Below are 72089 nucleotides of genomic sequence, written 5' to 3'. Positions count from 1 at the left end.
ATGTTTGTCATACTTCACAGGGAGCGAAGGAAATGTGACAACATGACTTCTTAATCCCTCGGAGCATCTTGAAAAAAAACCTAAATGGCAAACTTTGTTGTGTGTTTTTTTTTTTAATTCTAGCACAAAGTAAAATAGCACATATCCTTTCAATGAACTGAGAGATGCTGCAGTTATAGTACACAGCAAAACAGGCAGAATAATTATGAGAAAATAAAGAGATCACAGGGCTGCAGTAGATTTAGGTTTTTCCTCACTAAGAGGACTCAATGTATCCCACAATGCATCACACCTGTTGTTTTATTCATATGTTGTAGAAAGCAATCTTTGGGGTCACCATAGAAACATCCCACAGCTCAGAAAGCCTGTGGTGTGCCACAGGGTTCAATTTTAGGTCCTGTTTGATTCTCTTTTGCCAAATTTTGTTCCAAGACACCCGTTGACCCCAGAAACCACGCTGCGACTCAGAACTTCAGACTGCTGGCTTTCCCTTTCTTCTTGAAGTCTTCTGCCCTCCTGTTCTCCCTCAGTCCTCCTCTACTCTTGTGTTTCCTCCCTCATTTTTTGTGCTTGGATGTGTGTGTGTCAGAATATAAAAGCCCGGTCCCACTCGTCTGTTTATACTTACCTTTTTTAAGTATTTAGTAATTTCAAGGGTTTTGCTGCCTGGTATTGATTCCTGTCTCCTTTGTCTCCAGGACAAAGTCGTCTGACAGCCTCCTCATTTCTGCATCGGTGTTTGTCTTTCTGTGTTCGCTCACACGTGCGTCCTCTTACCTCTCCTCGCCGTCTGCCCGGGGATTACATCTTTAATCCAAACACCTTTTTTTTGGTCCAATCACCAGGCTGGTTGTCTGTGTTTGCATTTGAGTGTAGTTTTGTGCTTAACGCAGACTCAGGAATGATGATGTTGAGTTCCATCAGTCCTTATCACTCTTGGTTCTCTGTCCACTAACCATGAACCCACAGCTAGATTCCAGAGAATCATTATGATTTTAATTTCTACTTTGGTCGTACAGTGATTTGTACAATCAAAATTTGCTCTACGGCACAGAAACCCTGAGCCCTACCTGCAGGAAAGGAGATCAGGCAACAGTTGCAGGGCTTGTGTAATATTTTGTAAACACAAAAAGTGTTCATTTCTTTTGTTATACAAAGATTTTTGCTTTGATGACAAATTCACACACTCTTGGCACCATCTGTCAGCAGTAAAGGCTTCTTTTAAGCACATCTTGTGGTTAGAAACATCTTCCACAGCTCACATAACCTGTGGTGTGCCACAGGGTTCACTGTTAGGTCCCATGTTATTTTTTAATGTACAGTACATGCTCCTAATTGGCCAAAATATCCAAGAGACACAAGGTTCTTTCCACTGGCAGTTGACACTCAGATATAATACCTCTGAGTGCCAGTGACCCCAGAAGCCGAGCTGTTGCTGCTACAGACAGATAAATCTCAGTGATGTTGACTGTTAGTTTTCTGATGTCATGTGAATGGGTTTTGTTGGATTACTTTTTTTATTTTGAAAGTAGTTTTTTCTTTGTGTCTCTCTGTCTGTTTCATTTCCTTGATGATTACCTGCCCTGTGTCTTGTCTGCTTTGCTACCAGTCCGTGTCTTCTCTGTTGTTTTTTTTGTCAGGTTGGTTTCAGTTTGTGCTTTATATGTTCAACTTTCTGTTGGACTTGTTGCCCTTTTGTGTCTTCATTTGGATCCTTCATTGAACCTCACACAGCCACAAAGAAAAAAAAGGTGAAATAAACTACAGCTTGCTGTGATTTGAGTGATTACAGACAGCCAGGTCCTCTGCACAGAAGCAGCCGTCTAATTGCTAAAACCTGTGTGTAATCCAAGGTGTGACAAGTGGCTTCGTATCCTTACAATGTGTACAACACCATCAGAAATGTGTGCTGCTGTGTGAGTTTGGTACATGAATTTATTAAAAAAAAGACTTGGTGTTCAATGTGGGCTTAAATTTGCTTAATTATCAGGAACATATTTCATTTTAGAAAGACGTTTGTGAGAACAATAGCTCACGCTTAGTCATTGATCACACACAATAGTTATGTTTCTAGCAAAGTAGTTTGAGTGCATTATGTAGAAAATTGCAGTGTCAGAATGTGCAAAGGTGCCTCTAATACATAATCACTTAGAAAGGGAGGCGAGCGCTAAAGCAAACAAAATGTTCTGTGCAAATGTACTCCATTTAGATCGCTTTGTTTTCACTTTGACACTAAACATTTGATCCTGATGAGTGTCAAAAAGGACTAATTGCATTTGCTGTGATTTCATGTTGTAAAAGAATAAAACATGAAAAGTGCAGCTGGGGTGAATTTTATTATAGAGCAGCCACTGCAGAACAATAACACGGCCTCACAGTGACGCTTCACATCAACAATACATGCTGCACTCACATTTTCTTATTTATAATATATATTACTGTGGAGATCAGGGTCACACTATGTAAATATCAACGTCTTTTTTTTTCTTCTAAAAGCAACAACAGAAGCTTTTTAGCCTCAGATGTCTTTATGTGCTTTTCTTATCAGAGATCGACCAAACTGGCTGATAGTGATGCTTTGCATCTCAGTCATGTGGTGTTTCATCCATTGGTTAAAGGATCATGGCATCTCATGGCATCTTACATCGCCTTCAATGACCTCATTTACATGCACACCATATTGCAATACCAATGTTTGCATGTACTGCAGCATAACCAGCAATTTCTGAATAAACATACACAAGTAGCAGGAGTCAGAGGATGCAAATAATGCTGTATAGCATTGTTTTTTTATTTTTCATTTCTACTTTGCTGTTTATTGGCAACACTCTCACGATGAAAACATGAGACATTCATAAGTGGAGCCATGAGATTTGTTAGCAGTAGCCTGCCATTTATTGCCAAGAACCCCCAGGTGAATTTGGAAGAAAGTCCTTAGCCAGGTCTGCTGGGACAGATCGGTGATGGTGGAGTTCACAGAACTAGACTTGAGAGAACATTTCCATATGTTGGGAGGCTCATTCGAACCCAACCAAACCCAAGTCATTTGCAACAGCTGTTAAAGTGCCATAAGTATTCATACATAATGCAGTAATAATACTGCAAAGACCAGCTTACTCCAAAGGTCTAAGTTTAATAATGGTTTACACCAAACATGATCTAACAGGCTAATGTTTACATGGCATTGTCTTGTATGTGTCTGTGCATCATGTAAACCCTATAATTAATGTTATGAGATGTGTCAGATTTTCTCTCTGACTATGTGAGGCTCATAATCAGCTCCAACCAATCAGAGCAGTATCTTTGATTAACTCGTCCTTTTAGATGTGTGATTCAGAAAGGCATCTGTCAGCTCTAACCTCGCCTTTTCGCACTTTATTTATTCATTTATTTATTTATTAAGCTACTTTTTTGCATTTTTAATCCGAGTCATATATGCTGTGAAAATGAGGGGCCTGTTATGACATCTCTCAGCTGTGTGTCGAGCTTCTGTGGTGTCTTATTTTGTCTAACCATTAGGTCCATGCCATTTACTACTGAGTGGGTGGTGGAGTATTTATTTTACAGCCGGCTGATGTTTGTGGTGTTTTAGGCCTAAAAACATCAAAGATTCAACCGTTTTCTTTCAGTTTATCACTGTGACCCCTCACACATTACACATAATCAGTGGTGGAATGTAACTAAGTATTTGTACTTCGTTACTGTACGTAAGTAAACTTTTATGTATTTATACTTTACTTAAGTAAAGATAATAGTGCATACTTTATACTTCACTCCACTACATTTTGCAGCTATTATCTGTACTTTCTACTCCACTACAAATTTTAAAATGTCTGTAGTTCATACAGCTGTGTTGGACTGATGTGAGGTCAGACATGAAGATGGTGTCATGCTGCGAGCTGTGTTTCTATAATGTGCCTTAAATATAGGGTAGGAGATTTCCTTCTGATGCACTTTTTGTTAAATGAGTGTAACTTCTTTTTACAATCCGATAGCAACCGATTAGTTCGTCAGTTTCGCATTAAAATAAAGAATATGAATCATCTGTGGAAGCTATAAAACGCTAAAAACATCAGCCAATCCTCCGGGTGGACCCTGCACGGAGTATTGGCTGGTTGTCACTCTCTTCCTGCTCTGCGCGCACCAGAGAGGTACGTGCATGATGGCCGAAGTCACAGACCGCAGCTCGTCTTCAGGTAATGCGCGTCCATGTGATTGGGAGGCGTGGCTTCGGGGTGAGCTCTGAGAGAAAGGGGCGTGTGTTTACTTTGGAAATCTGGCTGACTCTCACTGAGTTTTCAAAATCTCCTACCCTACCTTTAAAATGATTTCTTTAATTATTTTAACCTGTTCAGATCCATGGGAATGGAAGTCAATAATATATATTCGGTGCGTGAGTACTTTAAGTACATTTAAAAGTCAGTACTTAAGACTTTTACTTAAGGGTTGTTGATGTAGCACTTCTACTTTTACTTAAGTATATATTTTGCTGGGTATTTGTACTTTTACTTAAGTACCAAGCTTCAGTACTTCCTCCACCACTGCAATTTGTGCAAGAACTAAGACTAAAAAAAAAGATTTATCAGTCGTCGCTTGTTGGATAAAAACATTTCTTTTAATTGTAAAATCTTAGATATTTGTTGCATTTCTAAGGAAACAGTGAAGCGTGCAAAGATTTCTGTCCATGATGAGTCTCTTTCTGCATTGTCCTGATTTGCAGGTGTATTCAATAGCCAATCAAGAGAACAGAGTAAATGTCTTCTCGCTGGCCAACAGCAATCAGCACACACAAAACACCTGACAGTCAATAGACAGGAAAATAATTATAGGAGCCGGGCTGCGTATTTACACAAACAGAACACAGTGGCGTTGGCAGAAACTCATAAAGATTTCCATTACAGACAGCATAAAACCTCTTTAAACCCTTAGAAGGTAGCATTTCATGGAACAAAAACTAAACAGCAGAGCTTGTTGCAGCCCCTCATCAACACTAATACAAAAATGTGAAAGCATAACAACCACAGGAGCCCCTTATAAGAATAGAAATTCAAAATGGCCGGCTTGAATCTCTTGATTACCTCTGCCCCCTTTCTGCTGTGCTTCTCATCGCACCTTCCTTCCTTGCAGCACATTCGATTAAAGGCTGAATTCAAAATCTAGTGACGCTCCCACTAATATAATGTCAAATTGATCTGTCAGCTGCAGGGACCCCACTGAATCTGGGACATTTTCTCCATCCCAACGGCACGATTAGTGATTAAAATGCGGCTCTGCATCTGCACAGCAACTGGTGGCCGCTGCTGGGTGATCATAAAAAAAAAAACAACACGTTAACACAGGTTGGTTCTTGAACAATCCAGGAGTGCACCTCTGAACTCAAAGTGACCCTGCATCCATGTATAAACTGGCTGTGCTGAGATGAGCTGTAAACTTCATCCTTATTTTGCAGAATAAGTGCTGTTTTGCCCTTTAAATGTGTAACTCTGGCAACATCTATGAATTTTAAATCATTTTTTTCCGCCCCCCCGGCTGTAGCTGCACGGCATTTATCTTGTGTGACTGTAACCAACAGATGAAAGGCGTTTATCGTGTTGATGCGGGTTACTTGACAGAGGGAAGTAGTGTGGTCTAAATTGTATGGCAGGAATGTGACATGCATCCTCTACAAGCACCTGATATGTCTGTCAGAGGTAACATAACAGCGTTTGTAGTTCTGACAAAGACGTGAATCAACTGATGCCTCGCAGTGCATCCCATGAGCTTTCTCATACCGCGTGCTACGCTGTGTATTTCCACTCATAGACAGCCACGGGCAGAGAGAGGGAGAGAGGAAGGGGGAGAGAGAGAGAGAGAGAGAGAGACAACTTCACAAACCCGTGAGGTGATCGTTGTGGAAGGCAAGAGTGATGGATTCAGAGACATGTCTTGGCACATTTATGCGCTCAGGGATAGTCGGCTAATGATCTGTGGCATATGGACAATTTCTCTTATAGCATTGATCATTTCCTAATCAGAATAATGCTCCTTAAGGCCGCCATGCTGGATGGGTCTCAGCTGTGCAGAGGGTGAGTGATGCCCACACTGAGACAGAGAGGTGATAATTGATTTGCACAAGGTCAAAAATCTTTTCTTTTTCTTCAGCTTTCATCGAATAATTTTCAATTATAGTAAAGTATATTCAAATCAATTGACTGTCTGAGTCAATCGGTGGATATTTACACTCTCTTTATAGCTGCATGCATCAGCAGTTCTCACGTACATGAAGCAGGCACATAAACACACGCTGCTGTGGTGCATCCTGCTGACATTCACGCAATATATATGTTTTGTGAGCTCAAAGAACTATGGGTAAGAACGATCAATTAAAAACAGACAAAACCATCATTTACCTCAATTACTGCAGAAATTTGTCACTTTTCCTTCAAGGCAAGACGTGGTAGCATCATAAATCACACAGGCACACACACGAGATTCCCTCAATCCCCCGGGAAGAGTCACACACACACACACACACTTAGAAAGGAAAATGGCTCCTCAGTGATATAAAGACGAGCCTCCAGGAGGAACGACACACACTGTACACCTCTCACACACAGAAGAAGATGGAATCTATATAACATTTATGAGAATATAAATACATATATATATATATAAGGTTTATAGTTTTAAAGGTTTATAGTTTTTTGGTTTTATCAGTAGACCAGCTGCTCGTGGCTAAAAATCAAACACCGCTGTGTTTTTCTGTGTTTGTTTTCCTATTAATTTATAGCAGGTATTAGAGCGTAATCCTAACAAGATCAACAACACTTTAATGTTGCACCGTGACGAGAAAACACGGAACTACAAAAATCCTTTGAAATAGTTGTAATGACAAATTTAATTATAAGTTTTAAAACAAAATGTTCAAAGATTAAAATTTTGGTTTGGTTCTAATAACCCAGGTGTCTCTCTCTTTAATGTAGGCATTAGTGATGGGAAGCCAGCTAAGAAGAAGAATTTGGCAATAAAAAAATCAAGTGATTATCATACATGAAAAAAATAAAAATAAGTATTTTTATTTGTAGACACAACAGCCATCTCTGAGCTGCCCTTAAGTCAAAATATCTCTTAAATGTATCTGTTGGTTGCAAAGAAACCCACTAAAAGGTGATTTAATCCTATTTCCTGCAGGTCTTAATGCCAAATTCTGATTTTTTGGTGTGCTTGGTCACATTACAAAATAATATGCGACTGCTACCACTCTCCTGTGTGAACGGACTGCGGCCCTAAAGTGACCCGCATGCGCAGAAGAGGACACGATATCACACGATGTATGCTTGTGTGGCTTTGTTTATGTTAATGTCCGATCATAGCCAACATAATTACAACCAAATAATATTAAGAACGCTGAGAAGGAATAGAGCAGTAGCTGCAACTTCTGTACAGAGACGCGTGTGGGTGCGTAGTGGTGGGATAGTGATGTGACTGCTTCTAGTGACACTGACTTCATTCATAATTTCATAATGATGAGAACCTTTGAATTCGTCTGCGAGCGCCTTTCTGTATCACTTTCACGGCAAAACAGTCGACATCTCCCTCATCTGTGAGCGAGCGTGTTGGAGTTGGGCTCTTCTTCCTGGCAACAGGCGCTCGTTGCTAACTACACCGCTTGTCTGCCCGCTCCTGTGTCGCAGTGACGTCTGTCGCCTTTCACTGACGCCAAAGTCGGATATATGCCGCATAGCCGTTCAGACTGAGGTCACATTGCCAAAAATCGGATACATATCTGATTTAGGACCACATATGAAAGTGGCCTGGGTCGGATATAAAAAAATTGGAATTGAGCTGTTCAGACTGTCGGATTTGGGTCACTTTAGCCTGAAAGCAGCATGGAGGTCATCTTGATTTTGGCAGTGTTTGTTTTCCATACCTGCCAGAAAAAGAAGAAGTTAGTAAGGAAACAAGGAGTCGTTTTTATGCTTCCTTATTATTGTTTTTCCCCCCACACTGAATGAATGAAGATGAATTTTCAAAGAACACCAAGAAACACTAAATGAAACCACCCAGAGCTGCGTCTTGGTTGGGGGTGACTGCACTCTTGGGGTGAATCACTTCATTAGCTGGAGTAAATAGAAAACAAAGTCTTGCATCAGGTTCGAGCTCGCCTGTGTTGCAGATGAGGTAAGCTGCTTATCTGCCTCACAATTAAAGGGATTTTCTCTTTCATTATTTAGCACTGACACTGCAGTGCAATCAGAGGAGTGATTTCGAATAATAGAAATAGATTAACAGTCCTGCTATTATGGTTGCAAAGTACACATTAGCTAAATATTAGTAAGAAGGTGGAGGTAATTCAGTGGGATCTCATTTTCAAAGGTCTGATTCAAGTACTTGAGTGCGTTGAATCAACCGATCTGCTGCTCCCAAACCTCACCACCCACCCTAAATCAATATCAGTCTCACTCAACAAGTTAAAGCCCCTGTTAAAGGATTTAGTGGGTAATGGAACTGGTAACTCCTGACAGATCTCCCGTGTGTTAGCTTGCAGTATAATGAATCCTGGGAATACAGCAGAAGGGCAAGGTATTTACCCTGGCTGCAAGGCAACTGCTGTCCATCCTGCAAACAGCTTCGCTGCCACACTGAAGCCCCAGTAATGAGCTGACAGGTGCAATGTTTACACTCCGATTGCCACTCAAGTTTGAGGGTCTGACTCCTGGGTTTGGGTCTCCTTTGACATTAATGATGCCAGCCAAAATGGCTCAGCTTTCCACTGATTGTCACAGATCCTTGGAAGGAGCCTCGCCGTCTTCAGCTCTGAATGATAATGTTTTTTATTCTGACACACAAAGCCTGAGCGATGCTGCATATTTTTGCGTTTGTGAAGAACATTTGATGCAGTGCTAGGCAGGGTTTACACTGAAACACATTTGCCTTATAAATCCTTAAAAAAAGTGAGAGCTCTTCCCACAACAGAAGAAGACCTTGTAGATTTGCACTATTTATGCTGTTTTGTATGCATTCCCACAAAAAAGGTCTGCTGTAAAACCTGCATGCAGGGATTCTGTGGTTGCCTTTCTCCTCGCTTGTGTTTTTGCACAAACCTAAACTGAGACTAGGTGTAGTTCTAGTACAAACAATGTAGATTACAATGTAAACCTGCTGGTCCAGTGAATACAAGTCTTGTTCAGAACCTTCTAAAACATTTGTTCCATGAGTGCATGTATCTGTTCAGACCTAGAATATCCAGATCCATTCACTCATCGTACAGCTTCTGTCATCTATGAACAGAGCAGACATTATGCTGCTTTAAGAACCCTTCTTTATCCATTTTGCTGCCTTCACTGGGATCAACACAGACTATGGTTAACCCACAGGAAGAAATCACCTGGACAAAAAAAAGCTAAAGGCCCCTGGAAGGCCCCTCAGCTGCCAGACACCACTTGCTCATGTTGCCACAAAATGGTTCTTAGTTCTTCTGTGGCTGGTGAGTGGGCTAATGCTCCTCATTAGAGAGGTGACCTTTCCGGAAATTGCAGCCGTGCACTCCTCACCACCCTCTGATTATCTGAGTTACTGTGGCTAAAATCAAATAGCCCGGTCATTCTCATAAGCCAGGGAAACACATTTCATTGATGCTTCTCTTGGCAGGCTTACTGGAAAAGAGAACGAGGAGGAGGAGGAGGAAGAGGAGGAGGAGGAGGAGGAAGAATGTGCTAGACAAGAAGATTGTGTTTGTGTCTTTCAAAAGAAACTCCAAAAATAGTGGGACAGACCTGTAAACACAGCAGTGTGCCCTGGGTTTACTGGCAAGAGCTGTCACTGTGTACTCTCTCTAAAACACAGAACTATTGTATCCTGAAATACTTCTTGTGTAGACTGTTTCCACTGTATTTATACTGCAAGGTTTCTATCTAAACTATCTAAAAAAGTGCATCAAATTTAGGAAAATAAACATGTACCTATACAATAATAAATGTATTTGGAAGTAGATGCAAAATATTTCATAAAAAGGTCAAGGATTTAATAGCTGTTGTAGAAGTAAGTGAATGTTTTTACTTTTTGTTAGCTAGCAGCATATACCTAATAAACTCTGGTGTGATTCTGGTGAGATTATAGGCCTAAATGTGCTGATATGACTGTCATAATACTTTGTGTTGATTCATACAAAGTGGAAATAACATGCGGGGTTCCGCAAGGAGCCATCATGGGACCCCTTTAGGTCAATTTCTATATGGCAAAAATAACACAAAAGTATCCAAACCTAATTATGCAGATGACAGACAAATGTACATATTTGTGTCTAAACAGCAACTGAATTAATTATATTTAGTCCACAGAAACAAAACAGTGTCAGGTCTCACCTTGACTCGATCTCACTCTCAGCTAATTTTTGTCATGGTGGACTTAAAAGTCACAACCTCATCTGCTTTTAGGATGACTACATTGGTTGAGCATCTCAGTAGTTTATTTATCTGCATTCTTACAGTTTTTATTAATTTTACATTTTAGATCTTTGTTTCTAATCTATGATATGTCTTCTATATATTGTTAAAGCACTTATAGTTGTAGTGTAGTATATATGGTGTAATTTAAAGTATTAGATCAGCCCATCCCTACCATGCAAACATAAAAAACGTGATATCTCCAGGCCGTTGGAATAACTAGTGTGGACATATTTGGCGCCCCCCTGTGGTCTTTGTAGTACATGTCAAATACGTTGTTTAGGGTAGGACAAAGTGGTGAAATGGGACAATTTTGGCTCTTTGATGAAATGTTTAACCCAAACTATGATCTGTCCTGACACCTAACGGAGTAGTTTGATGCCTAAAAAGAAAAAGCAGATAAATTCAGAAAAACATTTAGTTCAGGATCAGTATGCTGAAGGAGACCGTGCCACAGACAGGATTTCATCTGAAAAATTTCACAACACAATATGCTTAGAGAGAGAAGGTAGCTGCAATACCTGGCAGCTTTCTCCATAATCACACGAGGGTCCCTGTTCCAGGTGGCATTTCTGGCAGCCGGCTCTGCCGTCCTGGATGAGCTAAAACAAAATGTCGACTAGGATTAACACAATCTTCTCATTCTGTGTTCCTTTTAAAGCACACAAAAACATACATTTACATTTTCTCTGTGAATATAAAGAAGTCATATCCCCGGGTGGTGGTCTAACGCAGGAGCCACCCACAGCGTGAGCTCTACCTGAGCCGCAGATCAGCATCAATACTCTGCTTTGTTATGAAGAGGCTTTCATCAGGCTCCACGAGGAAGTCATTTAGAGCCTACTGAATGCAGCTTCTCAAACATGTAGCAGTAATTAGAGTAAATTATAAATCCTGAATGATTGTGAAAAACGGGTGAATGTGTGAAATGGCATGGCTGGGTATAAAAAGCAGCAGAGAGCGTATTAGTGGTGTTCTGATGTGATGGTGCATCTGGAGACTCATGGAAACACACACACACAAAAACAATAAGAAAACTGTGCTGTTTAAATAATTTATATTTATTAAGCCAAGTTAATGAGTGGCTAAAACAAAAATAACATTACTCCATATGTAGCACCGAAAAAAAAAAAAAAACATATGGAAAAATGCTGCTTCTAACAGCTTCCTCCAGACTTACACTTTTTTTTATGGAGCTGTGAAATAATACCACATTCACCCTCATGCATTGCCCATATGTCCCAGGCAGTAATATGTGTTCTTGAATATTGCCAATAATTTAATCCGTCCACCCCCTGCCAACAAGACATAATATAGAGTGTGGTAATCACTCACACATGTATGTATGTATGAGATGATGGAACATAAAGATCTGGACACCAGCTGGTCCGACACCCCCCCCCCCCCCCCCTCTTCCTCCTCCAGCAGTATACAGTCTGAGGTTGTGTAACTCAGAAAGTTGGACAACAATCCGTGCTGCATACAAACACCAGTTGCAGCCTCTGATGTTGCCGGGTCAGCTGCTGTTTTGACACACCAGCCCACAGCGGTATTGCATGAGAGGATCGCCTGGGGCTAGCTGGTTAGCATGCTAACCCCATCTCACACACAATGTGCCTCGGCTGAATTATGTGTTAAAAGCTGACAATTCTTCACAATCTGTTCATTATCATTAAATATTGGCATGAATATTTTGAATTCATAATTTAAAAAAAATGATTGTGCATCCTTTCTTGTACAGCAGCTCATCGTGTTGTGTTGTTAAATTGATGTGTTGTGTTGACTGTTGTCAGAAACTAGCTAGAAGGCAATGTTCTACTTGTTAAGGAGATTTCTTTTGTCACCTCCGGATAAAGCGGCGACCAATCATCATTGTGCTGACATACAGTGGTATTTCAGCCCACAGCATGAAAACAGCAAATCTCCATCCTGAGTAGAGACTCATCCCTCTTTAATGTGTTCTAGTCCAAGAAGCGCTCGTGGGCTGAATGCCTCTCATATGACCTCCCCGAGCTGATGAATTCTTCCAGAAAAACCCCCCGTGGTAATGTAACTGCAGGCATATTGAAAAGTCGTGTTCTGTCAGGTGCAAGTTAAGCTATCATCCATTTAGTTTTTTTTATAAAAATGACCTCTCTGTCTCTTAGGTCTAAAATAAGAACCTGGGACATTAATATAATGCTTTCTGTCTCTCCCTGTTTATTCTGAGTGGTGTTTATGGAGGCACAATCACCCCGTGGATCACATGTGAATAAGGCTTTACATAAACATATGCAGCAAACCCCATTAATAGAGTTCTCAGAGTGAATCAGGGCTTATTCTAATGCCTGGAAATGTTTTCAAGGTGCAGAGCTTCAGCAGGTATACGCTCTGTCATTCATTCACGGGGAAGCCGATTTGATATGGCATGCGTGACCCAATGAGCTGGAGCGTGCCTCCATATGGTTTGTTTTTTATCAGTGTACTGAGTTTGGTAGATGGAGCTTGGCAGAATGTAATGGAACTCCCACAGTAGCCCTCATCCCCTGGGTTGAGATCTGCCTGATACTATTAATAATGACATTCTGCTCCGAGCCAATTAATCAACAGCTACAACAGAAAATAGATGCACTTCACAGAAACACGGAAGGGGGGGGGGTGAAGAGTTGCTTATGTTGCACAATAACTGCCATTACAGATGAGGAGGCAGACAAGTGCAACTGCACTATTGTTAGAATGTTAGGAGGACGGGATTTTTAGTTTAAATACAGACACTGCATCTCAGACTTCAACATTATTTTACCTTTTTAACATACAAAAACCTTTCATAGACTGTTTGACTTATCTGCAGGTCATGGATGCATGCCGACAAACACAGAAATCCACCAGTAAAACAGAGAATAATTTAATCAGAGCAGCTTTCAAACTTGAAAGAAGAAGAACTGTTTCTCTTTGGGGTTGAGGCATGGCTTGGACCGGCAGTGGGCGGACTCACCTGGACCTGGTTTCTTGTAGGTGGCCCTCTTAAGTCAGAGCGTGACTCACCTTGGACGCTGGATTGTCTCCTCACGTGGTACTCTCTCTAGCCGCTGCTCTTGGGGACAGTTTTGTAATTATGTGCTGCTTCAGGATTTACCTCTGATTACCTTGGGATTAAGGATCTTTTGTTTTTTTACCTTTAGGAACTCACCTTGGACGCCGTGTTCTCCTCCAGCCAGTCAGTTATCCTGCCCGCCCGCCTGCCAGCCACGTGCCACAACTACTCCACATCTACTACTGCCTTCTGTTAAACCTCTGTTGTGAAATCATTAAAACTCACCTTAAACGTCAGCTCCTCATTGTCCTGCTTTTGCGTCCTAAAGCTAAAACATAACAGTATCATGACTTATGATCCATGTCTCGGTAATCTGCCATGTTGTTTGTCAAAGGAATGTGTTGGCATCACATTGGCAGAACATCAAACTTATATTCTGAGAAAAAAAAAAGATGAGTTTCTTGGAAATGATGCGTTTGTCAAAGGGTATAAAGAACCAGCTTTATCTGACATTGTCGGTTGTTGTGGAGAATAAACTGTATCTAAAAGTTTGTTTTGCTTCTTTTTCTTCTCTTCAATAACAAAACGGCATCACGACTAGATATGGAGGAAAATAAAAATCAAGAGCTAATCTGCTCGCTGCTCCTGAGGACACTTTGGCTCCTGACGATCTTTTCTATCAGAAGGAAAAGAAATAAATAAAATTAAAGCTATTGTGACGACGGCGTGCCTGCTACAGAGCAGCTGTGGCCACAGCTGTTTCTATGGTTACCACATGTGGAGCTCAGGGTTGCCTTTCTGTTTATGACACAAGATGCAGTGAAACCAGTTTTTAGACAACACAGAAGAAGATGAAACAAAATGAAATGTTTGGAGACGCGCAGCGGTGTAATGAGAAGCTGAAATCACAACTTAAGAGGTGGAAACGTCGATACGCTCCTCCTACAGACGTCTCTGACGGGGTGTCCTCTGACCCTCCACTTTCTCTGAACTTTGTAATTGACTTAAGGCAGAGAAAAGAGAGAGAGAGAGAGAGAGAGAAATGCAATGGTTGACCATATTAAAAGGCTTAAGAATGAGGCTTTAAACTCTTTGTAAATGAAACTAGCTGCTCACAATGGCTGTGTGTGTGTGTGTGTGTGTGGTCTCCAGATCCTGCCATTTTATTCCTGTTTTAGAAGGCCAGAACCCTCAGCAGCTGCTAATCGTTTGAGTCATTGGTATTGATTGAACAACCCCATTAATGCTGCGCCCTTCAGTTTAAATATTCCCAACATCTGGCACAATGGGGTAATAAAAATTGCACAGATTATCCTGCTGAAAGGAGACTTTTGGTGACAGAGCTTGCAAATAAAACCACCTCGCTGCGATCCCTGCTCTCTGGGAAATGAAGCTCTCAGATGCGGGCTCAGTCTTTGTGGAAAGTTGAGGTGAACTCTCTGGGCGCTCACTGTGAACCGCATTCATATTAAGTTCCTTGTCGTCGGACGTGTGAGGCAAAATGTTGTGAATTCCGCCTGTCAGCACCTTCTGCCTGGTATTATTAGAGAGGCTTTCTTCCTCCCTCAATTGAACTCTGAGGTCTTGTTAAAAGATGAATATGATGATGGCCGTGATATTTTCAGGCTTCTCTCAGTATTTTATTTTTTTGTGTGTGTTCTGCTGTCAGCCATCGTCACTGACGTTTATGATGAAGAGGCAACATGACAGCTGTTCGTTTCTTTTTGGCCCCGGACGAACTATTCTGTCTGAGCAGGAATCGAGACATTTAACATCACATCTGTCATGTATCAAGGCTTCAGCGTTTTGTAAGAAAATGTCTCTCTTGCATAAAGAAATCCACTGATCTAACTGTGTTTTCCTGCAAAATCCATCCGATATGAGCCGGGCTTATATTCCTGTAGCCGTCTGTCTGTGTGTAATAGCCTGGGCTCAAACAAGGGTAATATATGCATGCCTCTGAAACAATCAGTCTTGTTTATCCAGAGCCCTTGAACCTCCAGGATCAGAAAGTTTCTGCAATGAATTCTGATTTGCTAAATCCCTGTCCAATAAATTGCCTCAACTCTATGCAAACATCAAAACAAACTCTCTCCCTTTTTGTGCCACCAGCTGTTAGATTTGGGTGAGAATAACAGCAAAGAAAGGCACAGATGATAGAGACATGGAGGATTCACAATTTGTTTATTAATGTCTCTTTCCGCCTCACCCCTGTGTCTGGCTTCCCTCCCCCTCTTTTCCTCTTTCCTAAAAGAAAAGAAAGATCTTTGCATCTGCACTGCGGCGTCTGCTAACTGGGAGAGAACAGTAAAATTTTGATAGAGAGCTTGCAGGGTGCCTTAGCAGGTGGATTCATTTGAAAGTTTCCTTGGTCTTCTTTCCTTGGCGAAGTCTCACATTACACTTGAGTTATATTTGGTCTTAGTGAAATTCAGTTTCCCTGAATGTCTGTGAAGTCGTTATAAGGAGACGGAGCAGTGTGGGTTGAGAGCAGGAATGCATAATTTGTATCTCAGGTGCTCACTGAAGTACACTCGCCTGGCTTGAGTCACAGCTTTGCCCCAAAGTGTTAAAAAAATAAATAAAAATCTCAGTTCATGGAGTCTTTTTTTTTCCAGCCTCGATGAAAGTCGATGGAAAATCAGATGTAACACTCGGAAAGTGATTAATTGCTGAAGGCCACAGTTGCTGTTTGGAGATCTGCTTACTCGTCATTGTCTCTAATTAGAATGGTAAACAATTAATAATGCAAGATTTGGAGAGGAATCCAAAAATATTTGCTGTACTCGTAGTCTGATCATGAGCTGCATACAAACAGTGGGATATGTTTCGTCTGGTATGATTGTATCCACAGTACAGTAATAAGATTTTACATGGACCACAACAACAAAGGGTACATGAGAGCAGGGGTGCAATCATGAACCAAAGCAGTAGATACATCCTGACAAGACTGAGTGGAAACTTGATGGATCACAAGGCATGAGTGTGACCTATGGTTACCTTTATGCTAGCAGAACATAAAGGACGTATTGTCCAATGTGTACTGATGGGGCTGATACAGCCAGAGGAAGTATTGAAAGTATAGTTTTCACCTGTGGGTAACTTTTGATTTCACTTACAATTCCAAGAGTTTAAATCGAGGCAACTGGACTCACAGACCAGGAACTCACATGACTAAGATCCCTGTGCAGGACTAGTTGACGGCCCATCATAAGTTTTCACTAGAGAAGTCCCGAACAGGTTTTTTTGCCCTCGAGTCTGAGTCCGAGTTGTTTGATTTTGAGTATCTGCCGATACCGAGTCCAATTCCGATTCTCTATAAAGGCAAATAGCAACTCACTTGTTGCAGCAAAACCTGTGTCTGTGTGTGTGAGTCCAAAGCGCCACGCTAGGAGATTTCACACACGCAGCAGCTCATCGAGGTCTCAAACCAAGACCTCTCACACCCCTACCCATACCCCTACACTACAGGACACAGGGCCACCCTGCACAGAAGGCGTTAACTTTGAGAGCCCTAATAAATATATATCCGAGTCCTGATCGGGAGGTAATGTCCGATTGAGTCTGAAATCACGTAATCGGGCCCGATTTCCGATCACGTGATCGGATCAGGACATCCCTAGTTTTCACTTGGAGTTGGGGTTACACATTAAAGACTGCTGGGGTTAGATGGTAGGTGAAAACACATTTTACAAAGAAAACTGTTCACTTCTGCCATCACCATTTTTTTCGGGTATCAATGCGATGAGTCCCCACCCCCATTCATACATAGAAATATGCACACATGTTCCTGTTAGGATCTGAGTTCAGAGTGGAAGGACCCAGCTGACTGATCGGGCCTACAATACTTTATTTTAACCCAAAAGTCCACTAAAAACAGAAATGCAACAGACACAAACTAAATGAAGCCAAATAATAACTTAAACACAAAGAAAAGATCCAAAATGAAAACAACCAGGAACGATGAACCAAGAGAACACACTGGAAAGGGGCTGGAAAGAATATGAAAGGGGTAAGGGGGGGGCAAGATACAGAAGAATCAGGGCAGAGCAGGCAACATGGAGAGAAAAGAAGAGGAAGCAAAACATGCAGATAAAAGCAGATAAAAGACCCTAAAGAGTGCCAGAAATAAATACCAAAACAAAACGAGTCATTTCCATGAAGAAAAGAAGTCCAAAGTCAGAGAAAGGTCCATTCTATTGGACTGAAATAATCGACCTTATTATGTTACATAATGCATCTCACGTTGATTAATCATGTCAAGAAAACGGCAGAGAAGCTTGTTGGAGATGGGGACATGTTTAGGATTAAAAGACTGTGTCTGTTTTTTAGAGAGAGAACAGAGGCTGAAAATAAAAGGATGACAGAGGATGTGTATCCCCGTCTGTACTAGTCCTAATGATTCCCGCACCCCCACCTCCTCTGTCTACATGTGTTTGTTTGTTTTTTTTTACTTATTCAAAAACCTCCATGTGTCATTACTGGTGTGGAAACATGTTCCTGAAGCAACACGTCCTCCTTCCTCATCTCCCAGTCATATAATTCCAATTAAAATATTAAGACTGAAATGTGAATATTCATCTCCCAGGATCATGCAACGAGAAGTCTGCTAAGCCTCGCTTTAACTTTCAATAACAGCCCAGCCCTGCAAGAACTTTTTAACAAGCTTCAATTCTCCATTTGCTGGTGGGTTTGATCTTTTGCCAGTTCCTGTGTGTCAGATGCTTTGGATGTGATTCAACATCCTTTTTGATCTGACGATGGTAATGGCTGTATATAGACTGGAAGAATTAGGAGGAGCATATAATTATTCCTCTCATCACAATTTCAATGATTTCTTTTAACTTCCAGGAGTAATTTATAGCATGATTTCTATTTCCATTTTTTTTTTCTTCTTCCCTTCACTCATGCTGTCTACGTACAACATATACAACACTGAAGGAGACTACTGAAGGGAAAAAAAGAAGAGAAACTCTGGCTGTGAAGTGATATACTGCGTATCAGTCTATACAGACCTCTCAGATTACGCTTTTTAATCACATATCCACACCAGCAGGGCATTAGGACCTGGATCTCATTGCAATGACGAAGCATTACATTAGGACTTGAGTTGCATGGGATATTCCATCACTAAATTTCCCCGCGGCTGTCCAGAAGCCTGCGCCGTTGCCGAGTTTATCATAACAGCTTGAGAGTAGATGACCCGCCAGATGTTTGTAATCTCACACCGAGAAGCTTGTGACTGAGGTCACAATCAGATAAGGGAACATAGGACGGGATTATAAATGGTGACAGTGAGGAAAAGGCTATAGATTCAACTCTAATCGCTGATAGAAGGCAAATGTCCCTTTTTCTTTCTCTCCTGCCTAAGACGACGATTAGTGACTAATAACTGATACTGTGCCTGTTTATTTTCCACCCATCATGATCATGATGAGGCGCTGCAGCTGTGAATAAAGTGAATTTAGAAGACGCAAGCTCATTTTTTTCCCTGCTAGTTTGTAAGGCTCCATTGAGAGTGTGAGGTTGTGTGGGCAGGTTAATGATATCAGCTCGAGAGCAGTTTTTAATCACGATCAGACTAATGAGATAGGTTGGGTTGGAGTCACTCCAGCAATAAACAGCATCACAAGTCCATTCCTCCCTCTTCTCTGTATTTATTTTGGCTTCCTTCGCTGTCGAACGGAGAGATTTGAGAGAACCTGAATGAGCACACAATGGTGCGGATTAAAAGGGAATCAGTCATATTTACAGGAGTGAACAGCAGGACAGGTTCAACCCCGTGGTGAAGCACTAGCACGTTGCTGGCAGAGGAGTAGGAGGTTCAAAAACAAGACACAAAAAAAAATAAACCACAAGCATCTGACTGACTGACAGAAATAGACTTTGTTTACATCAGAGAAAATTGAGATTTTGTTCATAAGCAGTGAAAAAAAATAAAGTGAAGCTGGGGTTAAAAGAAGATTGTTATTTAATCGTACAATTATCCACAGTAAATCCACAGAAGAAAACAGATCCATTCATGTTTTTTACTGTTTTATGACTCTACAGCTACACACAGTGCTGTAGGGAACAGAACCACCCCCCCCCCCTTCTTTTTTTTTGAACTCCTTAGTACTGAAACATGTTTCACTCCATTAGAGAGTGAAAATTGGAGCCATGGAAGTGTAAAGAATTGGACATCAGTCCCCCTAAGCCCCTGAGGTACATCAAGAAATGTTGGCTTGCCAAGTTCTCTCTGTTAAGAGCATGTTCTGCCTGTGAAGATGGCTTAGCAGGAGAGAGTACATTAATGCAACATGCTACTCCATGCTGGCTGAGTCCTGCGGTTATATTTCATTCTGTAACTTCTGGGTTTGGATGGAGCCTGCTCCTAATGAAAAGACTCACACTTTCCAGTCCAACAGTTCTATTTAAAGAGACGGTCCACGAGATTTACATACACTGAATAAATGATCTGCTCTGCATTCTCTATCACGGAAATAATCCTTCAATCTATAGTGTTTCCAGCTTAAGAATGCATTTGCTTTTCTGAACATCGATGTTATGGTTTCTTTCTTTGGCTGTATAAATATGGATACAACTTTAAGGCATCATGTGTTTTTTTGAGCCATTGAGCCTGAGTGTCCTGTTGGCAGCATTTGAATATGTCTAAACTCCTGGTTAATCCAAATACAGGCAAGGAGGTGGCAGGTGGGCAGTTGGCATGCAGCACGCTTGCTTTGTAAGTCAGCACCCTCCTGTCACTTATGCCCGGTTTACACTGTACCATTCTGGGCTGTTGCAGACGAAAGATGAGCATCGTACGAGAAACATGGAGATATCTTTGGTCGTGGCTCTAAATCGGTGGTCTTGCGTCGCACTGTGAGGCAGGTTCCACGACGGCCGCTGTCAGCGTCTTGCGACCAAAGACAAGCTGAGATAAAATTCAGAAATTTAGGATGACTGACTCACAATTTGACAGCTGCTACGACCTGTTACCCCGTATCCACGTCTTCCTCCTCCTCGCATGTTGACGTACGACGTAACCTGTGATCGCCTGCGATTCAGTGAACGGTCATCGTACAATCTGCACGCATCAAACTTGACGGCGTACCAAAGTTTATTAGATTCACGTCGTGTAGTGCGTCATGCAATGGTCTTATAAGATCCCTAAAAATTACAGTGTAGAAAGGCCATTAGAGCGAGCACTTGATAAATGATGCAAAATAAAGTCCAAAGAAAACCGTTTTTTTTGTTTGGCAAGTCCCTGTCTCCATGACGACATGGAGATGCAGCTGGACACGCATGTTCTTTTGATCCTTCAGTTCTCAGCCCTGGGTCTTGCTGCTTGGTCTCTCAACAGGTCGTTAGGTGTCTGCTCAGATGTTGTCCATCTAACTCAGGTCTGCTTATATTTCACCTCCCCCGCCATCAAGACCTGGGCAGAGCCCCCTGAAGGTTGAGTTGAGATGGATTGTTGCATAAATGGATGCATGGAGGAGAATTTGTCTGTCTTTATGTAGTCTTGTAGTCTTGTGTTGTTGTGCTAAATCACTGCCTGAAAGCTAAAGATATGTAACTGTAGTGTCTGGATTGTACAATGAGAGGACCACCAGCTCGAAGGGCTGCATCCACAGCATGAAAGAGAAATTCAGCACGCACAAATGAACACATGAATTTGCAGATAATCACTTTGCATTCACTCTGACTGGTTTGTATTTGCGTTACGTCACAGAGGATTAGCCACTCAGAGTGCTGGTGGGTGTTTGTCAGCAGGCATGGTGTGAGCTTTGCTGTCAGGCTGTGGACATTTGGTTTGGAGCAGATTATGGGGCTCTGCGTGTGCTGCTGGGCTTGCGAGTATAACCACACATCAGCACAGATTGCCACACGAACAGCATGGAAGTGGGTAATGTGAAAGGCCCTGGGTATTACTCTGTGCACGCGCATGTGAGTGTGTTCGAGAGAAAAAAACAGAGAGAGAGAGAGAGAGAGGGAGGAGGAACTGACCATCAGAGAGGAGCGAAGGGAACATGTGTATATGGGAAGCTTTATTCTTTTTAATCATATTAAGTTGGATCATTAGATGGACCCATTTACACAGCGCTTTCATGAGGTGTGCGCCACCAAATCCTATTGGATATCGGCCTAATCTACTGCAAAAGCTCTGCAGCTTCCAGTTGCAGCTTTGCAGGGGGACTCAGAGTCCCCTCGGCCCAGGCCTGGGTATGACCATACGTGCAGCATTAATTTGGCTGAATTAGGATTGGAAGCAAATTGGCACTCTATATTCCCAAATCCAGGCATGATTGAAAAATAATGAGCAGCTCAGCCTACATAAATGGTTCACAAGATTATCCCCCACTGAATTATACAGCTCACCTCTGTAGTGGCCAGGAAGTTAAATACTTTACATTGCACAGACATATCATGGACATACCAGGCCAGTTTAAAGCCTTGGTGTGTTATAGAGGGACATATCCCAACCTGGTGTCCGACAAGTCATCATGTAGTGCAGCCACAGCCGCGTCGACTTTGACCTTTTCTGGTGTGAGCTTCATTTTCAGCCCATATAAAATACTCGAAGATTATCCCTTTGCAGCATCGCATGCTATGATAGCTCTAATGGCAAAAATATAACCGTGATCCTCATCGTTTAAAAGAGGATCAGGACGAAGGTCCTGCTGATGTGACCTTTCAGAGTGGGCTCTGGGGGGGGGACCTACGGGCAATACACTCACAAATCTGAAGTTGGCTCAAGAGACCACTGAAATTGATAAAGGGTAGCTGAATTACATGATCCCATTGGTAAATAATGTGAAGAATCAATCGAATATTGCCAACAGAAACGGTTCAGGTATCTTGGTTACCATGACAACGAACCCTGCCCACGCAGTCCTACGTTTCTACCCATAGTGTAACGTCACACTGTTCACACTGTTTATAACAGGATGTGCCAAGAATGAAGCAACGTGTCAATAAAAGTGTGGAATGAGAAGTAAACATGGATCCAAAGATTTAAGAATGATTTAAGAAATATTTTTAAAAGGAAGTAAATGCACTTGCTGTGCCCTCAATAAGGGCAAGGCAGCGTTCAGTCACCTCAAAAAACGCATCAAACACTTATTTGAATGGCTGAGGCTTTAGAGAATTTCCAAACATGAACCGCTGCAGGTGTAAAAAAAAAAGAAAAGGTGAACAAGAAGTGAAGGAGGTGATGAGTGACGGACAGAAATCAACAGCAACAGCAGCGAGGCAGCCGGGGCTGAGGTTCGATAGAGAGAGGCCACGATAGCGTCAGAGCATTTAGTATGCAGAACAGAAAGCAAACACTTTTAGCCCCCTCCATCGAAGTGTGGGACTCCTCTGCACAGAGCGGTCTAAACTTTCTCATATAAGCCTTCGCCTGGAGCCATGAACTCAGAAATTTCAGTCACATTCGCTGAAGCTGAGGAAAAAATGTCTTATTACTTATGATCAAAGGTTGGTGTTTTCTGGAGGAGACACAGAGCGTCTGCTAGAATTTGCATTAGGAGTTGAGGGCGGGTCATCTTCACTGAATAAAGAGACATCCAGAAACAGGCGGGGATTTGTTGTTTTGCACACATCCTTTGAAGAAAGTTTACACGAGTAAACATTGATTCATGATATCTAAATATGAGTATTAGGAATGAATAGGAATGAAATCCCCCCCCCCCCCCCCCCCCCCCCCCACATGTGCCATGTTGGGTTTAAAGTGAGGAATCAGCTTGACCTTCATTTCTTTAACTCTTTACAGAGAAATCCTTTTGCACAACTTTACATCGACTGCTTTTATTATGCAGGCGTTTCTGGTGTTGGACTTGAGGGTGCTGCTATTCATTCCAATTTTAAAGCTTACCGTCAATGGATCTTTAAACTGTGACCATTCCAGAACCTCAAGTTTGTTTGTTTGTTGTTGTAACCATGGTGATCCATGTCGAACAACTCTCAATCGTTTACTATTTTATAGTCACATTATAAAATCATGTATTGTGTGTGTGTGTGTGTGTGTGTTCATGTGTTAAGATAAAAAAAATTCTCCCACAGAGAAAATATAAGACGTCTGCCATTATTTCCACTGGCGTTTTCACAGTAACATTCTTATTTCATGTCACTTTTCATTACTGTAGTTTGTTCTTAGCAGTCTTCACCCCCCCCCACACACCCTTCAGCCAATCACAGGCCCCGCAGGCCTCTTTGCAGTCATCCATGAGTTCATGTTAAATAGAGCAACAAAAGAGAAGTCATACAACAACCTTTCCCCCCCCTTCCTGTTCGAATGGAGAAAAGGAAGAAAGATTTTATCTGTGTGTTAATAATTGATGTCATGCATTATTTCATAATTTATTGGTTTCTCTTAAAATAGCTATTTTTTTATATTAATATGATTATTTATATATCTATAATATTTGCTATGTTGGCTGTGGAATATTACTTACAGTATAAAGCACACAGCAAACTCCTACTGTCTTTTTTTGGCACTATAACAGGGAATTAATCCTTAAAATATCTGCTCATGTATGATACACAGTCAGTATAGAGGCTGACTGTATGTTGCAAACATGATTCACATGGATGTCAGATTCTACGTGCAGAATTTTAGCAACATTTCGTTTTTTTTTTTTTTGCTTTACCAGAGTTTCTTCCGTAGCCTGTAGTTATTCTGACTCTCTGCCAAGATGCTAATCCATGTTGCATCCGGACCCTCGCTGCAGATGGGAGTGCCCATAATTAGCTTCATTTCCCAGCGTCAGTGTGAAAGGAGAAGAAATCTAGAAAGATGTACACTCTGAGTGACTGAGGGGAAGGTTTCAGTTGTTGCACCGTCTGATTTGAAAGTTCCTGACGTCCAGCAGGAGCCTGCAGGCTGCAGGTCATCTTGTTTCCAGGCACAGTTAAATGGAGCTGTGGCCCCAGTGTGGCACAGTTGCTAGACCTCACAAACACTTCAGGGGTTTGTAAAGAGGCCAAGGCTGATGGGTTTTTAGTCCCTTTGGTGAACTGTCAGAAGAAAAGTGGAATGATCCTGTGTGGAGTGGATGTGTATGAGTGAGACACAGACACCACATTTACCAGCTCTGAACATACAGCAACGAGGAACTACATAATTAACTTATTAACAACAAGAATAAATAATGTATTCATTTAATAATTTATTAACACTATATTAAGAAAAGACCTCTTTGATGACACACATGATGTGTACGAATTATGGATGAAATTATTATTTATTTGCAATGCTTATTTGTTAAAAGTAGGCATCAAACTATACTTAATTTCCTTGTAGGTGTTTTTTCCTTTACCTTTTCACGCAAATATATGGTTGTTATATATATTTTTAGACAATTATTGTCAAAAAAATAACACAAATATTTTTTTTATTATTCTTTTTTAGATTTTTTTTTCATTAAAACACACACGTTGTTCTTTGCTGAGTCACGGAACATGTGCCCAACTTTGCCTGCAGTAGTTTTAATTCTCCGCTCCCGCAGTCAATCCAGTCGTTCATTGTCAAGCCAGTGGACCGTGAACGCATCCTACTGTGTAGAAATAGCGGAACTTTAAGTGGCGCGAATCCGCCCGGAGTCTTTTTCAGTGACACACACACACAAATTGGATTACCGGCGTCCTTTGGAGTTTTAACTTGAAATAAACTTACAACAGGCAGGAACAAGGTAAGGTATAATTCATATATCTGTGGCTGTATACGGTGAATGTTATTTTGCTGCTTGTCTGCTGCTGCTACGCTGTTTTCTGTGGAGTTCCTGTGCTTCTTTGGCATATTGTTTGTGTTGTTAGCATGGCTAGCATAGTCGCTAATTGAAGCTTTGCGGGGACATGGTCACATGTAACGCTTTAGCAATGTCCGCATTTAGTTGCTTGGTGTTGAGTTTAGTGTTTTGTTTCAGTGAATAAGGTGTTTGTCTCTTAGTTGAGATTATTTGCATGAAATAAAAAGAGTGTACATGTATAGTTTCATCATTAAATTGGCGTGTCCGCCCCCTGCAGGTGTTCGTGCTTTTGGATTGTTTATGACTTTAGGAAATATGATTCTGCTGCTCTGATCTTTATTATCTACTCAGTAAATTGTCCTTTATGCAATGACTATTTATTTAGCAACCACTGAAGCAGCATGAGAGCATGAGCATGAGTCAAGTTGCCACATTTTGAGGGTGTGTTGACACTACAAGCTGATTGTGCTTCACAGTGCAATGTATGAGGTAAAGTAAAGAATAAAGATGGAAATTAGTATCATAGTCTTTCTCCTTTAGAGATGGATGCAATATTATATCCCCCATAATGAACTGGTTTGCCCTGTGGTGGCTGCCTGCAGTAAACCCTGCCTCCATCAGCCTCATTTGTGTTTAAATGGTCTTTATTTTAAACATACATTAGTATTTACTGAGGGATTGTTGGCTAGTGGGACATAGAACCGTGGACATCAGCCAATGGAGCAGGCATGATATGCAAACAGTTAACGGAGGAATGAAGCAGACGTGGGTGGGTGTTTGGGCAGAACGGCAATGATGTGACCTCTCAACCTCTACTGTGCATAATAGCGTCATTTGCCAACACTGTAAGCAAGATATTTTGGCCCCAGTTCTGTACAGTGGACAGCAGCAAAGCTATGTTGTCCATCTTTGTCTTTGTCTTGTTTATTTTTCTGACTATATACTGTAGCTTCCTCTGAGGATGAGTCTGTTTTTGAAAGTCTCCAATCCGCAGGCCTCATGTTTGTCAGAGTGGAAATGCTTCTGATGATCAAGTTAATTTAAAAGTGCGCTCTTGAAGTCAAGACACTTCATAATATTTTTACTGAAGATTAGCCTTTTAAGTAATAAACCAGGACAAGCGCTTCCACTGCAGAACACGGCGTCATTTCCTTCCAGTGAACTAGATTGGTTTTATGATTGCAGCGGGCATAAACACTGATTTCTCCTAAATGAACAACAACAACAACAACAAAAAGAATCTTGTCATTTATTTAAAATAAGAAGAATAATATCCATGGGGAGCAGTGATATGCCACCATGGCTGAATCATAGCTGAATCACTGATGGGAAAATAAACATGGAAGCAGCATCAGTGACTAAACCCTTCACTCTCTGAAGGATCTTTTTTGTCAAACTAGTTTGGTTGAGCTTTTTTTTTTTACATTTTCTTGGAGCGAAAAAATCATAGAAAACATGCTGTAACAATTGTTCCAAAATATATATTTGAAAATCAGGACACTATACAAGACAAATGAGTGTTTGCAAAGTAAAATTCGAAGCACATGTGCATGAAGCAGACCCTGAAAAGGATTAATATTAAAGATGCAGACCCAGGGTTTCCCACAGCGCTTTATAGTTAGGGCAGCCACCTTGACAACAAAAAAATAATTCTGCTGCATCCACGCATGCATTGACAGTAAAATACGGCCGCATCAGGGCTCCAGCTTTATTGCGTTACTCTGTACTGTACATTCAATTCCTGTCGCTAACAAACAACTCACCTTGGCACACGACCTCTCTCTTGGTCTCCGCACACACACACTCACACCTGCTCACCCCCTCCCAGGTACGCACACACACACACTCACTACCTAGTTTCTTAAAGACATGCCACTTTCATAACATCTGAAAAATGTACTTTCTTGGGAAAGCAGCAGCAGCAGCAGCAGAGAGTAGTGTGACAGGGTTGGGAGCGGCCTTGTTGATATTTTTTCCTCCCCTGTTGATTCCTCTTCAAGATCGATATCTTTTCTCAGGTCCCCTTCAGTCCTCTTTCCAGGGTTAATCGACGACAATGGGATGCTCTGGGGATTTGTGGGGACCTTGCCTTCTAATCCTTTCACTTTGTGTGAGATAAATTGAGAGCTGCAGAAAAGATCTTGGCTAAGTTTGGTGCAGAACTTTACATAAGCCGGGGCTTGTAGACATGTAAGCATGGACCCACCGTGGGCAACTTATCCTGGCAGCGCTGTACTGTATGACAAAGAGGCATCTCAGAGCTTAAATTATTGTTTATTCAGATATTTCAGAATGTGTTTTCCAAGCCGAAAACGGCAAAGCATCACTTTATATGATGCCTTTAGGGTCTTTTCCACTCTCAAAGTCAAGGTTGTGATGTGAGGAGTCACTTCTTGAATATTCCTTCATCATTTTCATGCACTGTTTAATAATGCACTCCAAACTATGAGGAAAGCGACAGTGTTTGTAATACACACAAAACTCGGTTTAATCGTATTCTGAATTCTATCAAGCTGCCTGGGGCATCTCACTCTACATCATATACTGCATGTGCAGCAGTCATTAAAGACTTGTAAACACACTGCATGGATGGATGTGGATGTTGGATGTTGACCTCACTTTAAATTGCAAATCATGGCATAATCATTGATTTGTTTGATCTTTCAGAAAGCCTTAGCAGAATATAGCAAGAACAGACGTTAGTAATAAAGATCAAACATGGGCCTGATAATGTTATTCCAGTGCAACCTATTTTTAGGCTAATCATTCGCTGACCAATATAAGATCAAAGATAAGATAAATGATCACATCAGATGAAAAAAGTGGGATGAAAAGTTCACGATGAGTGATTGAAGGAAGCTAATTTACCCAAGGACTGTACTTTAGATTTCTGTCTATTTTATGTGATTTAACTTTCTATTCCACTATATTAATTTGTTAGAGTTACTAACTTTTGTCTGGCTCACATTACAGATGTCTTAGTTGTTAGCTGCCTGACTAAATAGTTATTTTTTCTCTCTAAACATCTCAAAGGGATTTGAATCAATAAATGCTCAATAATCCAACATCTTAGCAAATATCTGAGGCTAGAAAAACAAACCTTAAAATGTGTGTATCAGAACTTGTTTTTCATCTATCCTTTCCATCATCTGATGCCCAGAAAGATGTTTGTGCCTGTGTTTATAGAGTGATAAATGAGAAATTTTGCTTTCATACTCTGTGATATTTCTTCTTTACCCTTATTTTGTGTGCTTTCTCAGCTCATAGACAGACCCTTCCTTTTAGAATTTACTTTTGTAATTCAGAATTCGGTTATGTTAAAGGTAGGGTAGGAGATTTTTTAGAACTCAGTGAGAGTCAGCCAGATTTTGAAAGTAAACACACGCCCCTTTCTCTCGGAGTTCCCCCTGAAGCCACGCCTTCCAACCAGTCTGTGACTTCGGCCATCTTGCACGTACCTCTCTGATGCGCGCAGAGCAGGAAGAGAGTGACAACCAGCCAACTATATGCACAGGGTCGTCTCGGAGGATTGGCTGATGTTTTTAGCGTTTTATAGCTTCCGCGGATGATTCATATTCTTCGTTTTAAAGTGAACCTGCTGAACTTATCGGTTGTTATCAGATTCTAAAGAGAAGATACACTAATTTAACAAAAAGTGCATCAGAATGAAATCTCCTACCCTACCTTTAACTGATCTTGGTTTAGATGCAGCAAAGCAGGCGTAGGTCAGTCATAATATACTACAATCACCATGCTTCATAAGTGGAATAAGGGTCTTCTACTAGAATGCAGTGCTCTCCTTTTTTCAAAGATAACTGATGGGGTTCATTTTGTCTACTTTCATGCATCTTCCCCCGCAGCAGCTAAAACGATTAACAAGTTGTGTAATGTGTCATAGTAATCATAAAAAATAATCATTTTAATGCAGTGGAGGATCTGAATTTCTTCCACCACCACTGTCTCTTCACTTCACTGAGAACTCAAACAGGTTTTTCTTTGGAGTGTGTGTGAAGCACCACAATGCCAACACCCTGAAGAGGCTATGGAGAAAACAACCAAAATCTGGGCGCCGGGGCTTTGGGTTGAGGCCAGATTTGAGAAAAAGCAGGCAGTCATCACTCTCCCAACAATCCTCAGAACAATGAACATGCCACAGTGGGCCCACCATCTGCTTGGGAGAAGGAGCATTGTTTGGCTCTCAGTATAGTTAGTGAGACATATTATGAGGAGCTAAATTGAAATGCCTGTTGAAATTCAAATACATTCGGTGCTCATTTAGAACAGTTTTGCTGACACCATTTTAGAATAAAGTCCCTGCTAATGTAGCTCCTCATGCACCTCATTAGGACAAAACCCCAGCAATGTTTCTTAATAGATCTTTATGAGCAGTCTAGCAAATATCATTCTTTCTCCTGAGGTGATCACATTAGACGCTGATTATTTAGTTCATAAAGGTCTCCAAAATGGTGAAAATTGTTACAGTAAGCAAGGGAAATGTCTTTTAAATGTCCAAACAATAATAATTTAAAGCCTAAAAATAACAGAATATGCTGCAAAATCTCATATTCGTCAAGTAGAAATACCACACAAAGTAAACAACGAAATACGAAATAAGAACTTTTATTCATAATATATTCATACTTGTACACAAGTAAAATAAAATGCATATCTATGGTTCCATTGCAATCTCCATGAACAAACTGACAGCATTCTTTTGGTAAATGCTACCCATATATTCTTTCTGTCATGAAAATAGAACTAAAATCAGGGGAGGTAAAACATTTGTTTTTAGAAACATAAAAATAACAAAAACTTTACCCAACAAATGCATGACTGAATAAATAATGGGAAGGAGATCATTTTTCTTCATTTAACAGACCAAACATTCTTTGTGTGCGTTCCCGCTGATTTCCTGTTTTTATTTTTTGTTTTTGTCTTTTTTTTTTTTTATTTAATTTTTTTAAATGTCTTCCAGTGGTCTGTCTAAGCAGTAAAAGCTTTTGAGAGGAAAAAGGGGAGGAGTCTCCAAAGTGTAGCTTAGACACAGTACAGTTGAGTACATAGAGAACAAACAATTTTGGGCACCAAATCATTATTTACATTAGATCTGTAGTGTTCTGTAAAGGCATCCATTTTTGTTAAATGTACTCTAACGTCTTCATTATTGTTTGTCCTCAGCAGTGTCGGGTCAGCACGACTCCTCGCTTTTCAGTCACTGCCTGTTTCAGATGTCACTGCATCTTCTGTATCATTGTCATGAGCATCAACATTCTTGAGTTCAGAGTGAGATCAGGAGTCCTAAGACATGGCTAGAGATATCCAGATCAGGGGAATGAAGAGAAAGCGCAGCACTTGCAAAGTAGAACCCCGACCTTTGATGCAGTGGGTGTCTGATTTGGGCTTTTTGGAACACTTCTTTTTCTTTTTGTTTGATGCTGTAGATGATTCCATATTTTCTATGAGGTCTGGGTTTAAGTTTTCCAAAGACTTGTCCAGGCTGTTGGACAAGGTTCCGAGTGGTCCATCATTCTGCTTGTTCTGGGTCTCATTTTTTGTTCTTTCCGTCTCCTTATATTTAGTCTTGGACATGTTTTCCTTCTCCTTGAGGGGGTTGTTAGTAATTTGGCGGCTCTTTCCAGACAGGATAGAGGACTTGTCATTATCTCCAAGACAACACCTGGGAATGGTGTCGCCCAAAGGGCTTTCAGTGGATGGAAATTTCCCAGACTGTGACTTTGAGCTGAAGAGATTGGTCTGGATTTGAGGTGTTTCCACACATCCCTCCAAGTCTTCGCTTTTCAGTCGTTTCAGGTCCTTTCCTGCCAAGAACTCGGGGACATTGCACTCCAGCTCTGAGCTGGAACCTTTAAAACGTTTGAACCAGTCCCATAAGGTCCTCGCCCGGCAGTCACAGATCCACTGGTTTCCATTCAAACGCAAATACTGGAGGGAAACCAGCGGGTCCATGGTCTCCCCTGTCAAGACGGTGAGATTGTTGAAAAACAGAAACAAGGATTTCAGTTTACCAAGATCACTAAAAGCCCTAGGTTGGACATAGATAACCCTATTTTGGTGTAGCAGCAGGCGGTCCAGATTGATCAAGCCCCGAAACATGTTGTCTGTAACTATCTTAATCTTGTTGTTGTGCAGGTAGAGATAGGTGAGGTTGGCAAGGTCCAGAAAAGTGTCATCATGCAGGGTTAAAATGTTATTGTCCTGCAGGTAAAGGTACTGTAGAGAGAACATTCCTCGGAAAACCCCAACAGGGAGCTCTGACAAGCCACACCTGTGCAGATGGAGGGTGTGCAGCTTAGTTAGGCCTCGAAAGGCGGTTGGGCTGATGGTGCGGAGGTTGCTGTTGTCTCCAATGTCCAGTTCCTCCAGCTTTTCCAAGCCATAAAATGCTCCGGCCTCAATGTATGTAATGTTGTTGGAGTAGAGCCAGAGAACTGTAAGATTGTGGCAAGAACTGAAGCTAGTGGACCTGACCACCGTCAACTTGTTGCTCTGGAGGAATATCCGTTGGCTCCGCACAGGGATCTCAGTAGGAATGGAAAACAGTCCTTGTTGTTGGCAGGCCACAGTGGGCCTGGGCTCACTGTAGCACACACACTTGGCAGGGCAGCTGTCAGTTTGAGGCACAAGGTTCAGCCACATCACCAGAAAAAGGAGTCGCCCCCCTATGGAGATACAAAAAAAGACACCAGTGGATTAGTAAATAATGTATGTAAATATCTAAAGTCACAGTCACAGGAATTTGTAGAAATGGATGAATCTGGGTCATGACATAATGTGCTTAAACCCCTCAAATAACAGTGCCTGTCAATCAAACGATAGATGCATTGAGTAGTGTGTGTGTCAAAAATTGTAAATAAAATAAACACGTAGCTTCTGCTTTCCATTATGTTTTGAAAACGTTCAGGATCTCATTATATGAGCATTATATAATTTGGACAAGTTAAGCCAGTAGTGGTACACAAAGCAGACAAAATCCAAAACATTCTGCTGGATGAAGTGTAATTCAGCATATTCCTACAGAATACTTAATCCCTTTCATTATGTTGATTCAGCACACATTTAAACAGTGAAGCTATTTGAATGTGGGGACACATCTCCTCCCTGCTGCCTCCGATGACGTGAAGACCTAAGCAGCTGAAGAAACCCCTGTGAAGGCAGACTCATTTAAAATTGGGTGGGTGGCTTTTATATGGCATTAGCTCGCTCTAATAGGGCGGACATAACTAATGGTGTTGCTACGTTCCTGAAGTTGACATTTAGCCTGACGGTGGGAGATAAGCTTTCATGCCAAGCTTAGAGACTGATGCCTGGGGCCAAGGTAGGAGTGCTACAGCAGCCTTGCTAGAGTTTCCAGATGAGATATACAGTAGGTGTGGAAGCACTCAGAGCAGGCCTTGTAAAGAATTGTGTATGTGTTTGCCCTGAGGGCATCCATGTTTAAAATAAGGCACAGTCCATTTTTGATTGCATTAATTATTTCTGCTTGTCTTCTGCCAAGCTTTAGATGAGCTTGCTACACGTTACCTTGCTAATTGAAAAGGACTGGACCAGGAGAATGATCACTTCTGGTACTGTCACAGGTGCAGCTGAGTAAAAATGTAGTGTATCCATTGGGGCTCATGCATTCTTCTTGTAGAGATGAAGGTGTCAAAGTGTCACTAGCATATCTAGTGTCATCATATAATGACGGGTAGCCCTCCATATCTCTGAATCCTCTTCAGTTCCTGTCCTCACTGAGGGTTGCTCTGCTCCTGTGCACATGTGAGGAAACCCAGGCTTGCAGGCATGACAGGTAGTGAGACTCTGGAAAAATGCATGAGCCCTGCTTAGCCCTCCCTCCATTCTCACTCTCCCTCTTCTCATTCCCCTGCAATGTGTTGTGGTGCAGCTCATCTCTGGACCTTGTTAAACGGAGCTCTGGTGTGGCCTGACAGCAGCCCTCTGCTGCACTTTCCTTCCAATCTCCCTGCTCAGCCGTCAGACTGCCACCGGAAAGCTGTCAAGACTTTCCACTCTTTCTGCATCGCAGCACTTTTCCCTCAGCACTGCCTAACAATAGCAATACTTTATCGCACAGCACTCTTCGTGTATCTCTTCTGCCGTCTTCATCCCCCCCCCACCCTCCGCTGTCTATTCATTAACAGGCTATTTCCACCCACGCATCGCATGTCAAAGCCCTCAGCTCCCGGCTTAATGTGTCTTGTCTTTGTTAGCATCTGTTGAGTGACAGCGTAAGCTCCACAATCTCATCAACTCCATGTAGATGATTTTTTTTTTGCTCACATACAGCATCTTCGCATCTGCACCTGACGCTTGCAAACATAAATCCAGCAGTCACCGTATCCTGTCGTGTTTCACTTTTTTCTCAGATCTCTGCTTGACGTCACAGACATCTCACCTTTCACTCTAGAGACATGCACGCTGCTGATTCTGATGTACGATTGTGTTCACACTATTGATTGGGACCACAGCTTTCATCACTACTTTGTTGTCTTTGCTCACAAACCTAAATTCAACAATTACACTAAAACAAACTACTGTTTAGCCGTTTGTCCTGATAGTGGTTGTTGAGACAAACAAAACTCAACAAGGTTAAGGACGGGGGAGAAAAAAAAATCCATTCCTTATCGTCTTCTTCCAGCTTTGGTTTCAACACTTAATCTTCCCCTATCTCCTGTGTCAAAACAAGGCTCAGAGCACTGCCTTCCTTCTTTCAGACCCTGCCAGTGGCCTCTTTTCTGAGAGCTATATGATTGTACAATAGCAATCTTCATTCTGTTCAAGAGCAGACAAGCTTCTTTGTTTTCTCCTGAGTGACACTGTTAGTCCCTTTAGCTTTGAGTAAAGTACATCATTTCACCTCCTCCCTCTCTCTCCTCCAAGACAACGGCAACAACGGAGGATTGTTAGTATGCAGCCATCTTGTATGGTGAATTCAATTGACTGAAAAAAACATGCCAAAGCTGACCTTGAACCATCAGCTTTTTCACTCATTCTGTGCCAAAGCTAAAGATAAAACACGTTTGGACTTTAACGTATACCTCATAAAGCCAAAACGGAGACATTTCTGAATTCAAGTCAGAAAGGGAAACGTAATACTCAGAGGAAAAACTGGGCACAAAAACAGACTGTGTTGTAGATAAATACTATCGGCAAACAACAACTTTAGTCCAAAAATATTGGCATCGTTGCCCTGTTTGTAGCTCGAGGACACCACATTGAGTTGCAAACACAGAGAGATGTCCACAGGAGTGGTATGAGTGGGCGCAGACAGCTTTGTTTACTTATTGTACGAGCGCATCACTTAGCCAGACTCATCACTCATTTGCATATGTCCCTGGCATGTTTGGAGCTCAAAACAGACTCTTAGCCTTCCTTTGTCTTAACGTGAATATACAGCACGCATTTAAATGCTCTAGAACACAGAGGGCATGCTGGGACATCGCATTCAAAGAGCCTCCGATTCATCACGGTGGCTTTACTTGGAAGGGCTTGGGATTGGGCAGGGGCAGCTAACGTGACAGTCTGATCCCCTTGGCTCAGACTGAAAGTGATGTCTCTGTCAGAGATGAATCGCAGTCGTTCTCCAGAGGGACCTCCTGGCCTCCTTCTGAAATTATACATTATTTTGTTGCTCAGAGGCAGCCTTGCATTTAATGTAGTCATGATTTCTCACTGTAAGGTCATGCATCTTGTGTGGAATCCATCCATGCATGCATGAAAAGAGTTTGAATGTGTATAGAGTTTATCAGACGAGCCACATTTTTAGCCCAGCCGAGGCAGCTATGGGTGACTTTCTGAGTTGAAAGTAATAAAGAGCAATAACTGGATGCACACAAAGCCAGAAACTTGTTATGAGAAGCTTATATTTGGTAAATTCCACTGCCGCAACATGATTATAATTTCATACTTTTTTTAACTTTTCATGTTGCTTTAGAACTTTTTCTTTTGTAGTGCACCTTGCTTTTATTTTGTTATTTTCAAGTACCATGATTCTAGCATTTACTGTTGTAGTCATGCATGATCTGATCAAAAGTAAATAGATGTGATGTGCAACTTTATCAAACTCCTTGTTAAATTGGGAAATCTTAATGCAGCAGTCTACTAGACCTGCACCTGGTGATGGCTTGCATTATAACTTGATTGTCCACATTTAATCAATCAATGCATTCTGCCGATTTTTGGACAAATCGGTAGGATATGGCCTAAAAAGACTAACATTTCCAAACCTCCACAGATTGTTGCATGTCCACCTGATGCCTGACCTCACCACCCTTCATCCTGCTTAATGGACTGAACAGAGAACCAGGTCAGCAAACACATATGGTGTCTGGATGTTTACATACCTTATAGTGTTATAGACCATATAGTGTTCCCTTACTGCTAGTAATGTACATTGCATTTGTGTTTTTTCTCTTAAATTTGTCATGAGTGTGTGACCTCAGTTTCTGGTGTCAATTTTCAATGTGGTCAAACTAACATTCAAGCTACATACTAATGGCAAAATCCTTTTAAATTTTATATAAAGCGGGTCATTCTGTTACTACAGTTACCGCCTGATGGCTGCAAGCCTCTGCAAACAGGTCAAGCTGCAATACTCCCATACTCATGCAATATGTATTTGCAATACTGAGTGTTTTAGCCGAAGGTCTCACAGAATCGAACCAGGAACCTTCCTGCAGTGCTAACCACTGCACCGCCGTGCCGCCCTGTTTATGACCTATGTTGTAGAAATTCTTTGTAAAATACCATGTGGCACAATCTGAAAATGATGATGATGTAGCAGCAGTTTTTGCTGAGCTTATTGCAGCGTGTAGATCACTCATAAAGTGAACTTTTACTTAAACTCGTATAGAGTTTCTGCTTTTGGAAAAGTAAGAATTACAGAATAGCCTACAGTCACACTGTCATGGCAGACCAGGAGAGTCTTCCATTTAAGTTTGCTTTGAACCCTCTTTTCCTTCATAAGCTTGTAAAAAGTTTTATTACAGAAATGAAATGGTCTTCACTCTCAAGAGCTCCTCTGAATTGCAGAGAGATTGGTCGACGGGGCATATTCATATGGAAAAAGGTTGCCATCAGAAAGCCTCTTTGACCTTTTTATTGCTACTGTATTTACCTGGTTGCTGAAAGCTGAGTTTTCAAAAGAGCTACTTTTCTCCTTTTTGCTCAGTTTTCAATGCAATTAGTCATACTCAAGCAGCAGCAGCCTCCAGGGCTGAAAAAGGGAAGCCAACATGGATATGCCAGAAACTTCCTTGAATTTCTTGAGTTGCCAAAAGGACATAGACCTCCATTTTTAAATGTCACTTTACAGCAGAAATAAATGTTTAGTGTTTGGTAGGTTCTGCAGTATTATAGTGTAACACATGTATTTTGTCTCTACTCTTGAAAGTGTCGCCTATATTTCTGGATCTCAGGAGGAGTTTCATTTTTTTTTTTTTAACCCACTTCCCAGAAGAAGATTCACACGCACACAAAGACAGATTTGTGCGTGCCCTTGCAAGATTGATGAACCAGATGCTGTGATCTTAAATAAAGATGCACACATCAGATCAAACAGGTTATTTAGGACACGATGGACCAGAGAGCTGAGCTGCAGTCCCTCAGCTAAACATAAAGTGTTGCCGGGGCATCAGTGGCAGCTTTAGCATGCAGACGAGGACACAATTAGAAGACGAACAGGGGGGGACAGATGAGGTCCTGTTTGACACACATCTGACACAGCACTTGCCCAAGCAGATGGCTCATGAATAACTGAGGGAACCGGAGGTCGCCAGGCAGGGGAAGAAAAAAAAAAAAAACGGAGCCAGGCAGCAGTGCATGTATGTTAAAAAATAAAAAAATAAAAAAAAGGGCGGGGGTGTCTGTGTAGTCTGTATCTACATGCATGTGCCTGCACATGAGCATGCAGTGAAATCAAGAGGCTCAGCATAACTAGTCAGAGAGGTTGTCATGTCGATCCACTACTGAGAAGTGACAGCAGTAACAATAGTCAGAGAGCTGGCAATATCCTGACAGTGAGAGAATGAGCTTGCAATCAGAGGGCCGTCTGATCGAATCCCTGCTCGACTGGCGAGCAATTGGAAAAGAAAGTGGAAGTGAAGAGTTCTCCCTTTCAACAACTGCCATCAAATTACCATCGACCCTTCAATGATGCACTGACCTCCCAGCTGCTCAAATTGTCACTCGGCGGGACATCAAACAAGACTGTGTTGTGCTCGCCATTTGCAAACTGTCATTGCTGTAAACAGCGATAGGGAGTATGTTGATCAATAACTGTGCTCAAGCACTACAATAGCTACAATTTTATGTACTTTCATTTCTATGCTATTTTAGAGTTTTACTTCAAATGCCAAATATTGTGGTTTTTTTTTTACTTCCTCGGCATAGAGTTATAGTTATATTTGTAAAGCTGTGCAAGACATACAATTGTTGGAGTGACCCTATATGATAGATACAGCACTAGCTGTGTTTGTGGTGGGCCCTATCAATCATTTTAACCACTGAAATGGCAGTGATCTTTCTTCCACATTGAGTTAATGACAACTAAAATAGAGTTAGGTGTGCTGAAATGCCACTAAAGTGGATTAATTGTAGTGTAGTGGCACGGTGCCGGATTAGGGGGCAAAAATGGCGTATTCCTCACCACTCCATTGTATAGTTGGCAGCCTACCAAGTGGCCCTCAGTGCAGCTACAGCTCAATGTGAAATGTTCCACAGAAGGCGTTGGGAGTCAAGTCTACCCGTGAGGTTTTGCAGAATGGCTCAAATCCTGCTTCATGCCCGCCTCCACATGTCACAGACATGGGCAATTTTCACATGTGAAACGATGTAAAATGCATAATTCAAGTAATGCTCGCTGCGTGAGAGTGTGTGTGTGTTTGTGTGTGTGTGTCCAGTTGTACTCTTCGAGCCACAAAAGACCAGAAATTCCAAATGCCCTACTTTAGGCTTTGTGCCGTGCAGGCTCCTAGTACAGCAGGCAAGCGTTTTTTTTTTTTTTTTGCTTAACGGAGTGTGTACGGCTTTATCTTATCTACACATGGCTGGAAAGAAAATAAATGAGGGTAGCTGCTACAGTACATGCCCCATGTGTCTGTGTGCTGCTTTGCTCTGAGGCAGACTTTAGCACAGGTGTTAACAACAATTTAAGAGGTATTCTTTTTTTGGTGTGTGTCATAAGAGGACTTTAAAAGGATCTGTGTGAATCCTACAAAGTAATACACAACAACAAAAAAGCACATCAGTGTACTGTATCTGTTAGGAATCAGTCTGTGTTTGCTCAGCTGATGACGTAGTATCAAAAGCCAACTCTGTCTGAATTGGACAAACACATAAATAAACATTTACTTATTTCATGGCTCTTCTAAATATGAAAATTGGAGGAGGGGTTATCATCAGAAAAAAAGGCGGACGTTTGGGTTTTACCCAGGGAACGATTGTCCATTTTCATGCTTTGTCTCTGTGGAATTATGAAATAAAAGTGCCATGAAATAATAGTCCTATTTATGTGAAATGGCTTAACAATATGTGTGTGTACTTGTGCCATTTCTAGATGTTTCCAAGATGGGTTAGGCTAATTTGGAATGCTTCTGCTGCCAAAAAAAAGTCTATTATTTTCATTCAACTGTTCTTAATTTTATCTCTGTAATTCACAAAAGGCATGGTGCAACATAAACCTTAACGTATTGTATCACTATGGAGTCAGTGAGTGGTGCACACACTGCTTCTGAAGCCTGTTTTTAGCCTGTTTACTTTTTACTTTCTCTGCTATCCATGCACGGCACAAGGTTATAAATAAGTCTTCAGTGTCATCAGACATTTGTGCCACAAGAATTAATACGTAGTGTGTTTTATTTAACTTTTATTTATTTGATTTTTTTGTGTCAATAATCTAAAATTAGTGAGGATTGTGTTGTGCTGGCATAAAAACAAATGAGACCTAATGAATCGCTGGTGTTTTATATGGTAAAAGCAAAGGGCCTCAGTAACTACTGGATGAAAGCTTTAAATACTGTTAACACCATCTTATTTTAAGTGACAGCTGGAGAGTGAGAAAGCACCGACAGCATCCACAGGTAACCCCGTACATGTATGCATGTGACAATGAGAAAACACACAGGTGGTCTAAGCAGTGAACATGAGCTGTAATGAGTGGTTGCACAGATTGAAGCTACTCTCATGTCATTCTGTCTTTGCTGCTGGCATAGTTGATCTCTCAAAGAACAGTATATTTTGTTTTCTGGTCCCGGAGGTAGAGAGGGTGCAGACATTATCCACTCCACATCTTTCTGACAGCTTCATTACTACAAAATTCCTGTGTTTGGCAGCAGCCCTCTTAGACTGGCACTTGTTGTGCTTGTCGAAGAGAAACTAGCTGTGGATGAAGTGTGTGTGAGTTACAATTGGGGCAAAAAAATACATCAAACAAACACTTAATCTTTTTGACCAGTCTAAACTAAAGTCGTTCTGTGAGTAATCCATTTAGTTGTTTTGGAGAACAGCTGTGTAAGTAAAAGTAGCTGTGAGGGGGGAAAACCACACAAAAATATATCTAGCCCATTTCCAGCTTTGTTCTTGCCATGGATGCTGAACTTGACCTTGCACAGCCCTTGTACCCAGGATAGAAACATTTGCAGGCACGCACATTAGTCACTCCAAGGTTATGCATAGGTGGACATGCTGTACTGTACAGCACAGAGTGTTACTTTGAGTAGGCAGAACTCCCATTCATTTGAACACGCAATGAATGACACAGGTATTTCCCCTGCCTGAGGGTGAGAGGTGCAGAAAATGAGGCTTAGAAAATCTGCACTTTACAAGACAAACCATTATTGACAACCTTTTTACTGCCATAATGTGTCATCTAACCCTCCCTCAGTCTTCTCCAGTTTTTGCAACATTGCACTCTGCTAGATTGGCCAAGCTGACTATGCAGCCTGGCTGCAAATGTGTCATCTGCAATCGCCTCAGACTGTCTGAGACTGGGCAAGCCGAGGGAAGACATGCTTTAACCAGCAAGCATAGTTTCAAACACTGCAGACGTCACCGAAATCATCCCCACTGAGGTGGATACAGAGCATACTATGCCCATATGTCACGGCATGAGGAAAAAAAATGACACCGTAATACCAAAATGCAGAGAGTAGAACAGATGGGCTGTCACTGTACAACTAGCCATTTGGAACGACATGAATTCACTTGTACTGTGTGTGGAAAAGGCTTGAAATGATTGTACACTTGTGTACATCGCCTTAAATCTACTATTTTGTATTTTAGCATTATTCCAACAAATTGTTTTGCTACTTTTTTCAGTCTCATCAGCATATTTTGGTATACAAGTGTTGTTTTTATAAGGTGCTTCCGCTGCATCCAAGATGATTATTTTTAAAAGAGATTTATGTAGTTTTAAAAGTGAAGTATATATTTTCCATCTGGCAACTATTGCACCAGACCCCCCTACTCCAGGCCCTTGCGGGTGGTGTGCCCATATGGCTCCTCGACTTCGATGATTCATGCTGAGCCTGACTGGGTTCTGTAGGCAGCAATGCTCTTGCAGCCTAATTCTACCCTCAGGCCTGGCTCCAGATGTGTAGGCCCTGGTTTTTCCCTATTCCGGGGGGGTAAATGTGTTCATCAGGTGGTTCGGCACCTGATCAAGCTACCCCCCCCCTTGGATGCTTGCCTTAAGAGGTCTACCAGCCACGGTAGGTTCATGCCCCAGGGCTGACCCAGGACTTGCTTCAGGGATTATTTCTCCTAGCTGGACTAAGAGTGGCTGAGGATGTCTCGCTCTTGGATTTTAATTGTAAATTAAAGTAGTAGTAAAGCACAAATCATAATTTTATTTACTTATTATGGCCCTCTATTTTGAAACCTGAAAGTGGAGCATCCAAAAGATAAGCATTTATGTGTCTAGTCCTTGTTGCATAATTGATAAGGAATATAAAACATACATGTTTTATCCATTCTGTAAAACAGCCTGTTTTGAAACAGTACGTCAGTTCCAGTAAGTCAGTTAGTGCTGAGTTTTATATACACTAAAAATACAGACAGGCTCGACGTGCACCACCAGATGACACGTGACACAGCTCAGTGCTCATCAAAGCTGTTATCTGTTATATTTGCAACAAAGCTAGCTGAGAGCATTCAAGGTTCTGAAGGAGATGACTAGGGAATCACGTTAGATGCCTTCAAAAAAGACGGGAGGTTTTAATGGCGTGCGACTTGTTTTGCCACCTAAGAAAGGGAAATTGATGAGATCTCAAGAGAAATGAGATAAATGAGACGGATAACTGGGATGAGGGGTGGGCAGGTGGTGCCCAGTTTGCAGTTTGAAGTGACCGCCTGGCTTGTTGTGATTGCATGTGTGTGGGTGGTATTTACATGAACATCACGTCAGAATGCTGGCAGGATTTAATCTCACAACTCGTATTTATAGCAGATTCAATTATGACACCGCACATGACATAAGCATGACATCTCATAAGGTAGCCATTAGTTATCCATTATCTCAAACGACTGTTTAATACCTTTTTAGCCCCTGTGTATGACTCATCAGACACGCAGCGGAAGGAATAGAGAGACACAACATGCCCACGAGCATCTTTAAAAAAAAAAACTGCCACAGGAAGAAAGATGTCTGAGCCTAGCAGGAAACGAGGAGAATAAAATAGATCAATAAATTTGGTGGATCATTGTGCAAGTGTTAACTAATTCTGTCCAGCTTTCTTGTAGATCCCTCTATTTTGGATGTGTAGGCAGCCCAGGAGGCATGTTGACCTGAAAAAAGACAAACCTCTCTCTTCCTTTCATCTTTTGAGTCGGTTCCTGCAAGCAAATGTGTTAGGGCGCATATCACGAGGCCTACTTCTCTGTTCTGCCCCGTAACAAGAGCAGAGTCTTCTCAGCAGTCTTTTGCTCCTATCACATAGGATTTTTTTTACAAGCCTCTCTTTCCAAAATAGTGCTGTCAGAGGAATACACTGGGACTTTTGTTGCGCAATGAAAACTACTGAAAAACCAGTAAATATTTGTGGAGGCTGCTGTACTGTAGGTGGATTTTTTTTGACATTAGTGAGCTATAGGATCTTATATCTTCCTCTGCCTCCGCATACATCTGATTCATTCTCTTTTCTAGACCTTCCACTTAAACCCAATGCATGTAAAAAACAAAACTGGAGCTTTGAAACTGAATTTGGCCAGCAGTGTTGACTCACAGAGCAAAGAGACCTTCAAGCACACTAGAGGGTTTTCATTCTCTGCTATGCTTTAAGAAGAACTGACAACCATTGCTGCATCTCTCTCTGAATCTCATCTGAAAATGAAAAAAAACACCAATAAGGTAGAGTTACAAAACTGGGTGAGAATAGAAAGTGAATTAACTGAATTGAAAAAGAGCTAGAGCCATACAAATTGACGAAGAAAAAAAAAGTGAAAAAGCCTAATAGGGAATAAGTCTTCATTCTTTTGTCTGAAGGACACAGCTCTGTAAGAATTTCATCAACTATTGCTCTTCCAAGGTAAGATTCTCTGACAAATCTACAAACAAGTTGGCGATATTTTCTATCACCTGACTGCAGGGTCTCTGCAGTGCAAAGGCACACTTACAGTAGGGCGGTTGGTAGCATATTGCTCATTTGGATCATTATTTTAGTTTCACTGTTGTGTGCGATAATGGGCATTTGCAGCAGATTTTTCCGGACATTGTCACTTTTTTTCCCTCACCTCGCCACCATCTACAAAAAAGAGAAGAAAGAAATAGCTGCAGCCTAGTTGGTTTAATAAGCTCACTTCAGAGAGTGTCTTAAAGTGAGCACTCGCTCCTTTGAAAGAATGAAAGGAGAAAGGCTTGTGCATTATTTACCACCCGCCTCACTACCGCCGCACCCTGCACAGACAAAGCGGCCTACTGCAGGCAAATGGATTTTTTTCTGCAGAGGAGCTTAGATAAAAAAAAAAAAAGTATAGAGGAAAGAAAGGTTAGAAAAGGAAGAGACAGACACTAGCCAAGCCCGGAATCAGTTAAATTTCTTCGCATCAGCATGTCTGCTATCTTCTTCCCTGTTGGCCTGATAAGGGCAGTCTTTACATCAGAGGCCTCCACGGATCAGTCACCTTTTTTAATGGAAAGGTCAAGGACTGGCCCAAAGCTCAGTTCATGCTGGGAAGTCATCATTCCCGCTCTTTATCTCCTAGGTGAGGGATGAGCCGAGGTGCCTGTCAGTCTGCCCCCAGAATGCCCTCTAACCCCTTCAACGTTTCCTTCACACCTCTTGGGGTTGCTCCCACAGACAGAGAGGAGGGAAAACTGGGGATGTGAGCGCCGGTTTCACAACACCTCGCGGCAGAGCAGCTATCAGATGAGACTAGAGTGAAGATCCAATAGTGGAGGTGCAGTATCTGAGCGATGGGGTTGGTGAGGTTATCTCCCCACACTCATCACTTCTGAACAAGCGAGTCATGAGATGGGTAGAAGGAGTAAACACGCCAGCATATAGCAGCCACCTGAGACTTTACCTTACAAAGAAAGAAACAAAACACCCCTGCAATTTGCACACATCACTTGATTCTAACACCTGTGTGTGTGCATTTATGTGATGTTGTATACAAGTATATGTGTGTATCGCTGTTGTTGTCACACTCCCAAAATGACTGTAGCACTGTAGATGATGCGCTGGCGCAATTTGCGTGCCACTGTACTGTGGGACGACCCAGCTGACAAGACTTCCTGCTTTGCTGCCTGGGTAATGAGTCATTCCAGCCCTGGAGAAAAACAATCTGGTATTTTTAAACTGCATCCTTCAGCTGTTCCTTTCTCCCTGGAGCTCCAGCTTGTAAGCTTTTGGTGGCTTGTAATATGAATGCCATTTTTAGCGCTAATGGGCCTTATATGTCTGAATAGCACAAATGCATTACTGGGCTTTTAATGGTACTCTTGGCCCATCCACGCCCTACTGATTTAGACTTAATGCTCTGTAAAGTGCAATAATACGTACCCTATAGGTGTGAGCTCAACAACTAGCTCAATGATAAAAACAGGGGAATACTGTCAGTAAGTATGGGAAAGCAACCATCCCATGGGAAAAAAGGGTCTCCACAAGCACATGGTGAGACAAAAGGAAGACTATAAATTTAAAAGGTAAATTATTTCAGGAATCAATGTTTTTTATGCTTTCCTTTGGATTAGGTTATGTGTGATAATAAAGAATGGAAAAAACTCTTAATAATGCTGATACCTGTGGCTATTAACTAAATGAGGACTTTATATCGCTGTGACTTGACTTGGATCTTGTGTTATTATTTCATAACTTCATAATTATTAGGTGACATATCTTTGGATTTTTACACAATAGTAATACTAGGTTTATTTGTAGACACATCATGAAATTGTACGCACAGTCTATAGTTTCCATACGTAGCCTGAAAGATATGTGTGACCCGGAAATACCTGGAAACACTGTACAAATCTTTAAATGAATATAATAGTCTGTAAAAATGAAGTTACATGGGTTCATGGACCACTGAGATAACCACTGTTATCTCAATTATTCACGTATCCTGGTCTAAGCTAACACTATTAAGACATTGCTCACTTGGCATGGACACATCCGAGGAACTGGTAGTAAGAAGCTATCAAGTGTTTTTAATTTAATCCGCTTTTCTACTTAACTTCCTTTGATTATTTGTGTTAACATATATGGCAGGTTGTGTGCTCGACTGTTCTTGAGATGCATTTATATTAGCCAGTGTTTGTACATGCGCCACTTCACATTATGCATACGTTTGCAGGCTGCATGACGCACGGCCCTGATGAAAAAAGAAACAGACAGCACTGGACGAAATCCGTCCTGATCCCCTCTCATATGAAAAACATCTCAAGTCTCTCTCTCTCTCTCTCTCTCTCTCTGTCTGCATTCTGCCTAGACAGGCGCTAGCATTGTGCCACATCACCTGAGCAGCCATCACCTGACAGCAGGGCTTTCAATTATTGTGCTGAGCTCGTATCTTGGAGTCTCCTCCGCCGCCTCTTTCTTACTCCCAACGCAGCCACCTGCTACTGTCATGCTAATTTACAAGTGCACGCTGATCTCTGCACTCACGTTTCAGAGCTTTCTCAAACACCCCATTATTGGCTGGCAATGAAAGTTATGCATGATTTGAAACAGGAGCGCAAAAGATGATAATTTTGCTCTCTCCGGGGGAAACAAATCTGCTCAAAGGTCAATAAGCTAACACATCCTGGTTACACATATACAGTTTTCCACAGAGGAAAATTGTGTCGATGAGATAGAAAGCAGAAAGAGCAAATGCACATGCAGTGGCAGAGGTATACCTCTGCATTACTGGAGGGCATCTAGGAATGGAAGCTGTGCAGTGGTTAACAATAGATCTTGTTTGCTCTTCCACTTTTGTTGGCTATATCTATGGTAAACCGCCTCCAGTAAAAAAAAAACAGTAAGCAAGAAAATAGCAGCTCCACTCCTGCTCTGAGCAACAAATCGCACTCCCAGTGATTATCATTAGTCTCACTAGCTGCGACATGAAGACGAGTATGATTTGGAAAAAGCATGTTTATATTGAACCACGAGTTCAAACTAACAAATGGAACACCTTGGTTAATGTTTATTCACTATCCTGGAGGCTCTGCATGGGCTTTGGAGAACAAAGCAGTATGCATTTTCAAAGCTCATCAGGAGCTTATGGAGCTTCCACGGTTCCTCACGAACATGACATGCCATTTATGATTAATAACATTACCGGCTAGGCCAAGATAAGAGCTCAATTAGCTGTGTGGGCAAGGACCTTGACTCTATCTCCAGTGACTAATCCCATGGCTTTTGTTATGATTAGCAAGAGCACAGTTTTAATCTTGGCTTCTGAGTGCCTGGCATTGCCCCAAACACAACTGATTCATTAGCAGTTAAAAATGCACTTCTGCTGTGCGTGGCACAATGCGGCACAGTATGATGGTGGATCTTATCGAACAATCTACCAAATCTCTGCCATCACATGCTTTGGTAATATCAATGGCAGCAACCATTAGAAGGAAATTGAATTAAGTCTTTTAAGTAAAGTGAAATTCATCCACCTTGTTAATATTTTATCAAGAGCTGTCTCCTGAGAGTTAGCATGCGCCCACTCATCCTCCCGGGGGGTTGTCCTGCCTACATGCTCGTTTTCTACAAAAAATATTTCAAGCTACTGCAGCAATACACAGTGAGACTAGCTGAACTGAAGTTCTGACAAACTGCGGATCTCTAACTACTTCAACAAGTACAGGACGTTGAACAGTCCATCATTTAATTTGACAATGTAATTACAAGGAGATGCAATACCTTTATTTAAATAAAAAGACATTAAGATAAATGACTCTAGTAAAAATGCAGGAAAGTATGGGGATAGTATTTATTTGTGCTCTTATGACAGAAATGTCTGCAGTGAAACCCATCTTGCATGATGCTGCACTTTGTAGCACGCAGCCTCTGCAGGGGAAAAAACGTAGCGCACCATCTGTTCCCCCGATCCCCAGCAACAAACAACAGACAGACCAACGCAGCAGACACAGGCGGCCACCTATCCTGCACCAGCAAAGAATTGTGGGAAACAGGGAGGCTCCTGCACAAACACACGGCAGCTAAATTTGGGATAAAAGCAGTCATCAGCTGGTAGGATTTGATCAGGAGGCCCGAGCTGACACGGCATGCACCGATGCAAATTGAGGCAGACGCAGCAAAGAAGCCGATGCGATGAGAAAGACTCTCGATGGCAAATAAACAGGGCAAGGGGAGACGTTGGGCTGAGGCAGGGACAGCGGGACAGAGGGAAAGAAAGAGAATGTAGCCACCGTACAATCAGGAAGCCTCAAAAACGCAGGGGAGAATAAAGAGAGAACAGCTAGCGTATCTAAAGAGACAGGGTGCTACAAGAGAGACTTGACAGGAAGGGGCATAGGGGGAGAGAGAGAGAGACAAAGAAAGGAGGGATAGAGAGAGGAAGGGGAAAGATTTGGGGGATGCAATTCAATTTTAATCCAAGATGCCAGAAATCCAAATAACTTGCACTCAATCGGAATACTAAGTGGCCCCCTGAACGTTATTTTTGGATTAAGATTAATGTGGGTGGTTTGCCACACACAAGCACACACCCAAACAAATCCGAACAAACGTGTGAGTTCACAGTCTGCCACAGCCATATACCACTGTGAAGCAAACACACACACACACGCAATCTGAAGTGCTAAAAGATGGAGGGGGACAGAGGAGAGCCAATTGCCTAAATATGCTATGGACATGTGAGAAAAGCTTAAGCTTGCCCCCTAGTGTTCATCCTACTCCAGTATGGCAGAACACTGATAATCTTAGAAATATCTTTAAATGTTATAAAGTATGACAAAGATATCAGCAGATAAGATGTTAGCAGTGTTTGACCAGTGCTTACTATACAAAGATTTTCATGCCTGCTTATACTCAGAATGATAGATGATGGTTGAAGGATAAGAAACTAAAATGCAATGTGTCTGAATATTTTACTGCGTTTACAAGTCTGTGGATTAATAATAAAGCAGGTCTTGGAATCAAAGACCATGAAATAAAGTATGTGCTACAGTGAAGGGGAATAAACAAAAAGACAAAATGCGGTGAGAAGTAGACAGCTTCATGACTAATGGTGCACACGGCTGCAGATCAGCACATCAAAGTCAGCACTACATTAACGGAAAGATTCATTATTTCAAAGATAAGAAAGAATGCAACCCATTAACGAGACCTTCTTCCGCTCGACTTTAGAGTTTTTGTATTGCCAGCAGCAGAATTGATTTAATAATGTGTGATGATTCAACACTGAAATGCCAGCACCAGGGCAAGCCAGATGAGGAAACACATCAACATGCTGGGACTAAGGAAGTGACGTGTTGTCGTTTTAGGAAATTGGATGGAAGATTAATTTGACCCTTCTGCAATAAGCAGCCCAACACCATATTAGAAATTGTAATTTAATAAAAGCTAGCATCATACAACTAATCAGCATAATTTGTGACGAGCTCCAGTGCAGTGAAACATCTGCGGTGCCCTTTGCCTGCAGTTCATTTCCGTCTTTGTTAACCTTTCGCAGCTGCCAATTGCTTCAGAATCCCATATTCCTGCATTGTAATATGCTTGCTTGACAAGGGCCAATTGTCGGTGTGGGGCAGGAAACACCTACACGCAACAAGAGCCTGTGTTAAACCGAGCTTGCTTATTTTTTGGTTTCACAATTAAAATTCTGCAATTCGATGTTGTGTTTAAGGTTGAATGCCAAAATAAAAGACATCCTTTAATGAGTTGACAAGAAAAGCAGTGCCATAAATGCAGGAAGGACAACGACTGCCATGGTAACGGCAGGAAACGGACAGCCTTGGTGGTGTGATGCGACAGAAGGCCGTGTCCTCATCATAGGATGTTGCTGATTTCTGCCTCACGCCTCTAAGTCTTTTGTCTCGTCTTCTCATTATGATTTAACAGGGCATAAAAAAACAATGCTGAAAACCCTTAGACCTATTATCAGAACATTTTTGCTTCCCTCTGTGAAACAAATTGGCTGCTTTAACCACGACTCCATTACACAGTGCAAGATACAAAAGGGGAAAAAGGGCAGAATTCTTACAAAAGAAAGCATTCCGTTCACAATATATAGGCTTCACAATATCCTCTCTGTTCACTTGAGAGCTTGTTCCGCCCTAGAGATGAATGATCGACACCAAACTGGACATGGGGGGTTATGACCTACTGTCTGCCCAACACATCGGCTTGACCAAACGATCTTATATGGACAAGATAAGGGCCTGGCCTTTTATAGGGAGTAGTGGACCTATTACACGGGAGTTGTACAATCTCCTCTGTGAAGGCTGCTCTGTGATACAGCTGGCTGGCTGAGAGCTTAGGAGTGAAAATGCAAAGCCATCACCTTATTGCGAGGAAAGAGAGACTTTGTGGATTACAGTTTTTTAATATATTTTTTTCCCCTAAACTGAAGCGCAAAGCAGGGATAAGCAAACAACCAGCAGGAAATCCGCTTGTACATTTAAATGTAGTATCAGGCCTGTTTGTGTTTGAAATAGTTTCCTGTTTGGCATTTCCATCTGCAGATTGTTGGATTTGTATGTTCACTGCAAGCTGACTGGATAGATATTACTAGCAGCAGAACTGGGTCTGTAAATGAAAAAGTCTGCACATCAATGGAGGCTTGTCAACTTAGTGAACGCCATTATTCAATCTCTAGTAATTCCTGTTCTGTCAATAGAATCTTGCACCGAGCACAAGCACAGACAGTCTGTTGGTTTCTTCCTTATCCTTCAGACTAATATCCTACCAGGAGAACTTATCTGATGGGACTTTACTCTTAAATCGACACTTTGAAGATCAGGGCTGAGGTCACCATTTGGAGTCTGTTCGTCTAAAAGAGCTTACACTTCCTCGCAAGCGGTGAGACTAGATACGCTCCCCAAAAAGAAGTCGATAAAGTATCTGCTCATCGGGAGAGCTTGACAGCCTGAGAGATGAGACCACATCAATCATGTGAACTCCAATAGCTTCTCTGTGGCTCAGATAAAATAGGGAGCGCAGGCTGGAGTCTCCTTAAATAGGCACCAGAGGAGCCAACTGGAGACCTACTCCATCGCTTTTATTTGGAGAGGTCAAAAGGTTGCCTTAAGAAGTTGGGGGTTTTTCCACTGCTGTGGAAAACTGAGCATGTCAACCCAACCTTCTACTAATGTAACTCCTTTTAATCGTCTTGTCTCTTCTCACCCGGGAAGAAAACTTTGCAGAAATGAAAAACAAGGTGTGTGATGAACCCAAACCGGCTCTGGCATTAGGCTCCCCGGGGCAACTTCAGAGCAGGCGAGCAGCAGCTGTTGCGTCCTGGCACCTGTTGACTACAGATGTCACCCAAAATCTGAATATATGTCTGTGAGCAACACGCCGCCTTTATATTGGGTGGGTGAATTTTTGGAACTTGTTTTGAGGCATTGCGTTTGAATGAATTCAGACGGAGGTCTCATGCCACCCTGTGACTTTTCTTCTTCAGAACCGTATTTTGACATTTTCTGTCCAACATCAAACCCTGCAGTTAAACATTGCCATTTGTGTTTTTTTCACACAAGTCAAGTCAAATCTTTTCACATAGTGCTCATTTAAAAAAAAAAAGAAAAAAGTAAAATAAAAAACACCTGGCAGGCTGTCTTAGGAAAAAGCCAAAGGATTTTCAAGTGAACAAAATTTTAGTTAAGATTTTCGGCATTTAAAATGCCAAGTTTAGTTTCTTTAGTCATTAGGATTACTCTGCATGGCAATGAATGATAATGACCAGAAGGTCGTGCGTAAAAGTCACTGTTGCCATCAGGATAATTTCTGCCTGAGACAACAAACACAACTGTGTTACAACATATCATCATTGTGAATGATTTCTAAGAAAATGGTGCTTTGCTGCAGCAGACACATACTTGACAAAATCTGCAAATACTGAGAGCATGGGAATTTGTCTCCTGTCTGTCCATTTGTGTCCTTTGGCCAGTTGAGGAACTACTAGTAATTGTGGGCGTCAGGGTGTCAGTGTTACCCAGTGATAAACAGGCACTTGATCCAATCACTTGAAGTGAAGCATTAGCAATTTTCCAATGATGGTAAGGGTTGGGCACCAAAGCCTGTTGTTGGATGCAGCAATCTGATCTTAATATCTGATATTGGTGCTGATAGTGACTGAACATGTACGTCAGGGGTTGAATAATGGGACAGATCCATTCACTGCAATTATTTGTTTGCAGCTTGTGCTATATAATGCCTCAGCAGCAGCATGGAGCGAGACGAAGAAATTCAAATGCTGTTTGCAAAAATCGCTAAAGGCTAGCTTCGGTATCGCCGGCACCAATGACATTATGATGTGATGGAATTTTTTTTCTATATTTTGTTGAGCTTTAGTATTTTTGACCAAATTTGGATTGTATCTTGACTATATCAGTGTTACGTATTGCCATATAGGCTTTGAAAAGCAGCCAGCCTCAATTACTCTGCTTTATGACCTCTCCTTAGACAGACAACACATCTGAGCAGCTCCAAGGAATTCACTAGTGGTACAGTATGCAGCTAATGGCACAAAAATACTGCAGGCACCAAGCAATTTATCTTCTTAAAACCATCATTTCTAAGTCAATTAGCCCAGTCAATATGATGTGTCAGTTATTACCCACTGTATACCACAGGTAAATTACTCCCATGCAGTGCAGACACCTTTATCCGGTTGACACCAAGGTAAAGGCAGTTGGATGGGAATTAACATGATAGATTGACAGCACAGGATGGAAACGTCCTGACTTTGGTGATTCATGAGTGCTCCAGTGCAAGAAAGTTATATGGAAGCAGGGAAATTGTGTAGGAGGCATCACTTAAATGAAGACAATGGAATCTAAAGCTGAGGTGAAGGCCCCCCAATGCAAAGTAATGAAAAAGAGACAAGAATGCAGAGGGCAGCATTAGTATGCATGCTTCCCCTCGCTTTCCCCCGTCTTCCTCAGTTCCCAGAGTTCTATGCTGCAGTCTGATCTTCTGTGCCATCACCAGCCTTGCAACATCATCTTCCAAGATCCTCTATTCCCTGTTTTATCTTAAACACGCAATGTCTGTGACAGCAACGTCGCATGGGGAAGGAGCAGCTGAAATTGTCTTTTGAGAAGCTCAGGAAGCTGTTGTGACACTCGATCTCTAAGATTGTGCTGCTGGCTGGCTCTGCGGAGAAGGAAGAAGGATGTATACAGCTGCCGAGGGGACATGGTTAAAATTTACTACAAGTTTTGAGATGCAAACGCACAGCAGGCAGAGAAACTTTCAAAGAAACGCAAGGCCGATGAAATATATATGGAGCTGACAGAAAGAATGAGGGTTTTGTCTTGCAGTCACACTGCTAGATGTATGTTTTGTTGTGTGGTGGCAGAATAGGCCTTCTTTTTTCCCTGCTGGTCTGGACCGACTATAAGAAGCCTGTGTATACTGGCTCTATCTGAAACCTATTTAAATTCTCTTTTTAGTATTCAGACCAAGTGGCTTGATTTTTTTTTTTTTTTGGGAGGAGGCATTGCCTCATCAGAAGCTCATTTTAAGACCAGCTGCACATCTGAAGTTTCCTTTGCTGACATGGAAAACAGTAATTAAAACTTGGAGTGTTTGTGGAGCCCATTTTGAAATGAAAACAGCACTGTCACCTGGGAATCCTGGGAATTAAAAGAAAAACCAGCCAGCAAATATCAAAATGAAGTGTTATTGTAGTGTTAATAGCTTCACTGTCATGTGTCACTAAACATTTGAATGATGATGCAGGAAAAAATTACATATAGCATTCAGTGTCCAATGTAGCTCAAATCTAAGCTAAATGCTAGCGACACCTGTTACTGACTTGCCCCCATTAGGGATGTGTCTATTTTTGTTTTATATTTACATCATGGAAACATCATCTAACATGATTTGGCTCCATGTAATAAAATGTAGACAACCCCAGAATGGAAAGGTGCAGCTAATGAGACAGATGTTGTCTTGCACGCTGATCGGTGTCTCCAACCTGCTTGACTTCTGTTTTATAATCTGCTTTCCTTTGTGTGTCTGGTGTTTTGGGTTTATTTCAGTCACATTGCATTTTAATTTGGGCTGGCATCCTTGAAATTAAAAGGAAGATAAAAGGGAAACTGCTGCTATGTTAATATCTCTTTGAAGATGGAGTCAATCTGGCAACAGAATGCCTAGCCCTTATTTTCCCTTCCCTTTCCTCTCTTCCTGTATTCAGCACAGTGGATAAGAGATAACTGCAGACTCAGCTTAGCAACAGCTTACCTTAGGTGGAAGAACTCTTAAAGCCCTCTCCTTTCATCTTGCTCCTTGTGGCAGAAACGAGGCTTTGTTTTGTCTTTTTAATCGACATTTGGACGCTGAATATTTATCTGTGTAATTTCTGCTTATTCCTACATCCTACCCTGCAGAGAGACATGGACTGCACCTGTCTGGATTTTTAAAAGGTGCATGTTAACAGTCATCACAATGTGTATGACAAGAATATGTGTATATATATTAAGTAGGGGAAAGTAAAAAAGCACCTTCTGCTCGTGGGCTGCAGATGTTTATAATGGCTTTGCTGTTTTGATGTGAACAGCCATGGGCATTATGCTAGTCCTTTATGCATTTAACCTGAATAACTTTGCATTAGATCTGCAGATAATGAAAACATTATAAAGTAGAAACAACCTAATACATTACAGGGCAAAACTTGCAGGATGATTTTATGTAAATTTTGATGTGCAATTTTCCCAAGTTGCTCCTGACAATTGTTCCAACGAGAGGCAGAGTTTCAGCAAATGCAAACGAGTGACTGTAAAAGCAGCAGAAGCATTGAAATCACTGCTTAAAGCATGTAATGCTGATCATGTGTTTCTGTGGTTTTTAGTTGGAAGCTTTGTGTCTGTTTTAGGGCTGTCGATTGAGTCATTTCAATTGCATGACTGTCAATAATTAACTTGTCTTTAACTGCAAATGATTATCAAATTTTATTGTATATCTTCTAAATGTATCTTAAGGGGATAGTTTTATTAGGCTTTACTTAAATGTATGTTATTACTTTTGCAACATGCCAGAGGAAATACTGAATATTTTGAATGAATAATCTCAAAAAGAAAAAGCACAAGCAGCGTATATTAAGATTAAGAAAACCTTTATTAGTCCCACAATGGGGAAATTGCATATTGGTTACAGCGAGAAGGAGAGTATGTACCGTGTTCCTCCTGGAAACATGGATTACCTAAGAGGGAGGATTGATAGCGGGCAGAATCGCTCTCCTGTATTGACCATATTCAATAAATAACACAAAAAATAACACTTCAACAGCCGATTTCTGTGTGTGGGAAACACTGATTTCTCCTTAAGGAGGTTTGCCAGTGTTACGATTAAGAAACCTTTATTAGTTCCACAATGGGGAAATTGCATAAACTGCATTGCTTCCAGATTACCCAAACTACAGGATGAGCAAAGGGTCATAATAACTGAATGTGCGTCTTTATGGGGCATCAAAAACTTCAAGTAATTTTTGTTCACCTGGTCACCGTTGCTGGAATTTAGCAAAAAAAATATGCTTGGATACTCATTCCCTACTGATGTTCAATAATATTCTCATTAGCAAAATATTTGATGTGCCTTTTTGTGTCATTATAGGCATGGATTTTTTTTTTCTGTGCAACCTCAAGGAGAGCTTTTCAGCTCGAAAGTGTTAAGTGCAAGAAGCAATCCGTTTCAGCCTTGATGACACCCATATCAGCACTTTGCACCCAGGCCACAATCTTGACTAGTCTGGAACGCGTCACGCTGCGACTTTAATACGCAGTTAATTACTCTCATCTTGACCTGCCGGTAAAATGAGCCCGGCTGCCACTGCCGCCCGTGTTTCTGTTATCTGTGCAAAAATGCATTAGCGTGAGCCCCCCCTTTAATGGCTTTAATTAGTCGTAAACGGAGCTGATTCTCCTGTTAAGTGGAAGAAGAGTCGATACTGTAATACAGTCCCAATGCACAGCTCCAACTCTATCTCATTGAGAAAGTGGTGCACAGGAGGATAGTTTGCACAGCAGTAGCTGAGGGCGGGCTGGATAAGCCCATTCAAGTGATAAAGAAGGTATCACACACACAGGCAGTTCTCAGTCACTGCTCTGATATGAAAAAGACATAATTAGTGTGGTGCTGTATTGACAGAGGAATCCTTATGGAGAGGCTGTTTCAGTCTTGGTTATATAACGTGGAAAAAAAATTGAAACATCAGCAGAGCCTATTATCAGGAGAGACAAGGGAAGCCATCTTGTCATCATAAAGTAAACAAATCCTTGAGATAACGTGAACATGTGTGCTGCAAAATCGGAAAAAAAGTTAACAAAAGAGTGTTTTCGGTGTTACAAGAGTGATCGACGTCAAACATAATACTGCCAGCCCAAACACATCAATGCTACTTTAGCTTTTGGTTGAAAACATTTGCCAAGAATAAAAAAAGAAGATCCAGTAAATGAGCCAGATGTAAGGAAAAGAGGCCATGTCATTAACCGTGCCTCCTTTCATCTGCTTGTTTGCAGTGAAGTTTCCAGTCTCCGGTATCTCCATTTGCTGAGTAATGCCTTGCCTAGCCAGCAATGAGGTGCAAAGCTCTTACAGTGGAGCAAGCTAATGGCTGTTTATGGTTTCTAATGCATGATGCTATAGCTTTTGAAATAACAGGTCTCTATTACAGCACGTGTGTGGATAGAATCCATTGACGGGAAATACTGTGACACCACTGGTATCTCTTGACCTATTTACGTAATCTAATGGAACTCTTTAGGAAATTTACCGCTATATACAATGCACACTTGCCAGACATAGATAAAAGATTACCAGCATATCTATGATATTATATCTGAAGGGTTTATTTCAGGAATAAAAGCCAAAAACCCACTGACTTTAGAACTCGTACATGAGGCACTCTGTAAGACAAAAGAGACAAGAATCTGCCTTCCAAACTTTTTTTTCCCACCTCTTCCCCTAAAGCCTGACTTCAACCGACTGACACCCAGATTAACAGTGCTGTGGAGAAAATCCAATTTATATCAAGATCTGTTCTTCTAGGACAAAGATAGAAGAAACTTCTATTGTTGTACGCTTCAAAATAACTTGGAAGCAATTAGAAGATGATTAAACCTTCAAGAAGAAAGCCCCGAGTGATAGCAAGGTCTTTGGTTTAAATCTTAATACCTCTAAAAAACAGGGACGTTTCTTTTTGGAAGGACATGTTGCTTTTCATAGCGGTGAGATTCTTTGAGCAGCTGCCTGAATGCCAGGCATTCAGCTTCACCATCCAAGGACCTGGAATCATAATAGCAGATGACTTGTGCTGTAGAAACACATTTTGTATTCCCCTGATATTCATGCTGCATTATTACTAATGTTGCAATTAAATTCTGTGATGCATTAACTCGCAGGACTATTATAGCAAATGGTTTTTGCTTTTTAACTAATTATCTTGATTTTGCTGCTGTCGTGCATCTGTGTCTTTGAGCTTTTTTTAATCTGCTACAGCCTATTGTAGATATTTGAATGACTCCTGATATAATTTCAAGTATGGTTTTATGTAGAAGACTTTTTACAGAAATAAATAAATTGGAAGTAGAACTCCTTCCCTCAATTTCTGAGTAAAAATCCTGAAGATCAACATGGCATGAGGTTACAGTGAAAGGGTTAGGGTTAGGGTTAGCTTGCTTGCAAATGTCTTTTATGATATATTGCACTGCCTTATTGACTTTTAGTTTGAAAAGCACTCAAACACTTTTTGTGTTCCTGCATCTTGGCAGCTGGTGTGATTTTTGAACTGCTGATCAGATCCTGCAGAGTTTCCAGCTCTAATTTCAGTGTCATGGTTGAGTAAGCAACAGTAAACACAGGAAAAAAAAACACTGGCAGAGGCTCAGGTGTCTTGAACTTGGAGGTAGAAGTGTTACAATTTCATGGCTGTTTCCACATAGTTAACTGTAGGAGATGGAAGTGTACCACTCACCCCTCCTGTAAATACAGTTCGCCAGAAAGCGACACAGAGGCTGTGCGCATGCATGTCGAACCTGTTCCCGCTGATGTGTGTGGTGGAAAGAAAATGGAGGAAGAGTGTGCTTTCTCTTCTCTTCTGTCTCATATTTCTTTGTGGTGTAATGCAGCTTCTATTCATGCGATGCCTTTTAAAGGCATGGTGGGAATCACTTCACAGTCAGGCACGAAACTTAATATGCTAATGCCTTCCAAGGGAGCGATGCAGGGCAAGAAAACATAACCTGACAATTACCCACGGCAGAAAAACACTGAAAGATTTATTGAAAACCAACGGAAATTTCCATGAGACAAAGGCGATGGATCAAAACTCCAAAGCCACCGGTTGTTTTTATGAAATTGCGAGTAAAATTAACCTCAATCTGACTTGCCAGTATCGCGTTAAATTACATTATGTGTAAGGAAACAATTCCATCTCTACCAATTACTTCTCGAAAACGCAAGGTGAATATTCCAGGCTTTGATTTCTGCAAACAGAGAAAGATCTGTCAAAGCTCATTATCCAAACAAGTGCAGAGTAGGGGGTCTCAGATGAGGAATGCAAAATGGGTAAATACTGACTGGGAAGACAAATATATCACCATACATCTGGAAGGCAAAGCTAGAAGAGCCAGTTTCCTTCCAGCGATGGCACAGTTACTCTCCCCCTGTGGGTGTCTCCTGGTTGAGGACCCAGAGACGGCCCAGCGGGACCATCAGAACTGGTTTCCGAATATTTTGTTTCGCACACAGACATTATCAAGACCCCCTCAGCATAATTTGTTTACAGCTTGGAGATGGAGTGTTGGCAGTGCTCATCTCTCTCCGTGGAATAATTGCTGTGATGATAGGCTTTGCCGGGAACACGTACAGGCATGTGAAAACAAGCACCATTTTAGATTAGAGGGTGCAGAAAGTGAGCCAAGCTAACGCGCCTGCCACTGTGACATCTCCCTGCTACAATCTTCTTCTTTTTTTTTTGCTCATCAGATCAATTCTTCCTTTGTGCTCTCCGATCCTGAATGTCAAAGGGATTCCATTCATGTTTTTTTTTTTTTTTTTTTTTCCCCACACAGATCTACTGCCTCTTCTGAGGGCTGTGTCAAAATGCTGCACTGCAGGATCTGTTGTTTGAGTCTGAGCTGGTATAATCATCCACACAACTTTCAGATGGATAATTTTCTCTCTTTCTATAGCAAACTGATAACATTTTAGGGAGAGAAAAAAAACGTGTATTTGTTGTTGTTGTCTGTCATCCAGTGCAGATCTTCCTCAGTGAAGAATCTGTGAAGCATGAAGTGGTGCGTTTTTCAATTCTAGAAGCAGCATTTCTTAAGATTAAAGACAAAACAGGAGGGTAGTTATCATGATGGCTGATTGCCACCATATGTTTGAATAAAGATCATTCATAAAAAAAAATGTGAAAACACAATTTATGGCAACCAAAGGACACATTAAGCACAAGTTGCAGATTAAGAGAAAATGTCCCCGACACATGGCACGCACCTCAGCTTAGGATGTTGTTGGAGTCTTGGATGGCCCTCTGCTTCATAGTACTTAAACCCATGGATGACATATGGTCTGTGTGAACCTCATCAGTGGCTACAATCCATGTTCGCTTTTTTTTCCTGCCAGCCACCGGATCCATACCGAATCCCCCTCCGTCATCATCCCTCTAACTTTCCACCCCTCCCCACTGCTTCCCCTGAGCCCAGCAGATTACAGATATCATTATAATGGACGTCCTGGCAGGCTAGCTGCGGTCACATTTAATTTGCCGTGGCCTGATATCTACACAAGATAATCAGCATTTACACCTGAGAGTGAAGACTGAAAGATGAGCGACAATGTGGATGTGAGTGAGACAGTAATAGAATTAGAGAGAGAAGAATGACCAACACAATATGAGAGGAGAGTAAAGAGAGAGTAAAGAATATGCATTCGGCACATCATCCACGGGGACAAAAGGACGAAGTACTTCTAGTCAGATTTGCATTTTAATAAGAATAACCTACTTTAAGGCCAATGTGGATGACTGAGAGGCAAACCTGATTCAAACGGACATCCATAAGCACAGAGCTTGGAGGGAGTTAACTTTCCTTCACAGTGTTTTCCTGTGTGAGTGCTGCCCTGTCCAATTACATGCAGACAAACACGAGTGTTGTTCTTTCAAAGTAAAGGTTATAGGGTGCTCCCGTTGTAGCAGACGAGTGGGATCTCCATTGATTCCACTTGTGAGTATGTTTAGAAACTCTCACTTTTTACTCGTGTCGAAGTTGCAGGATTATGCATTTCTTGCTCCACAAATCCTTTTTACTCCCACCTGCCATTGAGGATACAGATTTGTGTATAAAAGGAAGTTATCAGCCGCCTAGAATTTGTGAGTTTGAGTTTTTTTTTTTTTTTTTTTTGCACAAAGCAACCAGAGCACGTTATATATTATATATGTTTTGCACCTATGAAATGAGCTTTCACATCTATAACAGATCAATTTCCCCAGGGCCGTGAAGTGACGACCTATTTCTTTTGAAGGGCTCCCCATACATATTTTAGCTTCCGCTGGGAGATACATTACTGATGTGAATATATTGCAGTGTGTCTTGCAAGTGCAATCTCTCATAGAATTTCTGAAAGGCTTTGTTCTACCACCATCTTAAATGGCGTATCTATCCATCCACGGTTAGCCATCAACCCAGGGTGCTGTTTTTTTTTTTTCATCTTTCACTTCACGCTGCAGAACAACCTCGCTAATATATGCAGTTTTTTTAGCACACTGTGTTTGTCCTTCACATAAAACAAGCCTGAGGTGATCCTTTAGAATATGAATGAAGATAAATCACAAGAAGAGTAGAATCCAGAAACGCATACAGCACAGAAAGGTGACCACTCCCATCCCCTCACCTCCCCCAACCTCCCCCTCTCTCTCTCTCTCTCTCTCTCTCTCGGCTCAAAGGCCTCAAGAAAACATGCTGCCAGGGATTCAGTGAGACACTGCATAAAACACCAACTCCCCATCTGCTCAAGTTTGCAAACAACATGCAGACCCACTCAGGAGGATCAGAAGGAGTTCACGTCACGTCACATCACTACCACTAATAAGATCGACACAGTTTAAAATACAAGAGAACCCGTATCTATCTGTGGATGGGAAAATATATGTATATATATACACATATATATATCCTCCCTATAAAACTTGAGTTGCTGTAAATGCAGAGCAGCCGGAACAGAGTGAGCACAGAATTCAGATCAGGTTATATGTCAGCAAAATGTGGCTAATTATATCGATGTCCTTCATGTTTGCTGAAGACAAGTATCGATGGATATCATCACACTCTCTGCTGCGGGTGTACGAGAGCTGAATTTTGTAACAATTTTGGAACACGTTGAGATTGGATTCGCAAGTTTCTTTGCTTGAAACAAGATGTGAAAATCCCGCCAAATATTGATCTACGTATAACTTTTATGCCAAGCACACAGCTACTTTATGTGAATCCTCAGTGTAGCCTGAAAGAAGAGGAGCAGAGCAGGGTTGACTTATAAGGTTGGCAACGACTCCGTTCATGCGTCTAATTTAAGAGCGGCTGCTGCTCTGTCTAATTAACAATTTACTAGGCCATCAGTCAGCCTCCCCATTGTGGTATAATCAGCGTCACTGATGTTCAAGCAGCTCGACGCACACTTTTGCATCTGCAATAGGATTAGAAGTGCCATGCAACTTTCATGGATACACAATTGTGGAGACAAAAAAAAGAGCGAGTTCCAAGGACGCGATGAGAACAACCTGCAGGCTGAAAGACGACACGGTGCAGCGGAATGAGAGGGGCAGTGTGTTTAACAAATTAGCCAGCTCTTGTTTGTGCACGCTAGGAGTTGCTGCCATATTATGTTATTGTCATGTTAAAGGAATCCACAGATGCATATTCGCTCCCCTGGGGGGGCGCTTATGTGTCCATGCAGGCTCATGCAGTCATCACAACTCTGTTTTGTCATCACGCTATAATGTATATAACTTTCACTTGTCCTTTTTTTCTAAGGGCTGGGCTGGCTTAGGCAGATTGGAGGGCTTGAACTGCTCTGTTATGCGTAGGCACATATAAAGGATTATGTTACAGTGTCAGAGTGGATTTTTGCAAAAAAAAAGAAAAGACATAAATAAATCCCCCCATAAAGACTCACAACGCCATAAAGTTCCCTAACACTAATTCATGTGGTCCTCCCTCTTCACCCATGCCCTCGTCAAGACAAGAGCCAACACTTAGTTCTGTTTTTTTAATTTGATACCAACAGAGTGCAAGGGCGCTGGTTCTCTCTCTAAATATTCTGACAGTACAATAATAACCCACAGAGAGGATTAGGGACTGGTAATCTGGGGGAAGAGAGTATTTCATTTCGACTGCTTTCTGTATATTTTTGCCCCTTAGCTTCCTTCTGTATAAACAAATAGAATTTTACTCATTTATCCACTTAGTTCTTCTGTCTTGCTGATTAGCAGTGAAGGGCTGGGAGACTGGGATAACCTAGAGCGGATGGTTCCAAGGATATCTGCGGCCGACATGCCTCTGTGTGTGTGTGTGTGTATCAGTAGGAATCTATGTGTGTGTGTGTACTGTATAAACAAATGCGGTGCTACTTGAAGGGCGCGGCCAATTAAAAGAAGCCCCTGAAGGAATGTGCTCATCAGGATGCAGTGAACATAGCAGATCCACTCTCAGATAGGCTGCTGAAGCCTGTCACTGTAACTAAGGCATTAATACCACCAAGCTCTGTAGCACAAAATATTGACATTTTTTTATCCTTTACACATTCAGAGATCGATAAGCATGAAAACAATGCATCGCAAATTGTTTAGCATGTGTTGTGACAGATACTATAACTAGAAGCCCAAGTTGTAGAAAACATTAACCACAGAATTCAAAATGTAGGTAAGAAAGGCTCTTTAGACTGAAATGTTTTAGAGTAATACCAAATGTGTCATCATGCATCACATATATAAGCTGCAAAGAATGGATCTTCCTATTTTAATTCAGCAACTACTCCCCAAAGATGTTATTATATCAGCCAACAGTGCATTACATGGAGAGAACAATTACATTTTGGACATAATTAGAGGGATTAAAACTTTTTTCCAGCAAGATTTAAATATCATTATCAACCAGTTACTACAGTTAAGAAATGTTAAATATGAATCTGGCTAAATGTGGGAGCAGTAATTGGATAGGAATGCTACTGGCTTACATAACGAGATTGTTATGTGATGTTGCAGAGAAGATGTAGAACCAAGAGGCACGTCTACACTTCTGTATTCACCCTACTGTGTCCAGGAAGACCATATGAACCTTTTGTGCTACCAAGCAGTCCCTTTTTTTTAATGTTGCCCACCTTCAGTGTGATTTGATTCATTCACAAAGACCGTGTTGACTTCTATTGACCTCCAAAATTTCATCATCTTCAAGGTACAATATTAAATCTGTGACCTTTATCGGCCTCTATTGGTCATCAAAGGGAACTACAACAACATTAGCAGAACACCTTTGAGCTGTGCAAGTGTCTGGCACAGGTAATAAGGTTTATTAGTCTTCATAGCTTAAAGGTCTTATTCATATAGCACCATCCTCAACTGTTAAAGATTCTGAGAAAAGGCAATAAATGAGAGTGGGGAGGTAGGGAGCATGCTGTAGGCTAGAAGTGAAAGCTTGAATTTCCCACACCTGGTGGGGTAATCAATGAATATTTTTGATGTGCTGTTTTGTTCTGTAGGGATGTCAACATGGTATGTTTCTCTTTTGAACACCTCCAGAGATGAGCTGCACTCTTATTAGTCTCTCTGTTGACCACAGCCAACTGGAAATGTCTTTACTTCTCTTCACTGCCTCTCCCTTTTCTCAGACCTCCCCATAAACTCACAGAACACTACACCCACACACACATTATCTCTCCCCTCCCAGCCCTCCCTCTGTGCTCGTATAAACATCCATACAAACACAAAGATGGATCAATTTCACATTCCCTTTCAGGATGCGGAAGATGCCTTGTCTCATTGTCAGTTTATGGAAAGATGTTTGATCCTACCTAATGCTACTATGCAAATGAGCTATTGTTGTTTTTCCTTTTTCTTTTTTTCCACCCCTCGCATACCATCTTTGTCTTTACGGCTTAATGCGTTCTTAAACAATTATCTCGCCACCTCAGATGCTGCATCTTGTGGCCTATTTTTGAAAATAGGGCAAGAGTTTTTTGGCAAGGCACTGGCAAATAACAAAGTTAACTAATTGGAAAAGAAAATGGCATCGCTGTATAGTGCTTTAAAAACTCCTGTAGAGAAAGCTTTCAGTTCCACCATAATAGTTTTATCCATTCATTTGGACTTTATTGGCTTTACTTGGCAGTAGACAGGGAGCAATGACACCCCTGAGCAACAGCTTTCCCACAGAGGCATTTGATCATATGCTGACTGGGTGGAAAAGAGTGTAAATTAAAGTCCCTCCTCACTCTGACACTTTAAACACAAGACACGACAGGCCATATTTTCTCCACCAAATCAGAACCCTGAGAGATGGATACCAATTATATTTGCAGCGGGGAGGGAAAAAAAATCAGACATAGGTGTGTGTGTGTGTGTGTGTGTGTCAGGATCCTGGTGCTAAATCACACCAGCCAGTTTGGATGATGAAAACTTAGCTGTATAGGGGTCTGAGGTACTCTGAGCCATTCTGTGCCAATGAAGGGGTGTGCACTTGAATTTGCATCACCCTGTGACATATCAAAGAGAATGCACAAGTAGAGGAACCTCTTTGATTTTGGTAGTTGTGAAATGCAAAGTTATTCTGTAGGCCCACAATAATCTGCAGCTTTCTTACCATAATCCTGTAGTTTCAGCCAAGTAATGAACAACGTGAGGAAGACGGGAGGGTGTACAGCGTGTTGCATAAGCTGTGTGTGTGTGTTTAGTGTGTGGGGCGGGTGGGGCAGGGTGGTGGAGGAGGGGGGTTCACAAGCTTTTAATGGAAAAAACAGAATGTAACATACAGTCGTCTCATGGTTCTGCTTATCACACAGCATCCCCCATGTCTGTGTTATTCTCACTGCAATGCATTAAACATAATCAGGTGCAGAAAGACACGCACTGACATGCCAGGTGCTTCACCCTCCCTCCTCCACCTATGCGCACGCACAGACACACACACACAGACAGACAGACAAACACAACATAACCCAGCCAAGAAATTAAAGGGGGGGGGGGGGGGGGCATTCCTGCCCTCATTAGAATATCTCCAAGTCCAGTCGAAGCTACACAAGGCCCAATAATCGTGCCACTTTGGCGGCACCCTGAGTGGGACGATGCCACGAAAACAGCAATTATAAGCCAAGGAGCTGGAGAGTGGAAGCGGTATTATTGGGCCGCCAAGCGGACCATCTGCAGACTTCATCAAAAGCTCAGCCCACAGCGGCCAGACGGGCTGAAGCGGATGCCACGGGTTAAGTTGCGATATCACGCAGAGCATATTGACGGACTCCCGCGCGCACCCGTCCTCACACGCGTAAAAAAACGCACAAATGAACGCTCTGAATTATGACTCAATTAAGAGCTACTGAGTCAAGGTCGTTTACAGCCGCACTATCAGAAACTGACGGTCCGGTCCAAAAATAAGATTATCATCTGTTACAGGGCAGATTATATATGTGTGTGTGTCTGTGTGTGTTTTGTTATATTCTCAGCCAACCGCAGGGGTGCCAGAGGAGTAAACTCCAATTAGGACACCTGATTTATCTTTGGTTGTCTCCACAGAGCGGTGACACTGCTGCACCGATGTGGATTTTTATCAGTGCGCAGTAACCCAGCGGGATCCTCCTGTCTGATTTGTGTGTAAAAAAAACTTTACAAAGATATCCTGCTGTCTAATGTCAGCTATACTCACCATCAGTAATAGCGGTCTTCATGATTTAGATGGGGGTGAAATCCAGAAGCTGTATAAATCCAAGACGAAAGAATGCCACCGTGCGCGGAGATAAGATAGGAAATCCGCTGTTTTATTGCAATTTGTGGGTAATTGCAAATCCAGTGCGAGGTTGGAAAGGTTGGACTACGGGCAACCCCTGCACCCTTCAAACTTTAGCCGTAGGTCTTCCCGAGTGGGGAGCCACGTCTTCGGCTGCACCCAAGCTCAGTCATGTGGACGAGGGATTCAAAAAAAAAAACAGTCAGCAATAAACATCCAAATTGGGATCAGTAGACTCGACACACCAGTCGACACCTCCCCAAAAACAAAATATAGGACGCGCAAACAGCCCAGGAGGGAGAGCTCAAAGTGTTAACGCGCAGGGAAGTGGAGAATCAACGACACAGGAGGAAAAACAGTATTGAATCCATGTTTCCATCCATCCAGCGCATATCCAGTCCGATCCCAAGTCCAATCCTAAGTACAGGGAGAAAAGTGTGTGCTGTATGAGCACGGATGTCGGCCGCACTGGGTGCGCGTCAGTGTGCGTTTACCACGGGAGAGAGGTGGGAAAGGGAGGGCGGGGCAGCGAGGTGCGTTTGGCGGAAAGAGACAGAAAGGAAGAGAGAGAGAGAGAGAGAATTCGAAGATGAATGTTTTATGTGTTTGTATCACGCTGCAAGAAATATTCCTTCTAATTCTTTAGAATAATTTACATTTAAAGCCAAGGATACAAAGGGACGCCTTTCCTCGCAGGTGTCTACAAAAGAATCTTTGGCACAAACAACACTGAAATGGAAAAAAAAACAAATACTTTTATCTAATTGATGGAATTTCAAGATTTAAAGAGTGAATCTGAGACTTGATGACTTATTCAGACAGAGATTTCTTGCAGCGCCGGGCTGCGCTCTAATGAATGTTTTATGTGCAGGGGTGGGTGGGTAAGGTGACGTGAGGCGAATCTATTTGGATCGGACACGGCCAGGCACGCACATGCATACGAAAACAACCCAAAAGACAGGCGGTGAGCCAGGCCTGCTGGCGGGACCCGCGCTTCCTCCCGGGGGCTGGACAGTTTGGCTGTTCTGTTTAGGCGGAGTTGTTGAAAGACGACGGCATAAAAAAAAAAAAAACTCAGGACAGACAGAATCACGAATATTGTTACCTAAAAAGAATAGTTTTATATTTCTAAGACTTGCATGTCTTTATATTTCTAACATTAAAGTGGATTTCTCATGTCCACAGAATCCCTTTTAGATGCACTTGGATGTGATTTTTTTTTTTACAAAGTGATTAGACATAGCAAAGAAGCGCACTGTCAAAGCTGATTGGACCGGAGACAAATTCAGCATCGCTCTTGTCTGCATCTTTGCTGAAACCCTGGAGGATAGCAGCCATGGCAGCGGGTTGGTATCTGTAGGTACCACACGCCCCCTACCGGCACATATAAAAATAGACTTTCAGCACCTTGGACAGAGACAGAGAAGCCTCATCTGTGGGTGATGATTCCCACCTCTCCAAATCACACCGTGGATGTGGTTGGCAGTTTTTTAAACTGTGTTGTTTATGTATTTCATTTCTTGATTGCACATTTTTTTTTCTAAATTACCTTTACACCTGATGCTTGCACTTGAAATGAGTCATTTAAATTGTTAACCAGTAGCTCCCCGCTAGCTCATTTCCATTCCACATCACACTGGCACAAGATCAAATTGCATTAATTACACTATAGTATGAGATTGGACAAAATCCAATTGATTACCACAGGGAGCAGGTCAATGGAAACCACAGCCAGGTGGGTGGTTTAGATGAGTGAGTTGGGAGGATTCAGTAGGCTAATCCCGAGCTTACAACTACCACCAATATTGAATCACACCATCGGAATATGTCAGTGAGCCACTCGCCTGGTATTTGCTCACCGTGGAGACCGGCAGGGACAGATGGCCAGTAGAGACACGGTCCAAAGCTGCCGCAGCAACCCGCTGAGAACGAGGTCACCCCGTGAGAACGGAAATGCTGTCACCTTTCACAGTTGTCTCTGTGTCTCCTGCTTTATCCCAGTGCATCCGTGTGTGGGCAAACACATGTATGTGCATAATCCTGCCGTGCTCCTGTGCACTGTGGGTTTGTGTGTGCTGGAGGAGCATTTTACTGGGCTGTTTTTTTTGTTTTTTTTTTATATAAGATGTTTTACCGAAAAGAAATAAATACTTATCAAAACAACCAACAAGGGCAGAAGGCTTACATTTTGCATTTCTGAGCATAGCATTTTATTCACCACATCCTTATCTTGCAGACTATAGAATCAGCCTTGCAGAGTAACCCAGTTCTACAAACATGTTTACATTCTCGCTGTGAAATAACTTTTTTGTGTGTATGTGTGTTATTTTTTTTTTGAGAGCTGAAACATCATTACACAGATAAGAACATGAGTTGCATATAAAAAAGGATCTTAATTAAGTCACAGCTTACAGTGTTGACATGATCGCAGAAATCTGCCATAACAAGACGTTCCAAGAGTCTTCCTAAATATATCCCCCACAGAGGATAAAAAAAACTCATTTGGCTCACTGGTTAAGATGTCTCCATGTGCCAGGAAAGGAAGGGTGCAGTGCAACTGATTACTATACCCCCTTCCTGCTCATTATACAACATACCCACTCACAACTCCGTCCTCCACTCATTCTATTATAGTATATCACAATGATATGTGCCAGCAAGTGAAAAGGACACAGGTAAAGTGTCACAGGAGCTTTGAGGCTGGAGGCCTTGCACAACGTGCGACTGTAAATTAACTACGGGCGGATCATTGCCATGCGAATGAAAAAAAAAAAAAAAAAAAAGAGATTGGGGATCTTTAATTCATGACAGTAATGAAATGAGTCAAGCTGTTGAGTCTCAAAGGCAGAGGATCCCTAGGCTGAAGCTCTACTATTCTTTTCATCACAAGTCTGACAGATCAAAAGGAGAACAGGGGCATAAATGACTTCCTTTGGTAATGGGAAAGTTAGTTGTGTCCCACTGCCGCAGGATCTACAGTCGAGCCAGTGTTAATTTTGGTATTTGAATGAAAGACTCAAGTGCTCGGTTTAGTTCACAGAATAAACAGGTTGCTGCATCGTTTGTAACTGCATTTGGTCATTGCTAGACCACATCTGGACTAGTACATTTGTCGTTTTAGGCAATAGTGCTTTTGTCCAAACCCACAGCTTGGGGTGGAAGGAATAAAATGCTTGACTATAATAATCATAATAACAATAAACTGCAAGGAAACTGAAAAGGAGAGAGGACCGGAGCTCCTCTTAGCTGGAGTTTGTGAAATACAAAAGGTTAAACCAGTTCAATACAATATGTAAACAAAGCTACTCATGTAAGTGTTCACACAATACAGAAAATGAACACGTTAAAGAAACACACAGAAAATAAGAACAGTTTTTTAAAATATTATTGATTTTCTTTATTTGGGCATTTGACATTTTCCTCAACACAATAAGAAACAATATCCCCTTACACCTTTTAGATTATGGACAGTGCTGCATAAAACTTAACCTTGTAAAACTGTAACAAACTAAGTGCAAGAAAACTACCTTTTGTTTAACAATACTTTATAAAACACAGTTTTTGCAACCACAAGCAGATGATTCAAATTCATAAGATGATCTTGACTGATGCATGGACGACACAAGTGTACATAGGCAGTAGGGCTGTGTATTGGCAAGAATCTGGCGATACAATACTTATCACGATACACATGTCAAGATACAATACGATATAAGATGTATCCCGATACTGTAACAAAGACTTTATATTGCAATTGTGTGTGTATATGTATACGCAACTCTCGTATCTCGTTGTCGGTGTCAGCCATGTTCAGTGTCAACATTGAGCTGTGTAACAACGACCACGAGACTAGAGAATAAACAGCTATCGCGTGGTGGCTTAAGCAGAGCTGCTGAAAGAGACAGTGTGCACCACAAAAGTAAGACCCTAAAATTAATGTTTGCTCATAAATAATTAATAAAAAAATCGATTTGGCCACAACTTAAATCGACCCAAATAAAATATTGCGATATTGCACAGAATCGAGGCAGAGCTGGGCATTTCCAAAGAACCCGTCCACGTTGTCAGAATCAGAATCAGAATCGTGTTTATTGCCATGTAAGTGAAGGGGATTCACATTACTAGGAATTTGCCTTAGTGATTGGTGCATACAAAGAACATATAATAATTAACATGAAATAAGATAAAACTAAGATAAAATTAAGGTAAATAAACTAAAGTAAAGCTATATTGACATGGCATAACAGACATGACATAACAGACATACAATGAACAGAACATAAAATGAGTGGCGGATGTAATGGTAAACATAGACCCTTATATGAACGAATGGAACAGTGTAATAATGTAATAATGTAACAGTAACAGGTACCACATGGGTCAGTGAGGTGGTACTAGTGTACAAGTAGTGCAAGATGGAGTAAAATCATCCAACAACAAATGAACTACAGGTGTCAGGACCTGATGAGGTGCAGATTTAGATCAAACATTTGGCCCTTATCTTCAACAGCAATTGTTAGAAAACCAAAAAATATGGGGAAAGATATTGTGTTTTTGAGAAAGTGACCATCTAATTAGAACTGGTGCAAACAGAAAATAAGGGCCATCTTTAATCTACTGAATATGTCAGATGGGGGAAAAAAATATGGAATAAATTGTGATCAGAATCCAGCAGAAAATGTGTAGATTCCGTCCCCAGCTGCTTCATCAGCTAATGCACTGGTGTATTAATATGTATGCACGTAGGTGCAGCTGTTGGACGTCAACAAGTGAAGTAATCAAGTTCAGTGCCGCTGCTAGCTAATTGTGTTTTTGTGTGCAGTTTTGCGGTATGAAGTGAAACACTTCTGTTAATCTTCTGATCGTCACACTGATGAGGCGTCTTTGAATTGAAGCTGCCCTTGAGGAGCAGAATCCAATCACAGCAAAGTATTCCCTCATAAGGGCCATTACTCTTTGCGCCATCCATTTCTTATTTGTTTTTTGTTTTTTTCTTTTGTCGCCCCCCCACCCCTCCTCACACTCCTCTTTGCTTTTCTCTTCTTTTCTTCTCCAAACTTGCAGGACAAAGAGTTCACTCTGCTCTCCCAGCTCTTGCTCATTAGGCCTGGGAGTCAGATATTAATTCTGGCCTGGGTGAAAACTCTGTCGCCATTAAGATCGGGTGACAGCTCATTTTCCTTGGTGGCCTGCAGAAGACAATAGCAGTGATGGAATTGTTTTTTTCTTTTTTTTTATCCAGTCTGTAACCTCATTAACTCATTGGAATAAAGACAATGTGGAGTTGTTTGCATTAAGCTGTAATTATGCTGATTCACTCATTTTCTCCCTCTCTCTCTTCTCTTTCCATTTGCCGTTTTAATTAGATTCTCTTCTACTCAAACATTGACAAATTGTTTTTTTTTTTTTTGACTCATAAATTAAGCACCCACCTACCCCATCACTTCCTCTACGGATTTGAGTGTCGTGCACTGACAGAAAAGAAAGAGGAGAGAGGGAAAGGAAGGTAGACAGTGAAGGAGGGCCCCATGCAAACATGCCATGCGTCTTCACTAGTCATATATTACCGGGCCTGACAAGGCTACATTCCTTGAGTCTGTCAGTGGGTCGGAAAGGACAAGTATGTGGAAATTTATTCTCCTGCAACTTCACGTGCTCAGCAGCCTGACCTTGATTTTCTTTTCAAGTGAGAGCGGAGAGAGGGGCAAAAAAAAAAAAAGAAAGATAGAGAGACAGAAAGAAAGACAGAGTGATGCTTGGATGAACACAGGCTTTGTGCATCTGTCTCATGTGGATTTGATTTGGTCTTGTCTTCCGGGTGATATGAGCACACATAGCAGATGTCAGCCATGACTTCTTCCTGCTGTCTTTTTCAGTCTAACCATACATACACCCCCTCAGGAAACATTAGAGAAATTATGCAGGATTATATCCCCACTTTATTTTCCCACACAGTTTTTAGGGAAATACTCTGTTTGCATACTCCTTAGCAGGAAGGTCATGCTTTTTGTGTCATTTAGTTCAAGCCTTGCTGAGTCAAATTTGTGTTTCTGAAATAAACTTTTTTTTATATTTGTGAGAACCTGTTAACAAGTCTATTTTCATTTTTTTTTCAGTAGATTTAAGAAAAGGGCTTAAGCTGTTGTAGCTCCCAGAGAGTGCAGTATTTTTAACACCTCATGCAGAAGTGTTGGAAAGTTGGAGCCACACTCAATTCTTTTGCTTTTCCTACCTCGCCTAAGGGCGAGAAATATTACTTTTTCTTTACTTTTTGTTTTGTTTTTTCTTTCTTGAGGGTTTTAGGGAAAGGAAGGACACAGAGTCAATAAAAACAAACGTTTATTCTCTCTCGACAAATTCATGCAATCACGAAGATTAATGTCATATGTTCCAAATTTATATTCTAAACAAATTTAGGCAAGTTTACTGTACTACAGGTGATCGTTGAATTTGTTGTTGATGGAAAGAGTTCTCCCACAGTGCCATGCATGCACAAACGCATGCAGACGATGCTGACAGGTAGAAACACATGTTGGCAGCGGTGGAAAAAGCTTGAGAGAGGGATATAAATCAATAATGCATTTTCCTATCTCTCCATGTCCATGTCAGGTCTGATGTTCTGTAGTAATTAAAAGAATATGTTGATGATTGTTTACTACCTGCATGTCTACCTGCATAGCATGATGCTACAGTCATGCATAGGCGATCTCAGTCTCCTAGATGCTATTATCTGCACAACATGCTGTTGTTATACTGTCTATCATATTAATTTAGCATGTTAGCATTTGCTAATTAGCTACGGCGGATGGAAATGTCATTCATTTTGCAGGTGTTTAGTCAGGAATCAAAGAAGTAGGGTAATGATGATAATTGTGGACTGCTGATTGGAAAGTCAAGGAGCACTGATGTAATTACCGTTCATACTGATTGTCTGCACCAGACTTTCAATCTATTTGGGTTTGTGGTGTTTATGTTTTAAATGTCTACCTTGATGTAGCAGCGGAAAAAGGTTAGGTAAGGGAACGTCCTTTGGATGTATACATCTAGTGATTGTGGTGGAATCACCAGATGATAGCACATGTAAAGCTGCTGCGGATGTTTAAGAAAATTTGGAGTACCCAAAAATGTTGCAGACGTGCAGTAATCATCATTAGGCTCAGTCTTTTCACAGCAGTTCATAAATATTCTTTTATATCTTTGTCCTTTATTCACTGAGAATATAGATTCAGGCTTCCTTAATTTGAGCATTTTTTATTCATAAAGAACACACGTTTATTCCTATTCGTATTCAG

At 41.5% G+C, this 72089-nt stretch overlaps 1 protein-coding gene across 1 annotated transcript; it reads right to left on the bottom strand.

Annotated features, from left to right (window-relative positions):
• Window positions 1-30071: 30071 nt before the first annotated feature.
• Window positions 30072-64826, bottom strand: rtn4r (reticulon 4 receptor). Its single transcript, XM_028414591.1, has 2 exons — window positions 64717-64826; window positions 30072-31852 (listed from the first exon to the last, which is right to left on the bottom strand). The coding sequence occupies exons 1-2, from the start codon at window positions 64736-64738 to the stop codon at window positions 30471-30473; spliced, it is 1404 nt and encodes a 467-aa protein (XP_028270392.1). The 5' UTR covers window positions 64739-64826; the 3' UTR covers window positions 30072-30470.
• Window positions 64827-72089: the final 7263 nt, after the last annotated feature.

Source organism: Parambassis ranga, chromosome 9 (assembly GCF_900634625.1).
Source record: "Parambassis ranga chromosome 9, fParRan2.1, whole genome shotgun sequence".
NCBI lineage: Eukaryota > Metazoa > Chordata > Actinopteri > Ambassidae > Parambassis > Parambassis ranga.
This window is presented reverse-complemented; position numbering and strand designations above follow the sequence as displayed.

Excerpts from the sequence above, each read along its gene's own strand:
- rtn4r (XM_028414591.1), bottom strand. The coding sequence starts at position 64,738 with ATGAAGACCGCTATTACTGATG. Across the intron at positions 31,853-64,716 it reads GAAGACCGCTATTACTGATG|GGGGGCGACTCCTTTTTCTG; the intron begins GTGAGTATAGCT and ends GTATCTCCATAG.